Source organism: Thermobia domestica, unplaced genomic scaffold, assembly GCF_964235325.1.
Source record: "Thermobia domestica unplaced genomic scaffold, izTheDome1.hap1.1 HAP1_SCAFFOLD_609, whole genome shotgun sequence".
NCBI classification, from domain to species: domain Eukaryota; kingdom Metazoa; phylum Arthropoda; class Insecta; order Zygentoma; family Lepismatidae; genus Thermobia; species Thermobia domestica.
In genome coordinates, this window is record NW_027656319.1 from 33259 (window position 1) to 105347 (window position 72089).

At 40.6% G+C, this 72089-nt stretch overlaps 8 non-coding genes across 8 annotated transcripts; all 8 read left to right on the forward strand.

Annotated features, from left to right (window-relative positions):
* The first annotated feature begins 18331 nt into the window (after positions 1-18331).
* LOC145677100 (5S ribosomal RNA) lies at positions 18332-18450 on the forward strand. Its single transcript, XR_014129628.1, has one exon. It is a non-coding gene; the product is annotated as a 5S ribosomal RNA (ribosomal RNA).
* A 177-nt stretch (positions 18451-18627) lies between these two features.
* On the forward strand, positions 18628-18743 carry LOC145677104 (5S ribosomal RNA). Its single transcript, XR_014129632.1, has one exon. It is a non-coding gene; the product is annotated as a 5S ribosomal RNA (ribosomal RNA).
* Positions 18744-34492: 15749 nt separating this feature from the next.
* LOC145677101 (5S ribosomal RNA) lies at positions 34493-34611 on the forward strand. The gene has a single exon (XR_014129629.1). It is a non-coding gene; the product is annotated as a 5S ribosomal RNA (ribosomal RNA).
* Positions 34612-34788: 177 nt separating this feature from the next.
* On the forward strand, positions 34789-34907 carry LOC145677106 (5S ribosomal RNA). Its single transcript, XR_014129634.1, has one exon. It is a non-coding gene; the product is annotated as a 5S ribosomal RNA (ribosomal RNA).
* A 17022-nt stretch (positions 34908-51929) lies between these two features.
* Positions 51930-52048, forward strand: LOC145677102 (5S ribosomal RNA). The gene has a single exon (XR_014129630.1). It is a non-coding gene; the product is annotated as a 5S ribosomal RNA (ribosomal RNA).
* Positions 52049-52225: 177 nt separating this feature from the next.
* LOC145677107 (5S ribosomal RNA) lies at positions 52226-52344 on the forward strand. Its single transcript, XR_014129635.1, has one exon. It is a non-coding gene; the product is annotated as a 5S ribosomal RNA (ribosomal RNA).
* An 18112-nt stretch (positions 52345-70456) lies between these two features.
* Positions 70457-70575, forward strand: LOC145677103 (5S ribosomal RNA). The gene has a single exon (XR_014129631.1). It is a non-coding gene; the product is annotated as a 5S ribosomal RNA (ribosomal RNA).
* Positions 70576-70752: 177 nt separating this feature from the next.
* LOC145677108 (5S ribosomal RNA) lies at positions 70753-70871 on the forward strand. The gene has a single exon (XR_014129636.1). It is a non-coding gene; the product is annotated as a 5S ribosomal RNA (ribosomal RNA).
* The last annotated feature ends 1218 nt before the right edge of the window (positions 70872-72089 follow it).

A 72089-nucleotide genomic window follows, 5' to 3' on the forward strand; every position in this document is an offset into this window, starting at 1 on the left:
AGCTATCCTCTACAAAATGCTCATCCGCCCAATGCTTACATATGCTGTTCCCGCCTGGGGCCATGCCCTAAAAATAAATATGAAAAATCTGCAAAAATTTCAAAACAAAATAATCAAACTAATAACAAACTGTCCTAGGTACACTAGATTGCTACCCTTGCAAAAAGAACTAAAAATACTGCCATTAATAGAAGAAAGCATCAAAATAACAGAACAATTCTACAAGAACACAAACAAAGCAGAAAATAGGCTAGTAAACAGACTGGGAAATTACGACTTAGGACCATACGACAAACACAAAAGACCAAAGCACTTACTCAAATAAAGCAAGACTAGGAAGAACTGTTAGACCCAATATAATACAAGTGTATATATAAAGGTGCCTGAGTGTAAGTGTAATTGTGTGAATGACTGGGAGTATGAATGTAATAGGTTAGAATGAATGTAGGGTGTACTTGGACGCGGGGCGAGCGACTTTAAGTCGCTCGCCTCAAAAAAAAAAAAAAAAAAAAAAAAAAAATATATATATATATATATATATAAATAAATAAATAAATAAATAGCTAAAAATAAAATAATATATATATAGATACTGATGTAAATATATAAATAAAGATAATAAATAAACGTATGTGTAAATAGCAACTAACCTTATAACAATACATAGATATGTATATAAACGCCCAAACCTAAATGTAAATAGACCAAGGACCAGACGAAAAACTACGATACAAACGACCAATAACCTCGGACGAACCAAATGCATAATTAATAACAGAAATCTCAGTCTCGTTACAGCTTCTCCATTCCAGATCCAGCAGTGGCAAATATGATGGCAAAGCGAGGAAAAGGACAGACGCAGCGGAATGCATGTTCAAAAAATAACAGATCTCCCACTAACAAAACGCTCCCCACTACAGACAACACAGTTTGTGCTGACACTTAGAAGATATTAAGATAGGATTGTAATGTAACAGATAAACTAATAGATTATTACTACAGACATGTTTACATGGATTTTTGCCACCCCTTCTTAGTGTGGTTTTGCCATGTAAATAACCTAATGCATGCAGCATGACCGATACTGGGGGTTTTTTCCTGGTTTCCAGGTTTTTTATCCCTCTATCAAATCACAAGATGTGAAAAAACTTCTCGCGCTTTCCTATCTTCTTTCTCTTACCCTTCTTTCTTTCTATCTACACAGTTAACAGATTCGCGTGTAAATGTCTTCGTATAGATAGAAACCGCGCAACACACCCACCGACACATGCTTTAGGTTTACTAACGCATGCAGGAGGAGCACGTAGATATAGGTTGGTGCTTCACTCACGGGGCGAGCTTTCTTGCTAAGGGGCCCTCTGTATTCTAGCTTTTCTGTTTCTGTTTCTGTTTTTCGGAGGCCGCAATTTTTCCTCTCATCTTATTACGAAAGAATATTGAACAATGTCTGGTCGCGGCAAAGGTGGAAAAGTCAAGGGAAAGAGCAAGTCCCGCTCCAGCAGGGCTGGCCTTCAATTCCCAGTAGGCAGAATCCATCGTCTTTTGCGAAAGGGTAACTATGCCGAACGAGTTGGTGCTGGCGCTCCCGTGTATTTGGCTGCAGTCATGGAATACCTGGCAGCTGAAGTTCTTGAGTTGGCAGGCAACGCTGCTCGTGACAACAAGAAGACTAGGATTATTCCACGTCATCTGCAGTTAGCTATCCGTAACGACGAGGAATTAAACAAGTTGTTGTCTGGAGTTACAATCGCTCAGGGTGGTGTTTTGCCCAACATTCAAGCTGTACTTCTGCCCAAGAAAACTGAGAAGAAGGCATAAATGTAAGACCTATATCTCATACAAATCGGCCCTTATGAGGGCCACAAACCCCTTTATAGAGGAGATTTACGATTGAAATGAATTGTTTTCGATATACAGACTCATCAAAATTGTCTGAGATAGTTGCTTAGTTTCATTCGAAATTCTCGCTGCTATTCGATTAATTAGTATATGTGTAGTCGTCGATCGTAATTGAAGCCCATAGGAAGTCACACTAACTTTAGAATACTCCAAACAGCGATGTGCTTAGTTCCCACTACATTATTAATTATAAGATCATTACCTTTTGTATTGTCGCTAGCTACATTTTTTTGATATTTGCGTACATCGGGCTCATATTACCCAGAGGACAGGACAGTCGAGCCCAGATTCTCAGCAATGGAAGAAAACCTCATACCACATATTCTCATGTACTTCATGCTAGACAAAGGAATTTCCAACATTCTTAAAGCACTCATGTTTCTCTCTTGCGTTGGCTTGGCTGAAATTACTCTGTTCAATATGTTCTCGACATTTATTATTGTTCATTACTATGCCCCAATGACATCATGAACAGAGCGGATCAGAAAACTTTCCTAAATTTCTTTTGCAACATAGTAATGACATTAAATGCACACTTAAGTACGATTTATTCTTTGCAAGGTCGATATTCATATTTGTGTGATATGTGTTATATGTATATGGTTTGTAATACGCAACTACTCTTATTCTCTGATCTCAGAACTCATTTGCTACTGTGCCCAACGAGCGAGCCTAGGTTTCTTGTAACTACTGCCTTTCTTTAGTAAATAATGTGAAGTATACAATGCATTAACCTACATCTCATATTTGTATTACTCTTTATTTTAGTAACCCGCTACGAAGTGTCATTAATTTACATGTAAATCACAATAGACACTACCGCAAAAGAAAGAAATCGAACCCAAGACCACGTAAACAAGATAAAGGACAAGATTCAGGTTTCTAACGCATTATTCGCCCCTCACAGCACAGTATAGAAGTTGTATAAGCCTCTATACGTACATCCTACTGTCAGAACAGAAATTCCGACTTGCGTTTCGCATCTCTCATGCTCGCTACTTCCAACAAATCGCCAATTTCCAACCAGAACCCCTTCTCCAGCATTAATACTGCTACATGATATGAATACGTATACATGAACGTACATAATGTAAAAAAAAACGTATGATTTTCTCAAATTAATCTCTCTACGTCTGTAATTTAGTGTGCATCAAAAGGCTTTAATGTAGTTACACGAATTCTTATAATCTAACAGAAAATCGCACAAAGTAAATCTTTCCCTTTATATAAATTTGTTGGCTCTGAAAAGAGCCGTTTATGCCAATTTTATATCCAAAATAGGAGGAACCCCAACTTAACCTCCGAAACCGTACAGGGTTCTTCCTTGCCTCTTCAAGGCATACACAACATCCATAGCTGTCACTGTCTTCCTCTTGGCGTGTTCTGTGTATGTAACAGCATCTCTGATTACGTTCTCCAGGAATACTTTCAATACTCCTCGGGTCTCTTCATAAATGAGACCAGAGATACGCTTCACACCACCACGGCGAGCAAGACGCCTAATAGCGGGTTTGGTGATACCCTGGATGTTGTCACGAAGAACTTTACGGTGGCGCTTGGCACCTCCTTTGCCAAGACCCTTGCCTCCTTTTCCACGTCCTGTCATTTCGATATGTTACTGCTTCGCTCACCACACACGAGAAATACAAGCCCAAGCAGCCCAAGACTCGTGGTTTTGTTCCTTCGATCATGCAGGGAAAGCACGGAGGAAAAACACAAAACGTGTCTAAGCCAATGAGAACTGTCCTTTTCGACTGACTTTATCCAATGAGAAATAGCTTGATTTAACGGTTTTGCTCTTTATATAACTTGACTTCATTCAGCGCGCAATTATTTGAAACAAGTCGTGACAGTTGCAATGGCACGTACCAAGCAGACAGCTAGGAAATCTACTGGAGGCAAAGCTCCTCGAAAGCAGCTTGCCACCAAAGCTGCAAGAAAGAGTGCTCCAGCTACCGGTGGAGTGAAAAAGCCCCATCGTTACAGGCCTGGTACTGTGGCTCTCCGAGAAATTCGTCGTTACCAGAAGAGCACTGAATTGCTCATCCGCAAGCTGCCCTTCCAACGACTCGTCCGAGAAATTGCACAAGATTTCAAGACAGATCTTCGCTTCCAAAGCTCAGCTGTCATGGCTTTACAGGAGGCAAGTGAAGCTTACCTTGTAGGGCTTTTCGAAGACACCAACTTGTGTGCTATTCACGCAAAGAGAGTCACAATCATGCCTAAGGACATTCAGCTTGCTCGCCGCATCCGTGGGGAACGTGCTTAAGTTTGAAGTTCTGGCACTGAGTTCAAAAACGGTCCTTTTTAGGACCAATACACTACTTAGAGATGCTGTTATCCTAACAAGGATCTTGTCCATACTTGTTATCTTTTTTTTTTAAATTCTCACGCCGTATGTTGCATAGTTAATACATCTACCTTCGTTTTCCTGTCGTTTCGTATATCATCCTATCTTTCAAGTATATTCTTTAGTTTTCCCCTATGTTTACCGATTGATTATCTTCGTTTTATGTGGTCAAGGGTTCGATTTTGCCATATGTTGCATAACTTAACTTCGATTCAACCACTGTTTGCCCTTCTCAACGTTATTAATCTGATAGAACTCGCAGGCGAAATATGTACTTCTTCCAAGGTAGCAAAAGTAATATTATTTTGTCAGAGGTCGCTGCTGTTGAATGCAAACGTTAAACTAAACTTTCTTTAAGTGTCTGTTTGTACTTAACATCAGTTCAATTGTACACCTACATTTCTGCTGGTGTTACTATTTTTCTTTATAGCAATATTACGAATTATAAGACGGTATCCGTGGTTATTAGCGTGTTCCCTTTTCCTAACACTTTCTCATTACACCAGTATTTCCATCATTCATTAGGCGTAATCACCCGTCTCCTTTATCATAAAAATCATAATAGTACGACGTTAAATTGAAACATAGTCTACTTCACTTTCACGAGTTGTAATAAGTTCGAACATTTCTTTCACCCCAGCCTTGAAAAGAGTTGATTTTAGTTTAGTGTCCCTTTCAGCAGCAAGGCTGTTTCAAACGTGGACCTACTTATTAACGTGCAATGCGAAACATTTGAGCTCCCACCGAGAATCGAACCCAGTCAGCCTGCAAAAGTTTTTCTAACAAATGCATTAAGTGCGTTTTCTGTACTGTTTCGCTACTTGAAGATAGGAACAAGGAAAAAGTAAGTGATCACAAATTGACATTACGTAATGTGTTCCCCATTTTTTTTCGAGTACACCATTCTTGACACCCGTGAAAGCTTTCTTTCCCCACCCTCAATTCCCCTCTGTTATAAAGCACTTACATCAAGAAGTGCTTCGGTTAAAAAGAAAACTCAAAGTCCCTTGCGTGTATACTATACATTGCTATGAATGAACATGTGATAATGATAGGAAAAGCACAATTTTACTCTTCTCAAAGTATTTGATGGCTCTAAAAAGAGCCGTTTTAAAATGTCAGATGATTTACTGACACATTTACTTCTTCTTTGGTGCAGCCTTCTTAGCACTTTTCGGTTTTGCTGTAGCCTTCTTTGGCTTCGGGGCCTTTGGCTTCTTGGGAGTTTTTGCCTTCTTCACTTTAGATGGTGATTTCTTAGGTTTGGGAGCAGCAGCCTTTTTCTTTTCACCAGTCTTCTTGGGACGTTTAGCTGCTGGCTTTTTCGCAGGCTTCTTCTCCTTTGATGCTGATCGTTTCGCCTTGGTTGAAGATCCACCTTCAGGCTTCTCCTTCAGCGATGAAGCACTAAGCTTAAACGATCCAGATGCACCTTTTCCCTTGGTCTGAACCAAAGACCCAGAAGCAACTGCACTTCTCAAGTATTTCTTGATAAATGGAGCAAGCTTCTCGGCATCCACTTTGTAGTTCTGAGAGATGTATTTCTTAATAGCTTGCAGTGAACTTCCTCCCCTTTCCTTCAAATTCTTGATGGCGTTGTTCACCATTTCTGATGTTCTTGGATGAGAAGGTGTTGTTTTTGGTTTCTTAGGCTTTGCAGACTTCTTAGGAGAAGCCTGTGCCGGGGCTGCAGGTGCTGATGCCGTATCTGCCATTGCTTTCTGCAATAAACTCAACGATACTGAAGAATGAAATTTTCGCTACTTCTTCTTCTTCTTCTTTTGGCTGGATTTCTCCATGTGAGAAGTTTCGGGCCTAGGCCCTTGCCTTCATGCCTGTTTTGTGATTGATGGTGTTATTTTCCGTTTTTCAATTTATGCTGGAGGGACCGCAACTGTCGCGCATCCCTGGCTGTAGTGTGTTGTTTTTCAGTCAGGCGGTCTGGGCATCTTGTAGATGTCCCTTCGGGGTTGTGCTGTTCCTATTGCATTCACGTGACGATGTGGGGAGTTTCTGATGGTCCTCCAGAAGTTGATGCTTCTTCTTCGTCTCACTTCCTCGAGGAAGGGAAGGTCGAGATCTTCATGTATTTGCTGGAGATACGTGTCCATGGAATGACCTGTGATGGCCCTGGCTGCTCTGTTTTGTAGTACCTGAAGTGGTCTAAGTCGACTTCTTGCTGCGTGCTGCCACGCTGGGTGTGAGTAGAGGAGGATGGGACGGATGCTCATTTCGTAGACATGCTTGCGTGTCTTATGAGCTAAGGATGGGGAGAGGAGTAAGGGTAGCAGTGCCTTGAACCTTTGCATCGCTTTCTTGGTGACTGTGGTGAGGTGGGACGCAAACGTCAACTTCCGGTCCAGCTGTATTCCCAGGTATTTAGCTTGGTGTTCTTCCGGGAGTGGTGTTCCGGCCAGTTGGAAGTTGGTTGGGTCCAGTGTCCTGTTCTTGGTGAAGTTGACGACTGCAGTTTTACGGGGATTCACCTTGATTTTCCACCGTTGAGTCCAGGCGTCCAGCAGCTGGAGGTGTCTTCTCAGGTAGACCGTGGCGTACCGTTGGTTACCATGTGAAGCAAAGATCGCCGTGTCATCGGCAAAGGTTGCAAGGGTGGTGTTGGGAGTGGTAGGGACGTCGCTTGTGTACAGCGCGTAGAGGAGAGGTGAGATGCAGGAGCCTTGTGGGACTCCTGCCCGGATTGGTCGTGGGTTGGACTTGTGCCCAGCGTGGGAGATGAAGAATGTTCTTTCGTACAGGTACGAAGCTATCACTCGGATCTGATAGTGTGGGAAGCTCTGAATCTGAAGTTTGTGTATGATCCCCTCGTGCCACACCTTGTCAAAGGCTTTCTCGATGTCAAGGAAAACACCTAAGGTGTGGCCGCCGTCGTTAAACCTGGCTGTGATGAGTTCTACTACCCGGACGAGTTGCATCTCAGCACTGTGTCCACTGCGGAATCCGTACTGATGGTCGGGTAGTAGGTCATGTGCGGTGGCGAACTGCAGCAGTCTTCGTTGGAATATCCTTTCGAACACTTTGCTTACGTGTGAAAGGAGGCTGATGGGTCTGTAGCTTGAAGGATTTGTCCGGGTAGCGCCAGGTTTTGGGATCATACATATTCTTGCTGTCTTCCAGGCTTTTGGAAAGTAGCCATGTCGTAAGATTGCGTTGAATATCCTACAGAGCAGTACCAGGGCCTTCCTCGGGATATTCCGGAGTGCTTCGGGCGTGATCTGATCTGGTCCAGGAGCTCGGTGAAGGGACTGTCGCCGGATCACGTGGTGAATTTCTCGGGGTGTTGTCAGGGCTTCTGCTGGCATTGGGTCGTCAAACTGTTCTTCCTCGATTGTCTGGCGGACCGCTTCCTGAAGTTCTACTGGTGTGGGCATGTGGTTTGGTTGGAAGGTGTTCTCCAGGGTGTCTGCAAATTGGTCTGCCTGTTCTTGGGGCTCATAGAGTAGTCCGTGGGGTCCTTGGAGGGGGTAGTGCCTCGTACCGGAGGATGGTCGGGTGAGCGCTCTGACCAGTTTCCAGAAGTCTCTGTTGGGTGTGGCTAGCTCTTGTAGTCTCTGGTTCCATGATGTTAGCTTGGTGCGCAGGAGCCTTTTACGCACTCTGGAGGTGAGCTTGTTCCAGAGTGTTTTGTACGCAGGATGTCTTGTTCGCTGCCACTGCTTTCTAGCCCATCGTTTCATCTGCACTAGTACTGTTGTGCGTTGTTCTTCTGCACTTTTAGGTCTTGTCTCAACTGTCGTTGTTGTGGTAGCCAGGCGGAGTGCTGACTGCAGCTGTGTGGTGAATGTCTCGACCGTATTGTCCAGTTCCTCCGGTGTGTCCACTGGGAGGCGGGGGTTCACCATTTGTGCTAGCATTTGAGTGTAGTATCCCCAATCCGTTGTCCTGATCTTGGGGATGTTGGAGCTTGTGATCTGGTGTTTGATAGCTACCGTTTGGATGACAGGTAGATGGTCTGAGTTTAGGGTGTGGATAACGGATGGGCCGTCCAGCAGGGCGAGGTTCGCTGCTAGCACCATGTCCAAGACGTCGGGTCTTCCACCATTCCGAGGGTAATGCGTCGGTTCGGTGGGTGCAGACGGTATGAAGTCTATGGTCCGGAGCGCTCTGTGTAGTACTCTTCCGTTTTCGTTGGACACCCTGGAGTTCCATTCGTGGTGTTTGCTGTTGAGGTCGCCTCCAATCAGGACTCGGTGGCCTAGTCTTCGCAGTGTCCTGAGGTCTTCTGTGTCCCAGTTTCTGTTCGGAGGTCGGTAGGCTGCCAGGATGTGGATTGGTCCGTCCGGTGAGTAGAGCTGAATGCCTGTGACCTCTAGGGACTGGAGTTGGATGGGGGGAAGTGGGTCGTGGGGTAAGGAGTTTTTGATCAGGATGGCTGTTCCGCCCAGTGAGGTGGCGCCTGGGCGGTCCGTTCTGTGGATAGTATAGTTGGGGATGCGGAAGGAAATGGGTGGCTTTAATTTGGTTTCTGTGACGAGAGCGATGTCGACTCGCTCTCGCCGGAGGAAGTCTTCGAAAATTTCTTTTTGGGTGCGGATTCCATCCGCATTCCAGTGGACTACCATGAGGTCACGGGAGATAGACTGTCTATTCTGTGCCATCATCGACCAGTGAGGCGATCACTTCGAACATGGTGGTAATTCTGGTTACTGGGTCCTCTGCTGCTGCTATTTTTCGTAGGCCGGTTTTTATTTTTTCCAAGAACGACTTCAGGTTTAGTCCTTGGAACAGGTCCTTGATATCCTTAACAAGTGTTAGGATGGAGGTGGTGTCACTGGCATCTTGGCGGGAGGGTGAGGTGCCCTTCTTGGTTGGTGGTTGTGTGTCCTTCTTGTTTGGAGGTTGTGGTGGCGGTTGTGCGTCTTCTTCCTGTGGTTTGGTTTTGTCAGTCTTTTCTTGGGTGGAGTTGTTCCTGTTGGAGGCGACCGCTGCGTAGTCTTCGTTTGGGGGGGGGGATTTCTGGGTTTCTTGGTCTTGCGTGTTGTCTGTGTCTCTTCTGCGTGGCGGGTCCGTTTTCTTCGGCGGTTGTCGTCTGGCTTGGGCTGCTTTGAGGGTGGGGCACCCCTGGTAGTTTGCGGGGTGAGGCCCCCCACAATTCACACATTTCGCCGGTGTGTCCCGCGTTGTTTTAGGACATAGTGTGGTGAGATGTGAGTCCTCGCGTTTCACACAACGGGGGGTAGCGCGGCACATTCGCTGAGAGTGGCCCACACGCTGGCATCTGTGGCACTGTAGCACGCTTTGGCCACGGTATGCCTCCACTTCCACTCGGTAATTGAATAGCTTTCTCAAATTGTAAATTTCACTAATGCCCGGCACTTTCTCCAGGGACACTAGAAAGAGGGGAAATAGGGGGCGCACTCCGTTGGGGTCGCAGCGTCCCTTCAGTTGTCTAACTTCCTTAACTGGGTAGTCTAGTTCTTGGAGCTCACTGTATATTTCTTCCGTTGGGGTGTCCATAGGAAGTCTGCGAATGACCACTTTGAAGTAGCGCGCTGGCTTGGGTATCTCAGACGCAAAAGATTGGTTTGTTTGTATACAATAGGTCTCTATCTTTTCATAATCTGCCATCGATTGGCAGGAGAACTTGATGTGGTCTTTGCAGTGGTCCACTTTGGGGGGCGCTTTGCAGATGGCAGACACTGTGCGGGCAAAAGTGAATGTTTTGTCTATTCCGTACACATAGATCGGGGGGACCTTCTTGCCGGTGAGGATCTGGGAAGCACTAGTGTTATTCGTGTCGGATTGTTCCGCGTTGTCGTCGTTATCGGCTGTTGCTAATGGTGCAAATTTATTTTTAAATTCGATCAGGGATTCCACATTGGCAGTTTCTCTGCGGCGCACTCGTTTCTTCGCACGATGAAACTCTGGCTCATCTTGTTCAGTGTCAGTTTCCGAGGGGTCACTCATTTCGACTAGATTCTCGGTTGACGTGGGATTTGGAACGTCACTTGGGCTGGGATCTCGTGCACTTGATTGGTGTTGAGAGCTAGTGGTTGCCACTTCTTCCAGTTCCTGGGGGGTCAGGGGGGGGAAGTGCTTCGGTTTCCCTGATTGCCTTCTTCGTTGGACTGACCCCAGTGAACTGAATCTCATTGTTTTTAACTGATTTGTGAGCGTTGTCATTGCGGCAGTCTGGGGGGGTCGTCTTACGGGGGGGTCTCCTCCTGGGGGAACTCCTTCTGGCGCCTGGGGGGCTTGCTTCATGTTTGTGATTTGGGTTCCGATTGACTGTGAGATCGGTCGTTGTGTATCACTATTTAACTGGAGAGGGGTTTCAATCTTCTGTTGTGGCTCTGAAAAGGGCCAGAATTGCCCTTGGTTGTCGATGTTGGGGTGTTGGTGCGGGGGGTTCGCTATCTTGGCAGGGGTGTTGCACGGTGGAAGAGAATCCAGCTTTAAGCACTTATGTCAGTTTTTAGTTGGGGCTTTTTGGGCTTGCACCCAACGGGCCTATTTTTCGTTTTGCCTTGCTTCACTACACTGTTTTCAGTATAACATATGGGGAACAATGTTTATTTCATCACTTGGGGACCTAAATTTGGTTTTTCAACACTCTTCTCGTCTTAGTGTCTGCAGCGAACTGCGAGGAAAGAAGGCCTGCCCTGCTCTTTTAAGCGCTGGGCTGAGTCGCTCTGTCCTGTGATTGGCCGGCAGCGTTGAGTTTGGTTACGGAGCGCGGACCGGATAGAAAGCACTTGCTGAGGCGGGCTGAGGTAAACAGAAGTTCGTAGTTGCCACAACGATAAGTGTGTTTCCTTCTATTTTGATAAACGATTTTTTTCAGGTATTCAATGAATGCACCAGATCCTATTCTTCCTTACTGGCTAGAAGAAACTTTATTCCACATAACTCAAAAGGCATTTGTTTTTATTCGCTTTTCTATTTTATGTTTCAGTCATTGCTAAGTCGGTCACACTACTTTTTCACCCTCCTTGTGCTTATAATTTTCATAATTTAACATGGAAATACTTATCAATAAATAATTATATTACCATGGTAATTAACTTCAATCCTTCCTGTGATTATACGCAAAGTACCATCTTCGTACTGCTTACTATAGTTCAATGAAGGGAATCTATAAAGTAACGCGTGTCGCACACATCTGCCTTGCAAACTCCCTGGCCTACTTCCAATGTATAGACTTTTATTTCAAATCCTGATTTAATTTCATAATTTTCTGTAGATTTTAACATTTTATTACCCAGCTTCTTAATACGAATGACAATCAAGCCTAAATATTTATTCCCTTTAACTTTATTTTTCTTTTTTATTTTGTGCCTTGTTTCATATTTGTTCTTACGTTAGCAATTAACGCACTTACCGTAGTTATGTATGAACAGGTTGTTTCTATATTTATTTTATTCCAAATAAATTAAATATATATACGGATTATTTTATGGTAGTTGATATTTTCTGTTGTTTCCTACGTGAATTGAGGAAACGCACGGACTTTCGCCTAATTCTTGTGCTACTTTCATATGTCTGTATCTGTCGAATGCTGTCGATCTGTCGAAATGTGTATTACTATCTGTCGATTCATCGAGTGAACTGAATTCGTTAACCATTTCACCAGGCGCGCATGCATTTTTTTTTCTTCTAAGGGATCCAAGCTTCGGGGGGCAAGGTTCCAATACTACAAGCCACTATGTCTATATACTATTATTCTGCATTCGAAAACACGATAAATATTCCACTTACTTTTTCACAAAAACATGATACAGACAGAGTACAGATGAAGTGTAAGATCAGATTTATATTGATGATACATCAATATTTTCCCTGTTAATAACTACATTTAATGAGAAAGTCTGCAAATGTATGTTCACTTAGGAACTTTTGCGAGGAGTCCGCACCCGGTGGACACCCCGTGAGTACGCCTCTGCACTTGACTATACTTCGAATTATACTGCAAACAGTTGTATTTTAGTTTCCCCGTTTAGTTCATCGATATCATTAACACAAAGAAAATAGATGTTATAGATGCGTATTCTCAGTTCTCGCTTTATATCCGGACGTCTGCAAAAATCTACTCCTTTTCTTTCTTTCACGCATCCACCAAACTAACAATGATTTGTATTATAATATTTGCGCATAAAATGTATATCTCATACCTTCCATGTTCTCAAGTATTCATAGACAAAAACGGTTACTTTCTGCGAACAAATTGTCCAAACACAGTGCAAATGTCATCTATAGATTGTCCTGGTTCCGTCTGCGTGTACATAACAATGCGTCATAATCATACATTGCACATTAAGGATATCAATTAATCTTCCCAAATTCCTAGATATGCCTGGCAAAAGTTCCGCGTGTTGTAAGGATATTACATTTGTACTACCGACAAGGTGGTATCTTCCAACATTGAAGTTCAATAAACCCCAAATGTGTCGGATATAGTATTTGATTTCTTGTCTCATTGTTTGCGTCAGAGATGTCTTCTCAAGTTAGGATTTACGATACATACAGGATGAGTTGTATATATTGTTGCTGCCAGCTCTATATTAATCCCATATTTGTAAACGAATAAAAACAGTATTCTAATTATAACAATGTGCTCACAATTAATTTTATTCTTAATTGTTATACGTATTGTTGATTAAAAATGAAAATGTTGCTAAGTGAATTTTATTAATATTTTCTGTTGCGTGATATAGGAAGTGAGTGAAATATTGGAGGAATATAGTGTGCGTAGCAGATGATGTGCAGTGGCTTTGGATCGCCTGTGATAAGGTAAGGCATTTGCTATTTTAATTAACGCATTTTATATACTGTAATCCTAATTATTTTTATGTGAATGTGCTTACTACTTGTGTATTCAGTGGGACCGATGTTTTAATATGTATGGTCAAGCAGTGTCGAGCCTGGTCAGTGTGTGGATAGGTGACCATTTTTTGTAAATCGATAACATTTAACTTTGTAAACACGGATGAAGTAGAAGTATATTTATTTTATTTTTTACCTCAAATATGTAGGACACTTCTCCTTTGTACATCAATTATTATTATTAGTTCAACTTGTTTACAAGTTAAATGAAAAGAATAGTCGTTATCGTGTGATGATTGTGCTCATTAGGCTAAAGAAGACTCGTGATAAGAAAGAAAAGAAGAACGGTGCTCAAGTTTCGTCACAGCATATTCTCAAAAATTTACAGGCAAAATTCAGTGTTCTGCATGAAAAGGCATATTTGTACGAAAAAAAAAAAAATTCTGCAGACGACAGAATTAAATAAAGTAATACACATGTATTTTAGAGTTACTGGTGTAAAATCATTACAAGTGCTTTGCCAGGTGGCCAATAAAAAGCACGAATACTATTTAAGGGAGCCAAAACAGGAGAAAGCTGGGGGCCTGAGCGATAGCAAGAATGTGCGTCCAAAGTGAACAGGAGCGAAGGCGACGCGGGTATACGTATAAGCAAGGGTAGTGGAAACCAGTTAGTTTTCGAGTTTCAATAGCACTTGTCATGCATCCATACTAGTAGCGCCCCGCTTGTAAACATTAAGTACACTATGCAAGAATACACCGCCGGTGGAAAATAGTACCTAATACAGTTATCTTTCATATATACTGACTTATTTTACAGTAGTAACCCAACACTAGTAAACGTAAAATAAAAGTGTATAACTTTATATTTAATTCTATCGCCTGGCTTAGTTTTTCACCTGTAAGATGTACTTATTTAGAGCAAGTTTCTTAACTAGCAAATTAAACCGAGAACCACAGCAACCATATATATATTCTTATGATGTACTTTTCTTTGAGTGGTGTTCTCTGTCTATTGAATAACATTTTCTCAGTTTAATGCTAGCAAAAAACAAAACAAAATCAAAGTGTTTCTATATAAATTTAGTTCACCGTGTTGTAATATCACATGGAATTGAAAAACGAATAGTCGAACCTCTGCTATCTCGATCAAACTTCTCAGGATGATATACTGACTTACCGCAGAAGTTCGACTGAATACGTTTCTCAGTTCCATGGGAGAACCTGGAGAAGCAAAAGCCTGCGCAACGGAAAATACTAAATAAACTTGTAGAGCAGGTCAAGATGTATCATCATGCCAAGTTTCATTCAGATCAGAGAAGTTTGGCTGCAGCCATTTTCATTACAAAGCACAAAATGGATGGTCCCTAACCTCGAGAATCTTCACAATTGTCGACGAGTTGAACTGCACTCATCTGATCAAAATCAAACTTAAAATGACAGTTCACTTTCAACTGTTAAATAATATGATATGCAGGCTTCTGCTTTCCTAGTTACAGTCTATCCACTGTGGTATGCATATTAGTACAAATGTGAGAGTGCATATTTATTAAAGATTTGCTTCAAAAAGCGATGAAAGACATAGGCATTGCCGCGGGCGGTGATAACAAGATGCCGGAAAACGAACAAGCAGAAAGAATATGGGCTGAAGAAGTGTAAACGACGACGCGGCGGCCCGTAAAGGTGTTGCCGTCCTATTAAATGAATAATATCAAAAGAAAGAAAAAAAAAGTAAAAAATTTCGCGCTCGTAATCAAGACAGAAAGCAACTAAAGGAAATCTTTGTTTTACGTCCCACGTTATGCCGCTTAGGCTAAAAGAGGCGCTGATTATGAGAAATGATTGAAATGGTGGTGGAATGAAGAAAGTGGGAGGAAACGGGAGAACCCCGCGGTAACCCACCGCACATAGTTTTTGTCCACCATAAAGTTAACTTGGCGGGGGCTCAAGACAGAAAGACGGTTGGAAAAACAAATAAACGATGTTGCATCCCGTAAAAATGTTCGCGACCTATGAAATCAATATTTTTTCTTAAAGAAAAAAAAGAATTAAAAAGAGAAAAAAAGGTCAAAATTTCGCGCTCGCTTCGCTCGCGATCAGCAGAGAAAAGAGGACGTGACGCACCCCTAAAAGTGTTGGCGACCGATTGAATAAATATTGTGGGTAAAAAAAAAAAAAAAAAAAAAAAAAGTCAAAAATTTCGCGCTCGCTTCGCTCGCGATCAGCACAGAAAGAAGGACGTGACGCGCCCCTAAAGGTGTTGGCAACCGATTCAATACATATTGTCGGTAAAAAAAAAAAAAAAAAAAAAAAAAAAAAAAAAAACGCTCGCTTCGCTCGCGATCGACATGAAAAAGGCAACGACGTGACGCCCCGTAAAATTGTCGGCGACCTATTCAATCAATATATTCGGTTGAAAAACAAAGTCAAAAGTTTCCCAATCGCTTCCCTCCCGATCGACATAAAAAAAAAGGCAACCCCTTCACCTCTCCTTATGCATTCATCAGTAAACATACAACCATAGATCACAATACCACTCACATCACCTATCAGTTCTCCACGTCCATCAAGATCCAATCATCGCCCTGGCCCTTTATGATGATACACAACATTACATGTTATTGTGTGCATTGCCCCGCGTTACAATACATGACCAAAAAAAAGAGAAAAAGAGCTGCACTGCCTTCAGTGTAGACATGTTCGTATTCGTAGAAAATGATTTTAGGTACACGATAGTACAGTAATCTATCTTCACATGCTTCAGATGTGAACGATACCTACACATGAAGAGGGCTCCCGAGGTTTCCTTTTCCAATAGGATGGAGCTCCACCACACTTGCAGAATGACGAGAAGTTATGTTAATAAATATATCCCAGAGTGTTTCGTAACTCGCCCTTGGTCCTAATGATGAAGCGTTCTTCAGATGGCCCCGATGTCTCCACACATGATACTATGCGACTTCTTTTCACGAGGCTCTCAAAGATCACGTTTGTGTCCTAACATTCTCTGCAGATATGACACAGCTGCGATAGCGGATCACAGAAGCCTTTCCTCTCCTTACAAGAGACGTGTTCATTCGAGTATGTGAGTAATTCGACTATCGATTAAATATCTCCCGTGTCACGATAGTAGTCACTTTCAATTCTTCTAACGAAGGTAAGAAAAAATGCTATACAAACTTCCTTTCGGTATATAAAGGATTAGGGGCCCAGAGAATATTTTCTTTCAAGAGGATACATTCTTTTTCGAACACCCTGTATATAGATCCTCTAATTATAACTGCAAACAAAATGTTGATTTTGCAATTGCTTCCATGAGAGAATATTCTGTGCACTTTCTTTCTGAAGGGCCGGGCCTAAACGTTTTCCTTAATCATTAAATTTAGTAGTTATCTACAATTACATAGTTTTCCATTGTTCTCAAAATAAAGATTTTTCTCTATGAATTGTTGAATGTTGCTAGGGATATTGAAGTAATTCTTTTTAGTGTTTTTTTCTTTACAATAATGTACTGAACGCCTGCATTAAGGAAGTTCGTGTGTCCATCTTGCAAAATGTTTCGTCTTTTTTCATGCCCACTAAGGTAAATATTCATTTTGCTCTTTTCTCTGTATGCAAACCACATTTCTTAAAGGCAACATTTTCATACAAATGTAGTACTAAAAACTTCTAATTGGCAACATCTGGGCTGCGAAGAGGAAAAAGAAAGAAATCTCGTACGTATTCGCGCGCAATTCGGAATTAGCCAATGAAAAGCACAAAAGCGGCCACCATCTCTCTCTCTTTCTTATTAACGGTTTTGTACTTTCTGCAGTTCTATCAGTGCTGCTAACCTCTTACTATATCATTGAATATGTATGTTTAGATATATATATATATATATATATATATATATATATATATATATATATATATTTTTTTACAAAAAATCATACTACTACGGAATAATATTAAATGCCTTTAAACCCTCATTTCTGTTTGCACTTTCTGTTACACTACCTTCCCCGAACTTCTTTCAAGTTATTAAGTGCAGAACGGGGAGTTATACATATTTACTTGCGCTTTGACAATATCTGCACATTGTGTAATAATAGGAGACGTATAAAATAAAACTATATACTAATACGTATATATATATATATATATATATATATATATATATATATATATATACAGTACACATTCCACTATCCGAGGCTTTCCTTTTCTTTTCTTGCTGACGATAAATTACGCTTTTAGAAATGTTGTCTGAAAACAATAAGAATATGTGCAAAAAATACAATCAGAGGTAGAGGTCTTTAACAGGAAATAAGCAAGGGAGTTGAAAAATTTTTTATGCATGTAAAAAATATAGACATGAACCAACTTGTGAAATAAAAAGACCAGAAAACTACTCTTTCTAAATTATGTGTAAACTTTTTACCGAAAACGAAAGTTGCACGAAAGACTTTTTGTCCGTTTTTTGGCCTCCGGTGCTTGGGGTCCCTGATTCAATCCCAGCTCGTGCCGTGTGAACTTTGTCGTGCATAAAGACCGTGCTCATGGGTTTTCTCGGGTTTCTCCCGTTTCCTCCCACTTTCTTCATTCAGTACTCATCATCACCGTCTCCTTTAGCGTAACCGGTATAAGTATGCGACGTAAATCTAAATATTTCATTTCATTTCCCTTTTCTGCTCATACTGCTGATTATGCGCGATTATGCCAACATCCAACTCCGCGGATAATCGTGCGATTACTGTATATACAACTAATACAGATACAACTAATTATATTATCAGTTACAGTATCGGTTTTTATTTACTAATTTGCCTCACTTTATTTGCATCCCTGCAGTAAATAATTCTTATCGATAATAGTTAAAATGTATATTACATTTTAGTGCTTCACGACTGAATGATCATCTGCCTTACGTTATCTCGCAGCTGAAGAGAATGCTACACTGAAAACTACCTTGCGTTATAAAGGGTAAGTGAAACATATCTTAAAAATATCTTTCATACATTTCATTGTGTACATTAAAGAATGTAAGTTTGCCTTTTTCCTGTAATCAATACTTAATAAAGGATTTATTTTTATTTATTTATATACAATTTCATACGTGGTTCGTGATAGTAAACTCGATAGGACACAGTGGCACTATGAACATCCGAATCACTCATCATTCGAACATTCAAATATTTATTCGAATATTAGTATATTCCAAGTAATGTTAACGACGTTAATATGCTTGCCTTTATAGTTAATAATGTCAATTCTTACTTAAAACATACTTCCTTAACAGGACATTGAAGAAAAGGTAGTTGCCAACGGCCATACCATGCTGAATATACCGGTTCTCGTCCGATCACCGAAGTCAAGCAGCATCGGGCCTGGTCAGTACTTGGATGGGTGACCGCCTGGGAACACCAGGTGCTGTTGGTATACTTTTTCTAATTTTGTTTTTCACAAAGACGAATATTCTCACATCGTTCACCACGATAATTTCGTAATCATGCATTACTTAAAACAATTAGCAACGCTTTCCACGCGCTGGTCTTTTTGAGTATTCACCGACAAACCTACGTAGCTACAATAACTCACTCGAAGCCATATGCATTCGCCAACGGCCATACCATGCTGAATATACCGGTTCTCCGATCACCGAAGTCAAGCAGCATCGGGCCTGGTCAGTACTTGGATGGGTGACCGCCTGGGAACACCAGGTGCTGTTGGCATCTCTTTTTCAAATTTCATTATCCTTCAAGTACGAAAATACTAGAAACATTAATTTTATAGTACTTTCAAGAGATAATTTATCAACATTATTTCATAGCGATTAATCGATATTCTAAGCGTTATACCCACTATTTCTTACACTAACAGCCTGTTTATTTGCACGGCACATTAAAATAACCTGATTTCCGATCCGTGTGCACCTACTACTATACTTAACACGGAATGTATTACCACTTTTTAAAAGTAAATTATTATGACTAAGTGTAGATCTCCGGCGAGTAAATGCCTTTCGTATACAAGCACGACACATCTCCGCTATGTGCTTTACTTTTTTACTAACAGCATATAGAAATTGGATTTCAAGGTGTTTCTACATAACAGAATGAAGCAAATTTCGTGATTTAACTCTTTCGAATAATGTGTTGGTCCTGACAAGGACCGTTTGAAATGAAAAATCTTGAAGAAGATTTTTACTTAGAGCTTGTGTACTTGGTAACAGCCTTCGTACCCTCACTTACAGCGTGCTTGGCAAGTTCACCAGGCAAAAGAAGGCGCACAGCTGTTTGGATTTCCCGGCTGGTGATAGTTGACCGCTTATTGTAATGGGCCAAACGAGAAGCTTCAGCAGCAATACGCTCGAAGATGTCATTAACAAAGCTGTTCATGATACTCATAGCTTTGCTAGATATGCCAGTGTCAGGATGCACTTGCTTCAAAACTTTGTAGATGTAAATGGCATAGCTCTCCTTCCTCCTCCTCTTCTTCTTCTTATCTCCCTTGGAGATATTCTTTTGGGCTTTACCAGCCTTCTTTGCAGCCTTTCCGCTAGTTTTTGGTGGCATGATGACTCACTCGTTCAGCAAAATTAGATGTGTCCGCCGATTTATCGACTTCATTTAAATTACAGTACGTGTTTCAATTCGCGCCAACTGCCTTGCTTTTCATTTGATGCACTCGGGTGCACGCTTGAAGTAGTAACAAAACTGACTTGATTCATGGGAGGCCGCAATTCATCTCATCTGAGATCTGATCTGGCAATTTTTCCGGCATTGAGAGAAGAGCTATGTGCGTCATTATGAAGATTGAAGCCGAGAGAAGAAGAGAAAACACCGTGACACACCAGTAAACCTTGCGGTGTTAACTGAGGTGTGCCCATCAACAGGAGAGAGATCTCAAGCGCTGAGATACACAACGACTCTGCAAAGAGTTTTTTAGAGAAGAGTGTGCTTACTTTATTTTTAATAAAGAAAAATCTCACACCACACTTACACACACCGCTTCCTGTGGAAATAGGCATTGCTTTCCGTCGGCTAGACCCCCTATTGTGAGTCAAGCTTCGCGCTGGCCATATAGGTTGTACAGCCCTTGGCGACAGTCGGCTGACGAGAACTCAATACTATCTCCTCGGGATAGCATTAGAGAAGCAAAAAACACTAAAAAAAATTAGTAACTAAAAGGCCCTTTCAAGGACCATTCTACCCAACCTGTGACATAGTGACGTTTAGTGTACCCAACAAGTGTGGCCCTTATCAGGACCAAGTGTTTAGTGACAATAATTAGAAGTGATAAGTGATACTAACAATGCCGCGCCCAAGAAAGAAGACTCCAACAAGGAAGGAACCCACTGTGCGTGACCACACGGAGCAAATAGAAGTTGATCCCTACGAGAAACCCGACCTAGACCTCGCTCAGCTACTCGGCATAAACTTAACGCTTGCCAGCATAAGCAGCAGATACAACTCATCCAGGGACATCAAGGACCTAGTAGCAAAGAAGATGGACCTTGCAGGCATACACTTCAAGAAGACTGGACACAGAGAAGTTACTATTGCATTCCCCAACCTTGTTACTAGGGACTTGTTCAGGCGACTCTTCAAACCAAGTGAATTCGGCACCCAGGCTCACTTCAAGACCTTGTTTGAAGAAGTCTACAACATAGAAGAAGACTCCCACCAAGAGCAGACTACAGACCAACAGAAGAAACAGTCTCCAGAAATAAATGAAACACCCGAAGGCGAGAAATCCACACTTAGAGATTCCAATGTACATGAAGCTCCAGAAGAAGCAGACGGCTTCACGGTTGTGAAGCCGAGAAGACAAAAGAAAGAAACCACCCAAGAAGATAAACAACTGCACAGCGGCCCTTTCCAGGACCACACACACAGAGAACGACCAACCAACGCAAGATCAGACCGGGACCACTCTTCACCCCTGCAAACCATTGAAGCAAACAAAGAGACATCTTTAGCTGTTCAAGAATCCAAAAAGAAGAAGCAAACCAGAAGAAATGACTCCACCTTCACCTGTGTTGTAAAAGGCGTACCCACCAACCTAGAAATACAGGATATTAAAGCAGAACTCAAGAGACAAAAACTAAACATCCGTAATGTGACCAGAATCAAAACAGACAAAGGACCAACCCCACTACTTAGGATTTTTTCTGACAACCCACAGCAAGTAAATCGTCTGCTACAAACCGGTGTAAATTTATACCAGAAAAACTACCTTGTAGAAACTTCCAGGACGCTCCCTAGGCCGATGCCATGCCATAACTGCTACCAGTACGGACATTTCAAGTACTGGTGCAAAGTAGAGAGAGTTTGCAACCGATGCGGAAAACAACACAAAGAAGAATGTAAGGTACAACGAAAGAATATCTTTTGTGCCACATGCATCAGCGACTCACACCGTACTGGTGGCAGTGGCTGCCCAAAGAGACCAAAGCTGAACCAACCAAGAAGACCACCTCCACTTATTACAATAGAAGACGAACCAAACCTAACAGGCTCTTTTCAGGACCAGCACTCAGCAGATACATCCGAACCCATCATAGCAGATACATCCGACCCCACCATAGCAGAAACTCTGGACAATAGATTGAAGAAATGGATAAAAGAAGAAATTGAAATAGCCACAAATAAAATAGTAACGTGGATGTCATACATTCTCACTTCAACTGCAAGCCAACAACAGCACAAAAACCTCACCATAGCTATGCAAGCAGCATCAAGAAAAATATTCGGAAACTCAATAAACGCTATCACAACTACATCAGGAAAAATTTACATCAGCAGGACATTCGCAGATACTGTGAAGAGACCCCCAACAACAGACAGCCAACCAACAAAGCAAAAGGAGCAGTGCGGGGATACAGTGAGCAGGGGTAATCAACGCAACTGTGACTGATGCAAACCGATGACAACCTGGCGAGTCCATGGACAATGAGTACAGATATGCATGCTTAAAAAATAACAGATGTCCCACTAACAATACATCTCCCCATTACAGACAACACAGATTGATAGTATAATTAACAGATTAAGTTAGGAACTAATACACAATAACAAATAATTTATTTATTACTACAGACGTGTTTACATGGATTTTTGCCACCCCTTTACAGTGTGGTTTTGCCATGTAAATTGACTATTGCATGCAGCATGACCGATTGGGGGTTTTTTCCTGGTTTCCAGGTTTTTTATCCCTCTATCAAATCTCAAAATGTGAAAAAACTTCTCGTGCTTTCCTATCTTCTTTTTCTTACCCTTCTTTCTTCCTATTTACACAACTCAGATTCGCGTGTAAATGTCTCGAAAAAGATAGAAACCGCGGTACACACCTACCGACACTTGCTTTAGGTTTACTAACGCATGCAGGAGAAGCACGTAGATTTAGGTTGGTGCTTCACTCACGGGGCGAGCTTTCTTGCTAAGGGGCCCTCTGTATTCTAGCTTTTCTGTTTCTGTTTCTGGAGGCCGCAATTTTTCCTCTCATCTTATTACGAAAGAATATTGAACAATGTCTGGTCGCGGCAAAGGTGGAAAAGTCAAGGGAAAGAGCAAGTCCCGCTCCAGCAGGGCTGGCCTTCAATTCCCAGTAGGCAGAATCCATCGTCTTTTGCGAAAGGGTAACTATGCCGAACGAGTTGGTGCTGGCGCTCCCGTGTATTTGGCTGCAGTCATGGAATACCTGGCAGCTGAAGTTCTTGAGTTGGCAGGCAACGCTGCTCGTGACAACAAGAAGACTAGGATTATTCCACGTCATCTGCAGTTAGCTATCCGTAACGACGAGGAATTAAACAAGTTGTTGTCTGGAGTTACAATCGCTCAGGGTGGTGTTTTGCCCAACATTCAAGCTGTACTTCTGCCCAAGAAAACTGAGAAGAAGGCATAAATGTAAGACCTATATCTCATACAAATCGGCCCTTATGAGGGCCACAAACCCCTTTATAGAGGAGATTTACGATTGAAATGAATTGTTTTCGATATACAGACTCATCAAAAGTGTCTGAGATAGTTGCTTAGTTTCATTCGAAATTCTCGCTGCTATTCGATTAATTAGTATATGTGTAGTCGTCGATCGTAATTGAAGCCCATAGGAAGTCACACTAACTTTAGAATACTCCAAACAGCGATGTGCTTAGTTCCCACTACATTATTAATTATAAGATCATTACCTTTTGTATTGTCGCTAGCTACATTTTTTTGATATTTGCGTACATCGGGCTCATATTACCCAGAGGACAGGACAGTCGAGCCCAGATTCTCAGCAATGGAAGAAAACCTCATACCACATATTCTCATGTACTTCATGCTAGACAAAGGAATTTCCAACATTCTTAAAGCACTCATGTTTCTCTCTTGCGTTGGCTTGGCTGAAATTACTCTGTTCAATATGTTCTCGACATTTATTATTGTTCATTACTATGCCCCAATGACATCATGAACAGAGCGGATCAGAAAACTTTCCTAAATTTCTTTTGCAACATAGTAATGACATTAAATGCACACTTAAGTACGATTTATTCTTTGCAAGGTCGATATTCATATTTGTGTGATATGTGTTATATGTATATGGTTTGTAATACGCAACTACTCTTATTCTCTGATCTCAGAACTCATTTGCTACTGTGCCCAACGAGCGAGCCTAGGTTTCTTGTAACTACTGCCTTTCTTTAGTAAATAATGTGAAGTATACAATGCATTAACCTACATCTCATATTTGTATTACTCTTTATTTTAGTAACCCGCTACGAAGTGTCATTAATTTACATGTAAATCACAATAGACACTACCGCAAAAGAAAGAAATCGAACCCAAGACCACGTAAACAAGATAAAGGACAAGATTCAGGTTTCTAACGCATTATTCGCCCCTCACAGCACAGTATAGAAGTTGTATAAGCCTCTATACGTACATCCTACTGTCAGAACAGAAATTCCGACTTGCGTTTCGCATCTCTCATGCTCGCTACTTCCAACAAATCGCCAATTTCCAACCAGAACCCCTTCTCCAGCATTAATACTGCTACATGATATGAATACGTATACATGAACGTACATAATGTAAAAAAAAACGTATGATTTTCTCAAATTAATCTCTCTACGTCTGTAATTTAGTGTGCATCAAAAGGCTTTAATGTAGTTACACGAATTCTTATAATCTAACAGAAAATCGCACAAAGTAAATCTTTCCCTTTATATAAATTTGTTGGCTCTGAAAAGAGCCGTTTATGCCAATTTTATATCCAAAATAGGAGGAACCCCAACTTAACCTCCGAAACCGTACAGGGTTCTTCCTTGCCTCTTCAAGGCATACACAACATCCATAGCTGTCACTGTCTTCCTCTTGGCGTGTTCTGTGTATGTAACAGCATCTCTGATTACGTTCTCCAGGAATACTTTCAATACTCCTCGGGTCTCTTCATAAATGAGACCAGAGATACGCTTCACACCACCACGGCGAGCAAGACGCCTAATAGCGGGTTTGGTGATACCCTGGATGTTGTCACGAAGAACTTTACGGTGGCGCTTGGCACCTCCTTTGCCAAGACCCTTGCCTCCTTTTCCACGTCCTGTCATTTCGATATGTTACTGCTTCGCTCACCACACACGAGAAATACAAGCCCAAGCAGCCCAAGACTCGTGGTTTTGTTCCTTCGATCATGCAGGGAAAGCACGGAGGAAAAACACAAAACGTGTCTAAGCCAATGAGAACTGTCCTTTTCGACTGACTTTATCCAATGAGAAATAGCTTGATTTAACGGTTTTGCTCTTTATATAACTTGACTTCATTCAGCGCGCAATTATTTGAAACAAGTCGTGACAGTTGCAATGGCACGTACCAAGCAGACAGCTAGGAAATCTACTGGAGGCAAAGCTCCTCGAAAGCAGCTTGCCACCAAAGCTGCAAGAAAGAGTGCTCCAGCTACCGGTGGAGTGAAAAAGCCCCATCGTTACAGGCCTGGTACTGTGGCTCTCCGAGAAATTCGTCGTTACCAGAAGAGCACTGAATTGCTCATCCGCAAGCTGCCCTTCCAACGACTCGTCCGAGAAATTGCACAAGATTTCAAGACAGATCTTCGCTTCCAAAGCTCAGCTGTCATGGCTTTACAGGAGGCAAGTGAAGCTTACCTTGTAGGGCTTTTCGAAGACACCAACTTGTGTGCTATTCACGCAAAGAGAGTCACAATCATGCCTAAGGACATTCAGCTTGCTCGCCGCATCCGTGGGGAACGTGCTTAAGTTTGAAGTTCTGGCACTGAGTTCAAAAACGGTCCTTTTTAGGACCAATACACTACTTAGAGATGCTGTTATCCTAACAAGGATCTTGTCCATACTTGTTATCTTTTTTTTTTAAATTCTCACGCCGTATGTTGCATAGTTAATACATCTACCTTCGTTTTCCTGTCGTTTCGTATATCATCCTATCTTTCAAGTATATTCTTTAGTTTTCCCCTATGTTTACCGATTGATTATCTTCGTTTTATGTGGTCAAGGGTTCGATTTTGCCATATGTTGCATAAGTTAACTTCGATTCAACCACTGTTTGCCCTTCTCAACGTTATTAATCTGATAGAACTCGCAGGCGAAATATGTACTTCTTCCAAGGTAGCAAAAGTAATATTATTTTGTCAGAGGTCGCTGCTGTTGAATGCAAACGTTAAACTAAACTTTCTTTAAGTGTCTGTTTGTACTTAACATCAGTTCAATTGTACACCTACATTTCTGCTGGTGTTACTATTTTTCTTTATAGCAATATTACGAATTATAAGACGGTATCCGTGGTTATTAGCGTGTTCCCTTTTCCTAACACTTTCTCATTACACCAGTATTTCCATCATTCATTAGGCGTAATCACCCGTCTCCTTTATCATAAAAATCATAATAGTACGACGTTAAATTGAAACATAGTCTACTTCACTTTCACGAGTTGTAATAAGTTCGAACATTTCTTTCACCCCAGCCTTGAAAAGAGTTGATTTTAGTTTAGTGTCCCTTTCAGCAGCAAGGCTGTTTCAAACGTGGACCTACTTATTAACGTGCAATGCGAAACATTTGAGCTCCCACCGAGAATCGAACCCAGTCAGCCTGCAAAAGTTTTTCTAACAAATGCATTAAGTGCGTTTTCTGTACTGTTTCGCTACTTGAAGATAGGAACAAGGAAAAAGTAAGTGATCACAAATTGACATTACGTAATGTGTTCCCCATTTTTTTTCGAGTACACCATTCTTGACACCCGTGAAAGCTTTCTTTCCCCACCCTCAATTCCCCTCTGTTATAAAGCACTTACATCAAGAAGTGCTTCGGTTAAAAAGAAAACTCAAAGTCCCTTGCGTGTATACTATACATTGCTATGAATGAACATGTGATAATGATAGGAAAAGCACAATTTTACTCTTCTCAAAGTATTTGATGGCTCTAAAAAGAGCCGTTTTAAAATGTCAGATGATTTACTGACACATTTACTTCTTCTTTGGTGCAGCCTTCTTAGCACTTTTCGGTTTTGCTGTAGCCTTCTTTGGCTTCGGGGCCTTTGGCTTCTTGGGAGTTTTTGCCTTCTTCACTTTAGATGGTGATTTCTTAGGTTTGGGAGCAGCAGCCTTTTTCTTTTCACCAGTCTTCTTGGGACGTTTAGCTGCTGGCTTTTTCGCAGGCTTCTTCTCCTTTGATGCTGATCGTTTCGCCTTGGTTGAAGATCCACCTTCAGGCTTCTCCTTCAGCGATGAAGCACTAAGCTTAAACGATCCAGATGCACCTTTTCCCTTGGTCTGAACCAAAGACCCAGAAGCAACTGCACTTCTCAAGTATTTCTTGATAAATGGAGCAAGCTTCTCGGCATCCACTTTGTAGTTCTGAGAGATGTATTTCTTAATAGCTTGCAGTGAACTTCCTCCCCTTTCCTTCAAATTCTTGATGGCGTTGTTCACCATTTCTGATGTTCTTGGATGAGAAGGTGTTGTTTTTGGTTTCTTAGGCTTTGCAGACTTCTTAGGAGAAGCCTGTGCCGGGGCTGCAGGTGCTGATGCCGTATCTGCCATTGCTTTCTGCAATAAACTCAACGATACTGAAGAATGAAATTTTCGCTAGCAGGCAGCGTTGAGTTTGGTTACGGAGCGCGGACCGGATAGAAAGCACTTGCTGAGGCGGGCTGAGGTAAACAGAAGTTCGTAGTTGCCACAACGATAAGTGTGTTTCCTTCTATTTTGATAAACGATTTTTTTCAGGTATTCAATGAATGCACCAGATCCTATTCTTCCTTACTGGCTAGAAGAAACTTTATTCCACATAACTCAAAAGGCATTTGTTTTTATTCGCTTTTCTATTTTATGTTTCAGTCATTGCTAAGTCGGTCACACTACTTTTTCACCCTCCTTGTGCTTATAATTTTCATAATTTAACATGGAAATACTTATCAATAAATAATTATATTACCATGGTAATTAACTTCAATCCTTCCTGTGATTATACGCAAAGTACCATCTTCGTACTGCTTACTATAGTTCAATGAAGGGAATCTATAAAGTAACGCGTGTCGCACACATCTGCCTTGCAAACTCCCTGGCCTACTTCCAATGTATAGACTTTTATTTCAAATCCTGATTTAATTTCATAATTTTCTGTAGATTTTAACATTTTATTACCCAGCTTCTTAATACGAATGACAATCAAGCCTAAATATTTATTCCCTTTAACTTTATTTTTCTTTTTTATTTTGTGCCTTGTTTCATATTTGTTCTTACGTTAGCAATTAACGCACTTACCGTAGTTATGTATGAACAGGTTGTTTCTATATTTATTTTATTCCAAATAAATTAAATATATATACGGATTATTTTATGGTAGTTGATATTTTCTGTTGTTTCCTACGTGAATTGAGGAAACGCACGGACTTTCGCCTAATTCTTGTGCTACTTTCATATGTCTGTATCTGTCGAATGCTGTCGATCTGTCGAAATGTGTATTACTATCTGTCGATTCATCGAGTGAACTGAATTCGTTAACCATTTCACCAGGCGCGCATGCATTTTTTTTTCTTCTAAGGGATCCAAGCTTCGGGGGGCAAGGTTCCAATACTACAAGCCACTATGTCTATATACTATTATTCTGCATTCGAAAACACGATAAATATTCCACTTACTTTTTCACAAAAACATGATACAGACAGAGTACAGATGAAGTGTAAGATCAGATTTATATTGATGATACATCAATATTTTCCCTGTTAATAACTACATTTAATGAGAAAGTCTGCAAATGTATGTTCACTTAGGAACTTTTGCGAGGAGTCCGCACCCGGTGGACACCCCGTGAGTACGCCTCTGCACTTGACTATACTTCGAATTATACTGCAAACAGTTGTATTTTAGTTTCCCCGTTTAGTTCATCGATATCATTAACACAAAGAAAATAGATGTTATAGATGCGTATTCTCAGTTCTCGCTTTATATCCGGACGTCTGCAAAAATCTACTCCTTTTCTTTCTTTCACGCATCCACCAAACTAACAATGATTTGTATTATAATATTTGCGCATAAAATGTATATCTCATACCTTCCATGTTCTCAAGTATTCATAGACAAAAACGGTTACTTTCTGCGAACAAATTGTCCAAACACAGTGCAAATGTCATCTATAGATTGTCCTGGTTCCGTCTGCGTGTACATAACAATGCGTCATAATCATACATTGCACATTAAGGATATCAATTAATCTTCCCAAATTCCTAGATATGCCTGGCAAAAGTTCCGCGTGTTGTAAGGATATTACATTTGTACTACCGACAAGGTGGTATCTTCCAACATTGAAGTTCAATAAACCCCAAATGTGTCGGATATAGTATTTGATTTCTTGTCTCATTGTTTGCGTCAGAGATGTCTTCTCAAGTTAGGATTTACGATACATACAGGATGAGTTGTATATATTGTTGCTGCCAGCTCTATATTAATCCCATATTTGTAAACGAATAAAAACAGTATTCTAATTATAACAATGTGCTCACAATTAATTTTATTCTTAATTGTTATACGTATTGTTGATTAAAAATGAAAATGTTGCTAAGTGAATTTTATTAATATTTTCTGTTGCGTGATATAGGAAGTGAGTGAAATATTGGAGGAATATAGTGTGCGTAGCAGATGATGTGCAGTGGCTTTGGATCGCCTGTGATAAGGTAAGGCATTTGCTATTTTAATTAACGCATTTTATATACTGTAATCCTAATTATTTTTATGTGAATGTGCTTACTACTTGTGTATTCAGTGGGACCGATGTTTTAATATGTATGGTCAAGCAGTGTCGAGCCTGGTCAGTGTGTGGATAGGTGACCATTTTTTGTAAATCGATAACATTTAACTTTGTAAACACGGATGAAGTAGAAGTATATTTATTTTATTTTTTACCTCAAATATGTAGGACACTTCTCCTTTGTACATCAATTATTATTATTAGTTCAACTTGTTTACAAGTTAAATGAAAAGAATAGTCGTTATCGTGTGATGATTGTGCTCATTAGGCTAAAGAAGACTCGTGATAAGAAAGAAAAGAAGAACGGTGCTCAAGTTTCGTCACAGCATATTCTCAAAAATTTACAGGCAAAATTCAGTGTTCTGCATGAAAAGGCATATTTGTACGAAAAAAAAAAAATTCTGCAGACGACAGAATTAAATAAAGTAATACACATGTATTTTAGAGTTACTGGTGTAAAATCATTACAAGTGCTTTGCCAGGTGGCCAATAAAAAGCACGAATACTATTTAAGGGAGCCAAAACAGGAGAAAGCTGGGGGCCTGAGCGATAGCAAGAATGTGCGTCCAAAGTGAACAGGAGCGAAGGCGACGCGGGTATACGTATAAGCAAGGGTAGTGGAAACCAGTTAGTTTTCGAGTTTCAATAGCACTTGTCATGCATCCATACTAGTAGCGCCCCGCTTGTAAACATTAAGTACACTATGCAAGAATACACCGCCGGTGGAAAATAGTACCTAATACAGTTATCTTTCATATATACTGACTTATTTTACAGTAGTAACCCAACACTAGTAAACGTAAAATAAAAGTGTATAACTTTATATTTAATTCTATCGCCTGGCTTAGTTTTTCACCTGTAAGATGTACTTATTTAGAGCAAGTTTCTTAACTAGCAAATTAAACCGAGAACCACAGCAACCATATATATATTCTTATGATGTACTTTTCTTTGAGTGGTGTTCTCTGTCTATTGAATAACATTTTCTCAGTTTAATGCTAGCAAAAAACAAAACAAAATCAAAGTGTTTCTATATAAATTTAGTTCACCGTGTTGTAATATCACATGGAATTGAAAAACGAATAGTCGAACCTCTGCTATCTCGATCAAACTTCTCAGGATGATATACTGACTTACCGCAGAAGTTCGACTGAATACGTTTCTCAGTTCCATGGGAGAACCTGGAGAAGCAAAAGCCTGCGCAACGGAAAATACTAAATAAACTTGTAGAGCAGGTCAAGATGTATCATCATGCCAAGTTTCATTCAGATCAGAGAAGTTTGGCTGCAGCCATTTTCATTACAAAGCACAAAATGGATGGTCCCTAACCTCGAGAATCTTCACAATTGTCGACGAGTTGAACTGCACTCATCTGATCAAAATCAAACTTAAAATGACAGTTCACTTTCAACTGTTAAATAATATGATATGCAGGCTTCTGCTTTCCTAGTTACAGTCTATCCACTGTGGTATGCATATTAGTACAAATGTGAGAGTGCATATTTATTAAAGATTTGCTTCAAAAAGCGATGAAAGACATAGGCATTGCCGCGGGCGGTGATAACAAGATGCCGGAAAACGAACAAGCAGAAAGAATATGGGCTGAAGAAGTGTAAACGACGACGCGGCGGCCCGTAAAGGTGTTGCCGTCCTATTAAATGAATAATATCAAAAGAAAGAAAAAAAAAGTAAAAAATTTCGCGCTCGTAATCAAGACAGAAAGCAACTAAAGGAAATCTTTGTTTTACGTCCCACGTTATGCCGCTTAGGCTAAAAGAGGCGCTGATTATGAGAAATGATTGAAATGGTGGTGGAATGAAGAAAGTGGGAGGAAACGGGAGAACCCCGCGGTAACCCACCGCACATAGTTTTTGTCCACCATAAAGTTAACTTGGCGGGGGCTCAAGACAGAAAGACGGTTGGAAAAACAAATAAACGATGTTGCATCCCGTAAAAATGTTCGCGACCTATGAAATCAATATTTTTTCTTAAAGAAAAAAAAGAATTAAAAAGAGAAAAAAAGGTCAAAATTTCGCGCTCGCTTCGCTCGCGATCAGCAGAGAAAAGAGGACGTGACGCACCCCTAAAAGTGTTGGCGACCGATTGAATAAATATTGTGGGTAAAAAAAAAAAAAAAAAAAAAAAAGTCAAAAATTTCGCGCTCGCTTCGCTCGCGATCAGCACAGAAAGAAGGACGTGACGCGCCCCTAAAGGTGTTGGCAACCGATTCAATACATATTGTCGGTAAAAAAAAAAAAAAAAAAAAAAAAAAACGCTCGCTTCGCTCGCGATCGACATGAAAAAGGCAACGACGTGACGCCCCGTAAAATTGTCGGCGACCTATTCAATCAATATATTCGGTTGAAAAACAAAGTCAAAAGTTTCCCAATCGCTTCCCTCCCGATCGACATAAAAAAAAAGGCAACCCCTTCACCTCTCCTTATGCATTCATCAGTAAACATACAACCATAGATCACAATACCACTCACATCACCTATCAGTTCTCCACGTCCATCAAGATCCAATCATCGCCCTGGCCCTTTATGATGATACACAACATTACATGTTATTGTGTGCATTGCCCCGCGTTACAATACATGACCAAAAAAAAGAGAAAAAGAGCTGCACTGCCTTCAGTGTAGACATGTTCGTATTCGTAGAAAATGATTTTAGGTACACGATAGTACAGTAATCTATCTTCACATGCTTCAGATGTGAACGATACCTACACATGAAGAGGGCTCCCGAGGTTTCCTTTTCCAATAGGATGGAGCTCCACCACACTTGCAGAATGACGAGAAGTTATGTTAATAAATATATCCCAGAGTGTTTCGTAACTCGCCCTTGGTCCTAATGATGAAGCGTTCTTCAGATGGCCCCGATGTCTCCACACATGATACTATGCGACTTCTTTTCACGAGGCTCTCAAAGATCACGTTTGTGTCCTAACATTCTCTGCAGATATGACACAGCTGCGATAGCGGATCACAGAAGCCTTTCCTCTCCTTACAAGAGACGTGTTCATTCGAGTATGTGAGTAATTCGACTATCGATTAAATATCTCCCGTGTCACGATAGTAGTCACTTTCAATTCTTCTAACGAAGGTAAGAAAAAATGCTATACAAACTTCCTTTCGGTATATAAAGGATTAGGGGCCCAGAGAATATTTTCTTTCAAGAGGATACATTCTTTTTCGAACACCCTGTATATAGATCCTCTAATTATAACTGCAAACAAAATGTTGATTTTGCAATTGCTTCCATGAGAGAATATTCTGTGCACTTTCTTTCTGAAGGGCCGGGCCTAAACGTTTTCCTTAATCATTAAATTTAGTAGTTATCTACAATTACATAGTTTTCCATTGTTCTCAAAATAAAGATTTTTCTCTATGAATTGTTGAATGTTGCTAGGGATATTGAAGTAATTCTTTTTAGTGTTTTTTTCTTTACAATAATGTACTGAACGCCTGCATTAAGGAAGTTCGTGTGTCCATCTTGCAAAATGTTTCGTCTTTTTTCATGCCCACTAAGGTAAATATTCATTTTGCTCTTTTCTCTGTATGCAAACCACATTTCTTAAAGGCAACATTTTCATACAAATGTAGTACTAAAAACTTCTAATTGGCAACATCTGGGCTGCGAAGAGGAAAAAGAAAGAAATCTCGTACGTATTCGCGCGCAATTCGGAATTAGCCAATGAAAAGCACAAAAGCGGCCACCATCTCTCTCTCTTTCTTATTAACGGTTTTGTACTTTCTGCAGTTCTATCAGTGCTGCTAACCTCTTACTATATCATTGAATATGTATGTTTAGATATATATATATATATATATATATATATATATTTTTTTTTTACAAAAAATCATACTACTACGGAATAATATTAAATGCCTTTAAACCCTCATTTCTGTTTGCACTTTCTGTTACACTACCTTCCCCGAACTTCTTTCAAGTTATTAAGTGCAGAACGGGGAGTTATACATATTTACTTGCGCTTTGACAATATCTGCACATTGTGTAATAATAGGAGACGTATAAAATAAAACTATATACTAATACGTATATATATATATATATATATATATATATATATACAGTACACATTCCACTATCCGAGGCTTTCCTTTTCTTTTCTTGCTGACGATAAATTACGCTTTTAGAAATGTTGTCTGAAAACAATAAGAATATGTGCAAAAAATACAATCAGAGGTAGAGGTCTTTAACAGGAAATAAGCAAGGGAGTTGAAAAATTTTTTATGCATGTAAAAAATATAGACATGAACCAACTTGTGAAATAAAAAGACCAGAAAACTACTCTTTCTAAATTATGTGTAAACTTTTTACCGAAAACGAAAGTTGCACGAAAGACTTTTTGTCCGTTTTTTGGCCTCCGGTGCTTGGGGTCCCTGATTCAATCCCAGCTCGTGCCGTGTGAACTTTGTCGTGCATAAAGACCGTGCTCATGGGTTTTCTCGGGTTTCTCCCGTTTCCTCCCACTTTCTTCATTCAGTACTCATCATCACCGTCTCCTTTAGCGTAACCGGTATAAGTATGCGACGTAAATCTAAATATTTCATTTCATTTCCCTTTTCTGCTCATACTGCTGATTATGCGCGATTATGCCAACATCCAACTCCGCGGATAATCGTGCGATTACTGTATATACAACTAATACAGATACAACTAATTATATTATCAGTTACAGTATCGGTTTTTATTTACTAATTTGCCTCACTTTATTTGCATCCCTGCAGTAAATAATTCTTATCGATAATAGTTAAAATGTATATTACATTTTAGTGCTTCACGACTGAATGATCATCTGCCTTACGTTATCTCGCAGCTGAAGAGAATGCTACACTGAAAACTACCTTGCGTTATAAAGGGTAAGTGAAACATATCTTAAAAATATCTTTCATACATTTCATTGTGTACATTAAAGAATGTAAGTTTGCCTTTTTCCTGTAATCAATACTTAATAAAGGATTTATTTTTATTTATTTATATACAATTTCATACGTGGTTCGTGATAGTAAACTCGATAGGACACAGTGGCACTATGAACATCCGAATCACTCATCATTCGAACATTCAAATATTTATTCGAATATTAGTATATTCCAAGTAATGTTAACGACGTTAATATGCTTGCCTTTATAGTTAATAATGTCAATTCTTACTTAAAACATACTTCCTTAACAGGACATTGAAGAAAAGGTAGTTGCCAACGGCCATACCATGCTGAATATACCGGTTCTCGTCCGATCACCGAAGTCAAGCAGCATCGGGCCTGGTCAGTACTTGGATGGGTGACCGCCTGGGAACACCAGGTGCTGTTGGTATACTTTTTCTAATTTTGTTTTTCACAAAGACGAATATTCTCACATCGTTCACCACGATAATTTCGTAATCATGCATTACTTAAAACAATTAGCAACGCTTTCCACGCGCTGGTCTTTTTGAGTATTCACCGACAAACCTACGTAGCTACAATAACTCACTCGAAGCCATATGCATTCGCCAACGGCCATACCATGCTGAATATACCGGTTCTCGTCCGATCACCGAAGTCAAGCAGCATCGGGCCTGGTCAGTACTTGGATGGGTGACCGCCTGGGAACACCAGGTGCTGTTGGCATCTCTTTTTCAAATTTCATTATCCTTCAAGTACGAAAATACTAGAAACATTAATTTTATAGTACTTTCAAGAGATAATTTATCAACATTATTTCATAGCGATTAATCGATATTCTAAGCGTTATACCCACTATTTCTTACACTAACAGCCTGTTTATTTGCACGGCACATTAAAATAACCTGATTTCCGATCCGTGTGCACCTACTACTATACTTAACACGGAATGTATTACCACTTTTTAAAAGTAAATTATTATGACTAAGTGTAGATCTCCGGCGAGTAAATGCCTTTCGTATACAAGCACGACACATCTCCGCTATGTGCTTTACTTTTTTACTAACAGCATATAGAAATTGGATTTCAAGGTGTTTCTACATAACAGAATGAAGCAAATTTCGTGATTTAACTCTTTCGAATAATGTGTTGGTCCTGACAAGGACCGTTTGAAATGAAAAATCTTGAAGAAGATTTTTACTTAGAGCTTGTGTACTTGGTAACAGCCTTCGTACCCTCACTTACAGCGTGCTTGGCAAGTTCACCAGGCAAAAGAAGGCGCACAGCTGTTTGGATTTCCCGGCTGGTGATAGTTGACCGCTTATTGTAATGGGCCAAACGAGAAGCTTCAGCAGCAATACGCTCGAAGATGTCATTAACAAAGCTGTTCATGATACTCATAGCTTTGCTAGATATGCCAGTGTCAGGATGCACTTGCTTCAAAACTTTGTAGATGTAAATGGCATAGCTCTCCTTCCTCCTCCTCTTCTTCTTCTTATCTCCCTTGGAGATATTCTTTTGGGCTTTACCAGCCTTCTTTGCAGCCTTTCCGCTAGTTTTTGGTGGCATGATGACTCACTCGTTCAGCAAAATTAGATGTGTCCGCAGAAACAGAAACAGAAACAGAAAAATTATAAATAAGGACGCCCCTCAGGAAAGCCCGCGTCCTGACAGAGAGTAAGGCATCAACCATCTGTCTACATGCCTCTCCTCACATGCAGTTAATAAACTAAAGCATCTGTCGGGTGGGAGTGTATGTCGCGGCTTCTATCTTTGACGGAGACATTTTCCGCGGATCTACAGTTGTGTAAATAGAAAGAAAGAAGGGTAAGGAAGAAGATAGGAAAGCGCGAGAGAAGATTTATTATGTTTTGTGAGAGGGACAAAAAACCTGGAAACCAGGAAAAAACCCCCTTTGTCGGTCATGCTGCATGCATAAGTATTTACATGGCAAAACCACTGGTTAAGGGTGGGTAAAATCCATGTAAACTTGTCTGTAGTAATAAATTAATAAATTATGTTATTTTGTAATATCCTAACTTATAATGTTTAGATTAATATGCAAATCTGTGTTGTCTGTAGTTGGGGGGAATATATTGTTAGTGGGACATCTGTTATTTTTTTAAAGCATGCAAGTCGGTTCATTGTCCATGGCCAGGCCTGGTCGTCATCTGTTTGCCTCCGTCACAGCTACTTTATCCCCTGTCTTCTTTCTCAGCTCGCTGTTCCTTCGGCTTTGGTTTCTTATGGTCTGTATTGGCTTTCCTTTTTACTGTGTCAGCAAAAGTTCTTGTGATGTAAAGGTGCCCTGTTGTGGTCTGGAGTGTATTTACTGTATTGTCAAAAATCTTCTTAGAGGCGGTCTGCAAGGCTATTGTAAGATTTTTCTGTTGCTGGTGTGATGTTGTGGTGGTTAGTACGTATGTCATCCATGTTATGATCCTATTGGTTGCTTCTTCTATTTCTTGCTTGATCCATTTTTGTAATTCTTGGTTGGGTGTTTCCAAGTTGCTATTGTCTTCATGATGGGTCGCCTGTTGGTCCTGATAAGAGCCGTTGGTTGTGATTTCTGTTACATCTTTGTGCGTTAGAAGCGGTGGTGGTCTGGTTGATTTTGTAGCTCTTGGTCTCTTGGGGCAGTTTCCACTTCCAGTGCGGTGTGTGTCGCTAATACATGTAGCACAGAAGTTCCTTTTTCTGGGTGCTTTACAGTCCTCCCTATGTGGCTTTCCACATCGGTTACACACTCTTTCGGCTTGGCACCGGTTCTTGAAGTGCCCGTATTGGTAGCAATTATGGCAGGGTGATGGTCTTGAAACTGTTCTTGATGTCTCTACTTTGTAGTGGGTATTTTGAATTTTTACTCCTGTTGACAGTAATCTGCTTATGTGGTCCGCGTTCTCTGAGAATATTCTAAGTAGTGGTGAGGGTCCTTTGTCAGACATTATGCGGGTTATACCTCTGATGTCAAACTTCTGTCTTCTTAGTTCTTCTTTTACTTCCTGGGCTTCAATGCTGGTAGGGACACCTTTGACAACACATGTGAATGTTGTTCCTTTTCTCTCTTTAGGTTTCTGCCTGGATCTGATTGAATCTGGGTCTTCAGGTGGTTTATTTAACCTACTTCTAGTGGTTTGCAGGGGAGTACGGGTTGCTGACTCTTGCTGCTTCTTGTTTGCGTCTGTTGTTGGTATGGATTTCTGGTCCTGAGAAGGGCCGGGTATTTGTGTGGCTTCTTTTCTCTTCTGTTTTCTGGATTTCACTACGGTGAACTCGTCTTCTTTGTTGTGTTTGTCTGGCGTGTTGTGGTCCTGGTAAGGGCCGGTCTTCTCTCCAGTGTGTGGTTTCTGCATCTGGGTTTTCTGGTTTTTCACCTGCATGTGGCTGTGGCCCTTTGCAGAGCCGGAACACTGTTCTTCCTCTTGGGTTTGGTCAGTTTTCTCTGCCTGCGATGGGGCGTCTTGTTTTGGGCTTGGCGACTTCACCTCCTCCCTGGGTTGCGTTTCATTCCACTTCTCTAAGATCTTAGCCTTCGAGCCAAAGTCAGCATCTTGGAAAACTTTCAGGAATCTGTCCCGCGTAGTTTCTGATTTGAATAGCACTCTGTATGTGGTGTCTTCCAGTTGAACCACATGGAATTCTTCTCTTAGTATCCTCAGGCTGATCACTCTGTTTAGATATGCTATTGTGGCTCCTCGGAAGGTGTTCTTTATTGTGACTGGGTCAACTATCAAGAACGAATCCTCAGATTTGGTTTCTTCATTGACTGTGACCACATCGATGAATTCCTCATCCTTCTCCTCCTCTGGCGGTCTTCTCGTCGGCGTCTTTTTTCTGGGTCTGGGCATGGCTCTGATGTTTAGTCTCTTGGTCCTGAAAAGGGTCGCACTGTTCTTCTTGGCACTCGGTGAGAGCACTTAACACTGAACACTGTTGAGATTTTGGTCCTAGAAAGGGCCACACTGTTTTTGAGCACTGTCTGCACAACAATAAGTTTGGGGGATTTGCCCCTTGGAGGGGACTTTCTGTCACTAAGTTAAGTGTTTATGCTGCTCTAATGCTATCCCAGAGAGATAATATTGAGTTCCCGTCAGCCGACTGTCGCCAAAGGCTGTACAACCTATATGGCCAGCGCGAAGCTTGACGCACAATAGGGGGTCCAGCCGACGGAAAACAATGTTTATTTCTCCAGGAAGCAGTGTGTGTGTTTGTGTTGTATCAGTTTTCTTTATTAAAAATACAACTCTTCTCTAACTTGTTCTCTTTTTACAAAGAGAGAGATCTCCTTGGCTGGAGAACACACCTTCGTTAACACCGCAAGGTTTCCCGGTGTGTCACGGCGTCTTCAAGTGCTATAAGCGGCATTCTCTTCAGCTAACTTCCTCTCAGGTGTCGGGCCAGATGGATTCTCAGGAATTGAGATGTGTCCGCCGATTTATCGACTTCATTTAAATTACAGTACGTGTTTCAATTCGCGCCAACTGCCTTGCTTTTCATTTGATGCACTCGGGTGCACGCTTGAAGTAGTAACAAAACTGACTTGATTCATGGGAATCCAAGTTTTCCGACACTCTGTCCATTGAAGCTGGTGTCCCACAAGGATCCTGCCTCTCACCGCTACTCTACAACCTATATACAGCTGACTTTCCCACGACCTCCAATACCTACGCAGCCACCTTTGCTGATGACGCCGCCATCTTCGCCTCCAGCAGGAACATCAAATATGCTCAACTCTGGATTCAACGCCATATCCATCGAATTGAAGACTGGACTACTCGATGGCGCATTGGCATTAACCCAGAAAAAACAGCTGTGATCGTCTTTTCTAAGAAGAGAACAGAAACACCAGTTCGACTCACCTTTCACAATCAACGCCTCCAACAAGTCACCTCCACCAAGTACCTAGGTCTCCATCTGGATAGGAAATTAACATTTCGCCATCATCTCCTATACCTCGCCAAACGTGCTCGCCAGCGACTAGGTCAACTCTCCTGTCTACTCCGGTCCGCACAGCTCACCTTGGAAACGAAAAAACACGTTTATTGTGCAATGATTCGCTCTATGATGCTTTATGCATGCCCTGTATGGCATCATGCAGCCCGCTCCTACCGAGCTAAGCTACAAATCGTCCAGAACTTTGCAGCAAGACAAATCACCGGTCACTCTCGGGACACCCGAATTGCACAGCTCCACGAGGACTTAGATCTACCATACCTAGATGAAATCATCCTCCGTAGACGTCAAGCATTTTGGAACTCCATACAACATTCACCATATGACGAACTTCGCAACATCGGCACTGTACCAGCTCATCGTCATATCTATGCCAGACCTCAGCCACCATAACATCTTTTCTTGGGACTCCCAGAAACACCACCCAGAACTTAGCACATAGCATCACCTATTAGAGAACCAACGACCATCCGATTGGCTTCCTCACCGCAATAGCTTTGCCCTCACCTCACCGGCATCAATCTCGCAAATCAGCCAACGACCATCCGACCGGACACGCAGCTTTGCAGGTACCTCAAAAAAAAAAAAAAAAAAAAAAAAAAAAAAAAAAACTATACCCGAAAAAATCAGCGACAGTTGCTGATTCGGATAGAAATTCATGGGAGAACACTTCACATACAATCTCACGTCACATAAGAGGCAAGGGCTTTGGGTAGCCCGGAACTCCCACTCGATAAATTGTCAAGACAAACCTGCGAACCTGCGGAGGCCGCAATTTTTCCTCTCATCTTATTACGAAAGAATATTGAACAATGTCTGGTCGCGGCAAAGGTGGAAAAGTCAAGGGAAAGAGCAAGTCCCGCTCCAGCAGGGCTGGCCTTCAATTCCCAGTAGGCAGAATCCATCGTCTTTTGCGAAAGGGTAACTATGCCGAACGAGTTGGTGCTGGCGCTCCCGTGTATTTGGCTGCAGTCATGGAATACCTGGCAGCTGAAGTTCTTGAGTTGGCAGGCAACGCTGCTCGTGACAACAAGAAGACTAGGATTATTCCACGTCATCTGCAGTTAGCTATCCGTAACGACGAGGAATTAAACAAGTTGTTGTCTGGAGTTACAATCGCTCAGGGTGGTGTTTTGCCCAACATTCAAGCTGTACTTCTGCCCAAGAAAACTGAGAAGAAGGCATAAATGTAAGACCTATATCTCATACAAATCGGCCCTTATGAGGGCCACAAACCCCTTTATAGAGGAGATTTACGATTGAAATGAATTGTTTTCGATATACAGACTCATCAAAAGTGTCTGAGATAGTTGCTTAGTTTCATTCGAAATTCTCGCTGCTATTCGATTAATTAGTATATGTGTAGTCGTCGATCGTAATTGAAGCCCATAGGAAGTCACACTAACTTTAGAATACTCCAAACAGCGATGTGCTTAGTTCCCACTACATTATTAATTATAAGATCATTACCTTTTGTATTGTCGCTAGCTACATTTTTTTGATATTTGCGTACATCGGGCTCATATTACCCAGAGGACAGGACAGTCGAGCCCAGATTCTCAGCAATGGAAGAAAACCTCATACCACATATTCTCATGTACTTCATGCTAGACAAAGGAATTTCCAACATTCTTAAAGCACTCATGTTTCTCTCTTGCGTTGGCTTGGCTGAAATTACTCTGTTCAATATGTTCTCGACATTTATTATTGTTCATTACTATGCCCCAATGACATCATGAACAGAGCGGATCAGAAAACTTTCCTAAATTTCTTTTGCAACATAGTAATGACATTAAATGCACACTTAAGTACGATTTATTCTTTGCAAGGTCGATATTCATATTTGTGTGATATGTGTTATATGTATATGGTTTGTAATACGCAACTACTCTTATTCTCTGATCTCAGAACTCATTTGCTACTGTGCCCAACGAGCGAGCCTAGGTTTCTTGTAACTACTGCCTTTCTTTAGTAAATAATGTGAAGTATACAATGCATTAACCTACATCTCATATTTGTATTACTCTTTATTTTAGTAACCCGCTACGAAGTGTCATTAATTTACATGTAAATCACAATAGACACTACCGCAAAAGAAAGAAATCGAACCCAAGACCACGTAAACAAGATAAAGGACAAGATTCAGGTTTCTAACGCATTATTCGCCCCTCACAGCACAGTATAGAAGTTGTATAAGCCTCTATACGTACATCCTACTGTCAGAACAGAAATTCCGACTTGCGTTTCGCATCTCTCATGCTCGCTACTTCCAACAAATCGCCAATTTCCAACCAGAACCCCTTCTCCAGCATTAATACTGCTACATGATATGAATACGTATACATGAACGTACATAATGTAAAAAAAAACGTATGATTTTCTCAAATTAATCTCTCTACGTCTGTAATTTAGTGTGCATCAAAAGGCTTTAATGTAGTTACACGAATTCTTATAATCTAACAGAAAATCGCACAAAGTAAATCTTTCCCTTTATATAAATTTGTTGGCTCTGAAAAGAGCCGTTTATGCCAATTTTATATCCAAAATAGGAGGAACCCCAACTTAACCTCCGAAACCGTACAGGGTTCTTCCTTGCCTCTTCAAGGCATACACAACATCCATAGCTGTCACTGTCTTCCTCTTGGCGTGTTCTGTGTATGTAACAGCATCTCTGATTACGTTCTCCAGGAATACTTTCAATACTCCTCGGGTCTCTTCATAAATGAGACCAGAGATACGCTTCACACCACCACGGCGAGCAAGACGCCTAATAGCGGGTTTGGTGATACCCTGGATGTTGTCACGAAGAACTTTACGGTGGCGCTTGGCACCTCCTTTGCCAAGACCCTTGCCTCCTTTTCCACGTCCTGTCATTTCGATATGTTACTGCTTCGCTCACCACACACGAGAAATACAAGCCCAAGCAGCCCAAGACTCGTGGTTTTGTTCCTTCGATCATGCAGGGAAAGCACGGAGGAAAAACACAAAACGTGTCTAAGCCAATGAGAACTGTCCTTTTCGACTGACTTTATCCAATGAGAAATAGCTTGATTTAACGGTTTTGCTCTTTATATAACTTGACTTCATTCAGCGCGCAATTATTTGAAACAAGTCGTGACAGTTGCAATGGCACGTACCAAGCAGACAGCTAGGAAATCTACTGGAGGCAAAGCTCCTCGAAAGCAGCTTGCCACCAAAGCTGCAAGAAAGAGTGCTCCAGCTACCGGTGGAGTGAAAAAGCCCCATCGTTACAGGCCTGGTACTGTGGCTCTCCGAGAAATTCGTCGTTACCAGAAGAGCACTGAATTGCTCATCCGCAAGCTGCCCTTCCAACGACTCGTCCGAGAAATTGCACAAGATTTCAAGACAGATCTTCGCTTCCAAAGCTCAGCTGTCATGGCTTTACAGGAGGCAAGTGAAGCTTACCTTGTAGGGCTTTTCGAAGACACCAACTTGTGTGCTATTCACGCAAAGAGAGTCACAATCATGCCTAAGGACATTCAGCTTGCTCGCCGCATCCGTGGGGAACGTGCTTAAGTTTGAAGTTCTGGCACTGAGTTCAAAAACGGTCCTTTTTAGGACCAATACACTACTTAGAGATGCTGTTATCCTAACAAGGATCTTGTCCATACTTGTTATCTTTTTTTTTTAAATTCTCACGCCGTATGTTGCATAGTTAATACATCTACCTTCGTTTTCCTGTCGTTTCGTATATCATCCTATCTTTCAAGTATATTCTTTAGTTTTCCCCTATGTTTACCGATTGATTATCTTCGTTTTATGTGGTCAAGGGTTCGATTTTGCCATATGTTGCATAACTTAACTTCGATTCAACCACTGTTTGCCCTTCTCAACGTTATTAATCTGATAGAACTCGCAGGCGAAATATGTACTTCTTCCAAGGTAGCAAAAGTAATATTATTTTGTCAGAGGTCGCTGCTGTTGAATGCAAACGTTAAACTAAACTTTCTTTAAGTGTCTGTTTGTACTTAACATCAGTTCAATTGTACACCTACATTTCTGCTGGTGTTACTATTTTTCTTTATAGCAATATTACGAATTATAAGACGGTATCCGTGGTTATTAGCGTGTTCCCTTTTCCTAACACTTTCTCATTACACCAGTATTTCCATCATTCATTAGGCGTAATCACCCGTCTCCTTTATCATAAAAATCATAATAGTACGACGTTAAATTGAAACATAGTCTACTTCACTTTCACGAGTTGTAATAAGTTCGAACATTTCTTTCACCCCAGCCTTGAAAAGAGTTGATTTTAGTTTAGTGTCCCTTTCAGCAGCAAGGCTGTTTCAAACGTGGACCTACTTATTAACGTGCAATGCGAAACATTTGAGCTCCCACCGAGAATCGAACCCAGTCAGCCTGCAAAAGTTTTTCTAACAAATGCATTAAGTGCGTTTTCTGTACTGTTTCGCTACTTGAAGATAGGAACAAGGAAAAAGTAAGTGATCACAAATTGACATTACGTAATGTGTTCCCCATTTTTTTCGAGTACACCATTCTTGACACCCGTGAAAGCTTTCTTTCCCCACCCTCAATTCCCCTCTGTTATAAAGCACTTACATCAAGAAGTGCTTCGGTTAAAAAGAAAACTCAAAGTCCCTTGCGTGTATACTATACATTGCTATGAATGAACATGTGATAATGATAGGAAAAGCACAATTTTACTCTTCTCAAAGTATTTGATGGCTCTAAAAAGAGCCGTTTTAAAATGTCAGATGATTTACTGACACATTTACTTCTTCTTTGGTGCAGCCTTCTTAGCACTTTTCGGTTTTGCTGTAGCCTTCTTTGGCTTCGGGGCCTTTGGCTTCTTGGGAGTTTTTGCCTTCTTCACTTTAGATGGTGATTTCTTAGGTTTGGGAGCAGCAGCCTTTTTCTTTTCACCAGTCTTCTTGGGACGTTTAGCTGCTGGCTTTTTCGCAGGCTTCTTCTCCTTTGATGCTGATCGTTTCGCCTTGGTTGAAGATCCACCTTCAGGCTTCTCCTTCAGCGATGAAGCACTAAGCTTAAACGATCCAGATGCACCTTTTCCCTTGGTCTGAACCAAAGACCCAGAAGCAACTGCACTTCTCAAGTATTTCTTGATAAATGGAGCAAGCTTCTCGGCATCCACTTTGTAGTTCTGAGAGATGTATTTCTTAATAGCTTGCAGTGAACTTCCTCCCCTTTCCTTCAAATTCTTGATGGCGTTGTTCACCATTTCTGATGTTCTTGGATGAGAAGGTGTTGTTTTTGGTTTCTTAGGCTTTGCAGACTTCTTAGGAGAAGCCTGTGCCGGGGCTGCAGGTGCTGATGCCGTATCTGCCATTGCTTTCTGCAATAAACTCAACGATACTGAAGAATGAAATTTTCGCTAGCAGGCAGCGTTGAATTTGGTTACGGAGCGCGGACCGGATAGAAAGCACTTGCTGAGGCGGGCTGAGGTAAACAGAAGTTCGTAGTTGCCACAACGATAAGTGTGTTTCCTTCTATTTTGATAAACGATTTTTTTCAGGTATTCAATGAATGCACCAGATCCTATTCTTCCTTACTGGCTAGAAGAAACTTTATTCCACATAACTCAAAAGGCATTTGTTTTTATTCGCTTTTCTATTTTATGTTTCAGTCATTGCTAAGTCGGTCACACTACTTTTTCACCCTCCTTGTGCTTATAATTTTCATAATTTAACATGGAAATACTTATCAATAAATAATTATATTACCATGGTAATTAACTTCAATCCTTCCTGTGATTATACGCAAAGTACCATCTTCGTACTGCTTACTATAGTTCAATGAAGGGAATCTATAAAGTAACGCGTGTCGCACACATCTGCCTTGCAAACTCCCTGGCCTACTTCCAATGTATAGACTTTTATTTCAAATCCTGATTTAATTTCATAATTTTCTGTAGATTTTAACATTTTATTACCCAGCTTCTTAATACGAATGACAATCAAGCCTAAATATTTATTCCCTTTAACTTTATTTTTCTTTTTTATTTTGTGCCTTGTTTCATATTTGTTCTTACGTTAGCAATTAACGCACTTACCGTAGTTATGTATGAACAGGTTGTTTCTATATTTATTTTATTCCAAATAAATTAAATATATATACGGATTATTTTATGGTAGTTGATATTTTCTGTTGTTTCCTACGTGAATTGAGGAAACGCACGGACTTTCGCCTAATTCTTGTGCTACTTTCATATGTCTGTATCTGTCGAATGCTGTCGATCTGTCGAAATGTGTATTACTATCTGTCGATTCATCGAGTGAACTGAATTCGTTAACCATTTCACCAGGCGCGCATGCATTTTTTTTTCTTCTAAGGGATCCAAGCTTCGGGGGGCAAGGTTCCAATACTACAAGCCACTATGTCTATATACTATTATTCTGCATTCGAAAACACGATAAATATTCCACTTACTTTTTCACAAAAACATGATACAGACAGAGTACAGATGAAGTGTAAGATCAGATTTATATTGATGATACATCAATATTTTCCCTGTTAATAACTACATTTAATGAGAAAGTCTGCAAATGTATGTTCACTTAGGAACTTTTGCGAGGAGTCCGCACCCGGTGGACACCCCGTGAGTACGCCTCTGCACTTGACTATACTTCGAATTATACTGCAAACAGTTGTATTTTAGTTTCCCCGTTTAGTTCATCGATATCATTAACACAAAGAAAATAGATGTTATAGATGCGTATTCTCAGTTCTCGCTTTATATCCGGACGTCTGCAAAAATCTACTCCTTTTCTTTCTTTCACGCATCCACCAAACTAACAATGATTTGTATTATAATATTTGCGCATAAAATGTATATCTCATACCTTCCATGTTCTCAAGTATTCATAGACAAAAACGGTTACTTTCTGCGAACAAATTGTCCAAACACAGTGCAAATGTCATCTATAGATTGTCCTGGTTCCGTCTGCGTGTACATAACAATGCGTCATAATCATACATTGCACATTAAGGATATCAATTAATCTTCCCAAATTCCTAGATATGCCTGGCAAAAGTTCCGCGTGTTGTAAGGATATTACATTTGTACTACCGACAAGGTGGTATCTTCCAACATTGAAGTTCAATAAACCCCAAATGTGTCGGATATAGTATTTGATTTCTTGTCTCATTGTTTGCGTCAGAGATGTCTTCTCAAGTTAGGATTTACGATACATACAGGATGAGTTGTATATATTGTTGCTGCCAGCTCTATATTAATCCCATATTTGTAAACGAATAAAAACAGTATTCTAATTATAACAATGTGCTCACAATTAATTTTATTCTTAATTGTTATACGTATTGTTGATTAAAAATGAAAATGTTGCTAAGTGAATTTTATTAATATTTTCTGTTGCGTGATATAGGAAGTGAGTGAAATATTGGAGGAATATAGTGTGCGTAGCAGATGATGTGCAGTGGCTTTGGATCGCCTGTGATAAGGTAAGGCATTTGCTATTTTAATTAACGCATTTTATATACTGTAATCCTAATTATTTTTATGTGAATGTGCTTACTACTTGTGTATTCAGTGGGACCGATGTTTTAATATGTATGGTCAAGCAGTGTCGAGCCTGGTCAGTGTGTGGATAGGTGACCATTTTTTGTAAATCGATAACATTTAACTTTGTAAACACGGATGAAGTAGAAGTATATTTATTTTATTTTTTACCTCAAATATGTAGGACACTTCTCCTTTGTACATCAATTATTATTATTAGTTCAACTTGTTTACAAGTTAAATGAAAAGAATAGTCGTTATCGTGTGATGATTGTGCTCATTAGGCTAAAGAAGACTCGTGATAAGAAAGAAAAGAAGAACGGTGCTCAAGTTTCGTCACAGCATATTCTCAAAAATTTACAGGCAAAATTCAGTGTTCTGCATGAAAAGGCATATTTGTACGAAAAAAAAAAATTCTGCAGACGACAGAATTAAATAAAGTAATACACATGTATTTTAGAGTTACTGGTGTAAAATCATTACAAGTGCTTTGCCAGGTGGCCAATAAAAAGCACGAATACTATTTAAGGGAGCCAAAACAGGAGAAAGCTGGGGGCCTGAGCGATAGCAAGAATGTGCGTCCAAAGTGAACAGGAGCGAAGGCGACGCGGGTATACGTATAAGCAAGGGTAGTGGAAACCAGTTAGTTTTCGAGTTTCAATAGCACTTGTCATGCATCCATACTAGTAGCGCCCCGCTTGTAAACATTAAGTACACTATGCAAGAATACACCGCCGGTGGAAAATAGTACCTAATACAGTTATCTTTCATATATACTGACTTATTTTACAGTAGTAACCCAACACTAGTAAACGTAAAATAAAAGTGTATAACTTTATATTTAATTCTATCGCCTGGCTTAGTTTTTCACCTGTAAGATGTACTTATTTAGAGCAAGTTTCTTAACTAGCAAATTAAACCGAGAACCACAGCAACCATATATATATTCTTATGATGTACTTTTCTTTGAGTGGTGTTCTCTGTCTATTGAATAACATTTTCTCAGTTTAATGCTAGCAAAAAACAAAACAAAATCAAAGTGTTTCTATATAAATTTAGTTCACCGTGTTGTAATATCACATGGAATTGAAAAACGAATAGTCGAACCTCTGCTATCTCGATCAAACTTCTCAGGATGATATACTGACTTACCGCAGAAGTTCGACTGAATACGTTTCTCAGTTCCATGGGAGAACCTGGAGAAGCAAAAGCCTGCGCAACGGAAAATACTAAATAAACTTGTAGAGCAGGTCAAGATGTATCATCATGCCAAGTTTCATTCAGATCAGAGAAGTTTGGCTGCAGCCATTTTCATTACAAAGCACAAAATGGATGGTCCCTAACCTCGAGAATCTTCACAATTGTCGACGAGTTGAACTGCACTCATCTGATCAAAATCAAACTTAAAATGACAGTTCACTTTCAACTGTTAAATAATATGATATGCAGGCTTCTGCTTTCCTAGTTACAGTCTATCCACTGTGGTATGCATATTAGTACAAATGTGAGAGTGCATATTTATTAAAGATTTGCTTCAAAAAGCGATGAAAGACATAGGCATTGCCGCGGGCGGTGATAACAAGATGCCGGAAAACGAACAAGCAGAAAGAATATGGGCTGAAGAAGTGTAAACGACGACGCGGCGGCCCGTAAAGGTGTTGCCGTCCTATTAAATGAATAATATCAAAAGAAAGAAAAAAAAAGTAAAAAATTTCGCGCTCGTAATCAAGACAGAAAGCAACTAAAGGAAATCTTTGTTTTACGTCCCACGTTATGCCGCTTAGGCTAAAAGAGGCGCTGATTATGAGAAATGATTGAAATGGTGGTGGAATGAAGAAAGTGGGAGGAAACGGGAGAACCCCGCGGTAACCCACCGCACATAGTTTTTGTCCACCATAAAGTTAACTTGGCGGGGGCTCAAGACAGAAAGACGGTTGGAAAAACAAATAAACGATGTTGCATCCCGTAAAAATGTTCGCGACCTATGAAATCAATATTTTTTCTTAAAGAAAAAAAAGAATTAAAAAGAGAAAAAAAAGGTCAAAATTTCGCGCTCGCTTCGCTCGCGATCAGCAGAGAAAAGAGGACGTGACGCACCCCTAAAAGTGTTGGCGACCGATTGAATAAATATTGTGGGTAAAAAAAAAAAAAAAAAAAAAAAGTCAAAAATTTCGCGCTCGCTTCGCTCGCGATCAGCACAGAAAGAAGGACGTGACGCGCCCCTAAAGGTGTTGGCAACCGATTCAATACATATTGTCGGTAAAAAAAAAAAAAAAAAAAAAAAAAAAAAAAAAAAAAACGCTCGCTTCGCTCGCGATCGACATGAAAAAGGCAACGACGTGACGCCCCGTAAAATTGTCGGCGACCTATTCAATCAATATATTCGGTTGAAAAACAAAGTCAAAAGTTTCCCAATCGCTTCCCTCCCGATCGACATAAAAAAAAAGGCAACCCCTTCACCTCTCCTTATGCATTCATCAGTAAACATACAACCATAGATCACAATACCACTCACATCACCTATCAGTTCTCCACGTCCATCAAGATCCAATCATCGCCCTGGCCCTTTATGATGATACACAACATTACATGTTATTGTGTGCATTGCCCCGCGTTACAATACATGACCAAAAAAAAGAGAAAAAGAGCTGCACTGCCTTCAGTGTAGACATGTTCGTATTCGTAGAAAATGATTTTAGGTACACGATAGTACAGTAATCTATCTTCACATGCTTCAGATGTGAACGATACCTACACATGAAGAGGGCTCCCGAGGTTTCCTTTTCCAATAGGATGGAGCTCCACCACACTTGCAGAATGACGAGAAGTTATGTTAATAAATATATCCCAGAGTGTTTCGTAACTCGCCCTTGGTCCTAATGATGAAGCGTTCTTCAGATGGCCCCGATGTCTCCACACATGATACTATGCGACTTCTTTTCACGAGGCTCTCAAAGATCACGTTTGTGTCCTAACATTCTCTGCAGATATGACACAGCTGCGATAGCGGATCACAGAAGCCTTTCCTCTCCTTACAAGAGACGTGTTCATTCGAGTATGTGAGTAATTCGACTATCGATTAAATATCTCCCGTGTCACGATAGTAGTCACTTTCAATTCTTCTAACGAAGGTAAGAAAAAATGCTATACAAACTTCCTTTCGGTATATAAAGGATTAGGGGCCCAGAGAATATTTTCTTTCAAGAGGATACATTCTTTTTCGAACACCCTGTATATAGATCCTCTAATTATAACTGCAAACAAAATGTTGATTTTGCAATTGCTTCCATGAGAGAATATTCTGTGCACTTTCTTTCTGAAGGGCCGGGCCTAAACGTTTTCCTTAATCATTAAATTTAGTAGTTATCTACAATTACATAGTTTTCCATTGTTCTCAAAATAAAGATTTTTCTCTATGAATTGTTGAATGTTGCTAGGGATATTGAAGTAATTCTTTTTAGTGTTTTTTTCTTTACAATAATGTACTGAACGCCTGCATTAAGGAAGTTCGTGTGTCCATCTTGCAAAATGTTTCGTCTTTTTTCATGCCCACTAAGGTAAATATTCATTTTGCTCTTTTCTCTGTATGCAAACCACATTTCTTAAAGGCAACATTTTCATACAAATGTAGTACTAAAAACTTCTAATTGGCAACATCTGGGCTGCGAAGAGGAAAAAGAAAGAAATCTCGTACGTATTCGCGCGCAATTCGGAATTAGCCAATGAAAAGCACAAAAGCGGCCACCATCTCTCTCTCTTTCTTATTAACGGTTTTGTACTTTCTGCAGTTCTATCAGTGCTGCTAACCTCTTACTATATCATTGAATATGTATGTTTAGATATATATATATATATATATATATATATATATATATATATATATATATATTTTTTTTACAAAAAATCATACTACTACGGAATAATATTAAATGCCTTTAAACCCTCATTTCTGTTTGCACTTTCTGTTACACTACCTTCCCCGAACTTCTTTCAAGTTATTAAGTGCAGAACGGGGAGTTATACATATTTACTTGCGCTTTGACAATATCTGCACATTGTGTAATAATAGGAGACGTATAAAATAAAACTATATACTAATACGTATATATATATATATATATATATATATATATATATATATATACAGTACACATTCCACTATCCGAGGCTTTCCTTTTCTTTTCTTGCTGACGATAAATTACGCTTTTAGAAATGTTGTCTGAAAACAATAAGAATATGTGCAAAAAATACAATCAGAGGTAGAGGTCTTTAACAGGAAATAAGCAAGGGAGTTGAAAAATTTTTTATGCATGTAAAAAATATAGACATGAACCAACTTGTGAAATAAAAAGACCAGAAAACTACTCTTTCTAAATTATGTGTAAACTTTTTACCGAAAACGAAAGTTGCACGAAAGACTTTTTGTCCGTTTTTTGGCCTCCGGTGCTTGGGGTCCCTGATTCAATCCCAGCTCGTGCCGTGTGAACTTTGTCGTGCATAAAGACCGTGCTCATGGGTTTTCTCGGGTTTCTCCCGTTTCCTCCCACTTTCTTCATTCAGTACTCATCATCACCGTCTCCTTTAGCGTAACCGGTATAAGTATGCGACGTAAATCTAAATATTTCATTTCATTTCCCTTTTCTGCTCATACTGCTGATTATGCGCGATTATGCCAACATCCAACTCCGCGGATAATCGTGCGATTACTGTATATACAACTAATACAGATACAACTAATTATATTATCAGTTACAGTATCGGTTTTTATTTACTAATTTGCCTCACTTTATTTGCATCCCTGCAGTAAATAATTCTTATCGATAATAGTTAAAATGTATATTACATTTTAGTGCTTCACGACTGAATGATCATCTGCCTTACGTTATCTCGCAGCTGAAGAGAATGCTACACTGAAAACTACCTTGCGTTATAAAGGGTAAGTGAAACATATCTTAAAAATATCTTTCATACATTTCATTGTGTACATTAAAGAATGTAAGTTTGCCTTTTTCCTGTAATCAATACTTAATAAAGGATTTATTTTTATTTATTTATATACAATTTCATACGTGGTTCGTGATAGTAAACTCGATAGGACACAGTGGCACTATGAACATCCGAATCACTCATCATTCGAACATTCAAATATTTATTCGAATATTAGTATATTCCAAGTAATGTTAACGACGTTAATATGCTTGCCTTTATAGTTAATAATGTCAATTCTTACTTAAAACATACTTCCTTAACAGGACATTGAAGAAAAGGTAGTTGCCAACGGCCATACCATGCTGAATATACCGGTTCTCGTCCGATCACCGAAGTCAAGCAGCATCGGGCCTGGTCAGTACTTGGATGGGTGACCGCCTGGGAACACCAGGTGCTGTTGGTATACTTTTTCTAATTTTGTTTTTCACAAAGACGAATATTCTCACATCGTTCACCACGATAATTTCGTAATCATGCATTACTTAAAACAATTAGCAACGCTTTCCACGCGCTGGTCTTTTTGAGTATTCACCGACAAACCTACGTAGCTACAATAACTCACTCGAAGCCATATGCATTCGCCAACGGCCATACCATGCTGAATATACCGGTTCTCGTCCGATCACCGAAGTCAAGCAGCATCGGGCCTGGTCAGTACTTGGATGGGTGACCGCCTGGGAACACCAGGTGCTGTTGGCATCTCTTTTTCAAATTTCATTATCCTTCAAGTACGAAAATACTAGAAACATTAATTTTATAGTACTTTCAAGAGATAATTTATCAACATTATTTCATAGCGATTAATCGATATTCTAAGCGTTATACCCACTATTTCTTACACTAACAGCCTGTTTATTTGCACGGCACATTAAAATAACCTGATTTCCGATCCGTGTGCACCTACTACTATACTTAACACGGAATGTATTACCACTTTTTAAAAGTAAATTATTATGACTAAGTGTAGATCTCCGGCGAGTAAATGCCTTTCGTATACAAGCACGACACATCTCCGCTATGTGCTTTACTTTTTTACTAACAGCATATAGAAATTGGATTTCAAGGTGTTTCTACATAACAGAATGAAGCAAATTTCGTGATTTAACTCTTTCGAATAATGTGTTGGTCCTGACAAGGACCGTTTGAAATGAAAAATCTTGAAGAAGATTTTTACTTAGAGCTTGTGTACTTGGTAACAGCCTTCGTACCCTCACTTACAGCGTGCTTGGCAAGTTCACCAGGCAAAAGAAGGCGCACAGCTGTTTGGATTTCCCGGCTGGTGATAGTTGACCGCTTATTGTAATGGGCCAAACGAGAAGCTTCAGCAGCAATACGCTCGAAGATGTCATTAACAAAGCTGTTCATGATACTCATAGCTTTGCTAGATATGCCAGTGTCAGGATGCACTTGCTTCAAAACTTTGTAGATGTAAATGGCATAGCTCTCCTTCCTCCTCCTCTTCTTCTTCTTATCTCCCTTGGAGATATTCTTTTGGGCTTTACCAGCCTTCTTTGCAGCCTTTCCGCTAGTTTTTGGTGGCATGATGACTCACTCGTTCAGCAAAATTAGATGTGTCCGCCGATTTATCGACTTCATTTAAATTACAGTACGTGTTTCAATTCGCGCCAACTGCCTTGCTTTTCATTTGATGCACTCGGGTGCACGCTTGAAGTAGTAACAAAACTGACTTGATTCATGGGAGGCCGCATCAGCGTCGGGAAATCAGTGAGAAATGCAGGCACTTACTCGCGCTCCAAACACGACACGCAAAAAACGTGCTGTTCGTCTTCGAGACGGCACTGGCAGCTATCATACTTACGAACGGGTAATTCCTGAAGATCCCCGAGAACTTGACACACGAGACATTATAGGCAGAGAAACGGCATGCGGCTGGTGCTCAGGCCCGCACTTACAATCCCACCATAGGGACCTCTATGGGGAACCTACTCCCTCATCGCAGCCCGTCTCCTCTTCTCCCTCGGTACAGCAGACTTCGCCAGACTACAACAAAATGGCCCTCCAAATGATCCAATCAGTGACTCAGAGACAGTCCACCGCTTTTACTTCAGCACGTCATTCATCTTCAGAAGCACATAACAACGAGTTTCAGCTACCCAAGAGAACTTGTAAACCATCTACCGAACCTGTTACACCAATTCCTACCTCCAACACATTTGCGGCCCTTGCTGGAGCTGAGAACACTCCCGAACCGATGGATGCCACTGGCGAATCTTCCAAGACCTGGCTATACATCTACAACTGTCCGTACTCTCGGGGCTACGACCTCATAGCTAAGATGCAAAAACAATGTAAAGAAACGCCCACCTTTCGTTTCATGAAAGGTTTTCTCAAGATCAAATGCACTCTTCAAGAAGACTTCCAAGCTATCCAAGATTTCTGCTCTGCTGAAAACCTTGAGTACGCCACAGAAATACAAAAGAAGAAAGATGTCATTAAAGCAGTGATTCGCCACTTACCTCTAGACACGGCTGTGGATGCCATAATTTCCGAGCTGAAGGAAAAAGGCTATCCAGTCCTTTCCATCATTCAACTGTCCAAGCGGAACGCTCACGAACCGTCGGGGAAAACTTTGTTCCCCCTTTTTCTAGTGATAATGAGGAAAACACTCAGGGCCAACTCCTTTTTTAAAGAAGATCTCCTCCTCCATATGAAGATTAAAGTAGAGCCATATCACTCCAAAGCCTATCTACAGTGCTACAAATGCCAGCGTTTTGGCCATGGCCAAAGCACATGCCAAGCGCAACCAAGATGTGTCAAGTGCGCCGGTAACCACTGGACTTTTGCTTGTGAAAAAAGGGACACATTAACGTCTGCTAAATGCGTCAATTGCACGGGAGATCACCCCGCCAACTACTCAGGATGCCCTAAAATTCAACGCCTTCTCCAGGGGAAAAACAGTAAGACCCCTGCATCTGAAACGACGGACACTTCCACGACCCCATCAACCATGAAGCCAACCAAGACTTTTTCCAGTACAGACGACCGGACCTCCTGGCCTCCTCTTCCGAAGAAAGATACACCTCCTTCAGCACCAGAAGACACTGCCGCAACCTCCTTCAAAGATTTTCTTCAAATATTGAAGGACTTTGAACTATTCAGACTACTCCCTCTCCTCAAGAAGTATACGCCGAAATTGAAAGAAGAAAAAGACATGTTCAACAAGCTGTCAATCTTCATTGACATGCTTAGTGAATTCTTTAATTAACCACGACCTTTCCATACATACAGGACCACACCCTTATGAGGGCCACTCCAGGCTGCCTCATTGGTCATCGCCGCTGCCAATCAGGACTCTTCCAAGCTTCCAGTGCTAATACTCTCTCATCAGCAACGACCAGACTCACAGCTCCCCAGGCACTATACAGGACTTCTACCAGACTCCACATTCCCTGGCGATCAGCGACAGTGGCTGATTTGGTCATCACTTCACATGCCGTTACTTCAAATGGATTATCATCTCATATAAGAGGCAGGGGCTTCTAGCCCGGTACTCACACTCGACCAACTTGTCATGTTAACCTGTGGACCTGTGGACCTGTGGAGGCCGCAATTTTTCCTCTCATCTTATTACGAAAGAATATTGAACAATGTCTGGTCGCGGCAAAGGTGGAAAAGTCAAGGGAAAGAGCAAGTCCCGCTCCAGCAGGGCTGGCCTTCAATTCCCAGTAGGCAGAATCCATCGTCTTTTGCGAAAGGGTAACTATGCCGAACGAGTTGGTGCTGGCGCTCCCGTGTATTTGGCTGCAGTCATGGAATACCTGGCAGCTGAAGTTCTTGAGTTGGCAGGCAACGCTGCTCGTGACAACAAGAAGACTAGGATTATTCCACGTCATCTGCAGTTAGCTATCCGTAACGACGAGGAATTAAACAAGTTGTTGTCTGGAGTTACAATCGCTCAGGGTGGTGTTTTGCCCAACATTCAAGCTGTACTTCTGCCCAAGAAAACTGAGAAGAAGGCATAAATGTAAGACCTATATCTCATACAAATCGGCCCTTATGAGGGCCACAAACCCCTTTATAGAGGAGATTTACGATTGAAATGAATTGTTTTCGATATACAGACTCATCAAAAGTGTCTGAGATAGTTGCTTAGTTTCATTCGAAATTCTCGCTGCTATTCGATTAATTAGTATATGTGTAGTCGTCGATCGTAATTGAAGCCCATAGGAAGTCACACTAACTTTAGAATACTCCAAACAGCGATGTGCTTAGTTCCCACTACATTATTAATTATAAGATCATTACCTTTTGTATTGTCGCTAGCTACATTTTTTTGATATTTGCGTACATCGGGCTCATATTACCCAGAGGACAGGACAGTCGAGCCCAGATTCTCAGCAATGGAAGAAAACCTCATACCACATATTCTCATGTACTTCATGCTAGACAAAGGAATTTCCAACATTCTTAAAGCACTCATGTTTCTCTCTTGCGTTGGCTTGGCTGAAATTACTCTGTTCAATATGTTCTCGACATTTATTATTGTTCATTACTATGCCCCAATGACATCATGAACAGAGCGGATCAGAAAACTTTCCTAAATTTCTTTTGCAACATAGTAATGACATTAAATGCACACTTAAGTACGATTTATTCTTTGCAAGGTCGATATTCATATTTGTGTGATATGTGTTATATGTATATGGTTTGTAATACGCAACTACTCTTATTCTCTGATCTCAGAACTCATTTGCTACTGTGCCCAACGAGCGAGCCTAGGTTTCTTGTAACTACTGCCTTTCTTTAGTAAATAATGTGAAGTATACAATGCATTAACCTACATCTCATATTTGTATTACTCTTTATTTTAGTAACCCGCTACGAAGTGTCATTAATTTACATGTAAATCACAATAGACACTACCGCAAAAGAAAGAAATCGAACCCAAGACCACGTAAACAAGATAAAGGACAAGATTCAGGTTTCTAACGCATTATTCGCCCCTCACAGCACAGTATAGAAGTTGTATAAGCCTCTATACGTACATCCTACTGTCAGAACAGAAATTCCGACTTGCGTTTCGCATCTCTCATGCTCGCTACTTCCAACAAATCGCCAATTTCCAACCAGAACCCCTTCTCCAGCATTAATACTGCTACATGATATGAATACGTATACATGAACGTACATAATGTAAAAAAAAACGTATGATTTTCTCAAATTAATCTCTCTACGTCTGTAATTTAGTGTGCATCAAAAGGCTTTAATGTAGTTACACGAATTCTTATAATCTAACAGAAAATCGCACAAAGTAAATCTTTCCCTTTATATAAATTTGTTGGCTCTGAAAAGAGCCGTTTATGCCAATTTTATATCCAAAATAGGAGGAACCCCAACTTAACCTCCGAAACCGTACAGGGTTCTTCCTTGCCTCTTCAAGGCATACACAACATCCATAGCTGTCACTGTCTTCCTCTTGGCGTGTTCTGTGTATGTAACAGCATCTCTGATTACGTTCTCCAGGAATACTTTCAATACTCCTCGGGTCTCTTCATAAATGAGACCAGAGATACGCTTCACACCACCACGGCGAGCAAGACGCCTAATAGCGGGTTTGGTGATACCCTGGATGTTGTCACGAAGAACTTTACGGTGGCGCTTGGCACCTCCTTTGCCAAGACCCTTGCCTCCTTTTCCACGTCCTGTCATTTCGATATGTTACTGCTTCGCTCACCACACACGAGAAATACAAGCCCAAGCAGCCCAAGACTCGTGGTTTTGTTCCTTCGATCATGCAGGGAAAGCACGGAGGAAAAACACAAAACGTGTCTAAGCCAATGAGAACTGTCCTTTTCGACTGACTTTATCCAATGAGAAATAGCTTGATTTAACGGTTTTGCTCTTTATATAACTTGACTTCATTCAGCGCGCAATTATTTGAAACAAGTCGTGACAGTTGCAATGGCACGTACCAAGCAGACAGCTAGGAAATCTACTGGAGGCAAAGCTCCTCGAAAGCAGCTTGCCACCAAAGCTGCAAGAAAGAGTGCTCCAGCTACCGGTGGAGTGAAAAAGCCCCATCGTTACAGGCCTGGTACTGTGGCTCTCCGAGAAATTCGTCGTTACCAGAAGAGCACTGAATTGCTCATCCGCAAGCTGCCCTTCCAACGACTCGTCCGAGAAATTGCACAAGATTTCAAGACAGATCTTCGCTTCCAAAGCTCAGCTGTCATGGCTTTACAGGAGGCAAGTGAAGCTTACCTTGTAGGGCTTTTCGAAGACACCAACTTGTGTGCTATTCACGCAAAGAGAGTCACAATCATGCCTAAGGACATTCAGCTTGCTCGCCGCATCCGTGGGGAACGTGCTTAAGTTTGAAGTTCTGGCACTGAGTTCAAAAACGGTCCTTTTTAGGACCAATACACTACTTAGAGATGCTGTTATCCTAACAAGGATCTTGTCCATACTTGTTATCTTTTTTTTTTAAATTCTCACGCCGTATGTTGCATAGTTAATACATCTACCTTCGTTTTCCTGTCGTTTCGTATATCATCCTATCTTTCAAGTATATTCTTTAGTTTTCCCCTATGTTTACCGATTGATTATCTTCGTTTTATGTGGTCAAGGGTTCGATTTTGCCATATGTTGCATAACTTAACTTCGATTCAACCACTGTTTGCCCTTCTCAACGTTATTAATCTGATAGAACTCGCAGGCGAAATATGTACTTCTTCCAAGGTAGCAAAAGTAATATTATTTTGTCAGAGGTCGCTGCTGTTGAATGCAAACGTTAAACTAAACTTTCTTTAAGTGTCTGTTTGTACTTAACATCAGTTCAATTGTACACCTACATTTCTGCTGGTGTTACTATTTTTCTTTATAGCAATATTACGAATTATAAGACGGTATCCGTGGTTATTAGCGTGTTCCCTTTTCCTAACACTTTCTCATTACACCAGTATTTCCATCATTCATTAGGCGTAATCACCCGTCTCCTTTATCATAAAAATCATAATAGTACGACGTTAAATTGAAACATAGTCTACTTCACTTTCACGAGTTGTAATAAGTTCGAACATTTCTTTCACCCCAGCCTTGAAAAGAGTTGATTTTAGTTTAGTGTCCCTTTCAGCAGCAAGGCTGTTTCAAACGTGGACCTACTTATTAACGTGCAATGCGAAACATTTGAGCTCCCACCGAGAATCGAACCCAGTCAGCCTGCAAAAGTTTTTCTAACAAATGCATTAAGTGCGTTTTCTGTACTGTTTCGCTACTTGAAGATAGGAACAAGGAAAAAGTAAGTGATCACAAATTGACATTACGTAATGTGTTCCCCATTTTTTTTCGAGTACACCATTCTTGACACCCGTGAAAGCTTTCTTTCCCCACCCTCAATTCCCCTCTGTTATAAAGCACTTACATCAAGAAGTGCTTCGGTTAAAAAGAAAACTCAAAGTCCCTTGCGTGTATACTATACATTGCTATGAATGAACATGTGATAATGATAGGAAAAGCACAATTTTACTCTTCTCAAAGTATTTGATGGCTCTAAAAAGAGCCGTTTTAAAATGTCAGATGATTTACTGACACATTTACTTCTTCTTTGGTGCAGCCTTCTTAGCACTTTTCGGTTTTGCTGTAGCCTTCTTTGGCTTCGGGGCCTTTGGCTTCTTGGGAGTTTTTGCCTTCTTCACTTTAGATGGTGATTTCTTAGGTTTGGGAGCAGCAGCCTTTTTCTTTTCACCAGTCTTCTTGGGACGTTTAGCTGCTGGCTTTTTCGCAGGCTTCTTCTCCTTTGATGCTGATCGTTTCGCCTTGGTTGAAGATCCACCTTCAGGCTTCTCCTTCAGCGATGAAGCACTAAGCTTAAACGATCCAGATGCACCTTTTCCCTTGGTCTGAACCAAAGACCCAGAAGCAACTGCACTTCTCAAGTATTTCTTGATAAATGGAGCAAGCTTCTCGGCATCCACTTTGTAGTTCTGAGAGATGTATTTCTTAATAGCTTGCAGTGAACTTCCTCCCCTTTCCTTCAAATTCTTGATGGCGTTGTTCACCATTTCTGATGTTCTTGGATGAGAAGGTGTTGTTTTTGGTTTCTTAGGCTTTGCAGACTTCTTAGGAGAAGCCTGTGCCGGGGCTGCAGGTGCTGATGCCGTATCTGCCATTGCTTTCTGCAATAAACTCAACGATACTGAAGAATGAAATTTTCGCTATTGAGCTATTGAGCTATTGAGATTTCTTGACGGTTTTCTGCGTGAAGTTTCGAGCCGAAGCTCCTGCCTTCCATGTGTGTTATTGACTTGGCAGCTGGATGCAGACGTAATTGTTCTGAAGGACTGCAACTGTCGCGAGTCCTTTGGGTTCTCTTCTTTCTAGCCTAACGCGGGCCTGGCATTGGATAAGTTCGTCTTGGCGGTGGTGGTCTGTTTCCAATCTGGGCGACTGCTGGGTTTGTTTGTGTGCGGACATTGTCCCAGAATCTTGTCGAAAGCGTTTGCCTTACCTCGCTGAGGAGAGGCAGTTCCAAGTCTTCATGTATTTGCACTATTGATGTGTCCAGGGAATGGCCAGTTATCGCTCTTGCTGCTCGGTTTTGTAGTGTCTGGAGGTGCCGAAGGTGGGATTGCGCTGCATGCTGCCAGGCTGGGTGTGCGTACAGCAGAAGGGGACGAATGCACATCACGTACACATTTCTTCGTGCTTCATGGGATAGTTGGGGACTGAGGAGAATCGGAAGGAGTGCTTTGAATCTTCTGAGTTTTGATGCCATCTGCATTCCAACAGATCAATCTGATGTCCCGGTTGATTTTGGTGTTACTGGGATCCATCATCGATCAGTGCGGCGACAACTTCCACGATGGCGGTCATTTTGGTGACTTGGTCTTTGGCTTCGTTGATTTTGTGTAGGCCGGTCTTGAGGGTGTCAAGGAACTTCCTCACGTTCAATCCCGTCAGGAGATTCATTATCTCTTTCAGGGTGCTGACCAGGGAGTTGTCCACTGTTGCGGTGTTGAGGTCGGGCGGTGCTGCTGGCTCTGCTGTGATGGCTGCTGCTGTCCCAGCGGTGGCAGGTGGTGGTGCGGTTGGTGCGTTGCTTGTAGTGGTGGTCTGACTGTCTTGTGTGATTGGCTGTGTGATGGTCTTCTCCGGTTGGGGTTGTGTGGTGGGCGCGGCTTCTTGAGTGTTGGACCTGGTCCTGGTGCCCTCCTTCTTCTTGTCCGCTGGTGGCGTTTGCTTCTTTGTTGGCTCTTGCTTGCTCTTATCATTGGTGGACGGTGGAATGTCCTGCTTCTGTCCCTTCCTCTTCTTCTTCTCCGCCTGGATGTAGGGGCACCCTTGGTAATTCGCCGGATGTGGCCCCTGGCAGTTGACGCAGACGGGTGGTGTGTCCCTCGTCTTCCTCTGGCAGTCTTGAGTTAAGTGAGGTCCCCCGCACTTAACACATCGTGCACCTGCTCTACAGGTTTGCTGCGAATGTCCGAGTCTCTGGCAGCGGTGACACTGTAAGATTTCCCTTCCCTTATATGGCTCGACTTCTATCTTGTAACTCAACAGATGCCGTACGTCATATATATTGGGACCGGAGCTCTTCTCAAGGGTGGCCAGGAAAAGCGGAAACAGGGGGCGGTTGCCATCTGCGTCGGGACGACCTCTGAGCTGGCTGACGGACTCAACTGGATATCCTAGCTGCTCCAGTTCCTGTTTGATATCTGCTGGCTCAGCGTCCATGGGAAGCTTTCTTATGACGACTTTCAGAGGACGATTAGCCTTGGGCATCTCTGTGGCAAACTCGTAGTTTGACTGGGTGAGGAAAGCTTCCACTTTGGAGAAGTCCGCCCAAGTGGAGCAATGGATTTTCAGTGTATTGCGCATATGATACGAGGTGATAGGGCTCTGCAATGTCCGTCGCAGTGTGTTGGTTAGTGCGCATTTGTTGCTGACACCATAAATATATAGCGGTGGTATTTTTCTTGCTGAGAGGGTGGGGATGGCGGATGCCACACCGTCTTCCATTTCTTCTTCTCCCTCGTGGTCTTGGTTTCCCACGTCATTTTCTGATGCCCTTGAGCGAAGAGGAGCGTATTTGTTTTTGAATAGGATTAGCGACGTGATGGATGGCGCTTGGTTCTGGGGTTGCTTGGCGGTGCGGCGAGGATGTACAAAGCCGTCGTCTGCTGGCGGGTCTTCGCTTGCAATATCCATGGTGTCGCTGCTTTCAGTGTCCCCTGGGCCCTCGGGGAGAGGGGGAAATTCCTCTTGGGCTGGGTTGCTCACGCCTGGCTCTTCGGGGGGGGGCAACGATGATTGATCTGTCTCCTGCGTTGGTGTATTTTCTATCTGTTCTTGGCTGATGTGGTGGGCTGAGGCAGCCATAAGCAGCGCTTTCTGGCGGCGTCGGGGGGCGGTGCCCAGTGTGGTGAACTTCCTCTTCAATGGCTTATTCCCCTCCTTGAGTTGTCCGGCGGGGGGCTTTCGGAACTTTGAACCTGGTACAGACATGTTGAGCACTTGTCACTTGTACCCTGTGTTAATATTTTCACTACGCGTGTGGCTCTTATAAGGGCCGGAGCCGCTTTTTTAACCGTGCTGTTTCCTATGTGGCTCTTGTAAGGGCCGTAGTCACAACACTTAGTCACTGAATTTACTGTTTGGCTCTAGTAAGGGCCGATATTTATGTCTGAGTATTTGCGAACTCGCGGTAGTTATGTGGCTCTAGAAAGGGCCGGAGCCAGTTTATAACACACACGACACTCTCACTATGACACTCGAAAGTCTTTAGTTACGGTATGTCGAACAGTTTTTGGTGAACGATGTGGCTCTAGGAAGGGCCGTAGTCGCTGGGATTGCGTGTAAAACACACTCTAGGAGCGTTTTGGGCGTGCTCCTAGCGGCCTGTTTTTCTTTTAGCCGTTGTATGTTATCAGGGCAACAGTTTATTCATATGGGTCCTAATATTTTATTTTACTTTATTTTCTCAGCCTCGTGCTGAGCCCCGCTGCAGCGGGCAACTGAGCTCAGATCGACAGGATCTCGTCTTTTAAGGAGCTGCCAAAGGAAAGACGAACTCTGATTGGCTCCCCTGCCTGTGTCTCTCCGACCAATCAGAATCGCTCTCTCGGAGCTTGCTTCTCGGGAACGCGCAACTTGCCGAACAAAACTGAATACGTCCAGCAATATGGCGCCTTTGGTGTGTGCAGTGCTTTGTTGCTAACTACTGCTATCTAAGACATGCAGCATGCACACAACACTTCACAACACTTGCACAGCACTTCTAGCACTTCTAAGCACTTCTAAATGCACAAAGTCACTGCAATTAATGATTAAATGAATGTTTTTCCACAAGGTTGTGGGAATTAGTCTTTATTTCCACTAGAAACACAGAAATTGACCGGAGCGCAAACTCGCGTGTCGCGTAGCTTCACTACTATATCTCTGTATCAGCAGGCAGCGTTGAGTTTGGTTACGGAGCGCGGACCGGATAGAAAGCACTTGCTGAGGCGGGCTGAGGTAAACAGAAGTTCGTAGTTGCCACAACGATAAGTGTGTTTCCTTCTATTTTGATAAACGATTTTTTTCAGGTATTCAATGAATGCACCAGATCCTATTCTTCCTTACTGGCTAGAAGAAACTTTATTCCACATAACTCAAAAGGCATTTGTTTTTATTCGCTTTTCTATTTTATGTTTCAGTCATTGCTAAGTCGGTCACACTACTTTTTCACCCTCCTTGTGCTTATAATTTTCATAATTTAACATGGAAATACTTATCAATAAATAATTATATTACCATGGTAATTAACTTCAATCCTTCCTGTGATTATACGCAAAGTACCATCTTCGTACTGCTTACTATAGTTCAATGAAGGGAATCTATAAAGTAACGCGTGTCGCACACATCTGCCTTGCAAACTCCCTGGCCTACTTCCAATGTATAGACTTTTATTTCAAATCCTGATTTAATTTCATAATTTTCTGTAGATTTTAACATTTTATTACCCAGCTTCTTAATACGAATGACAATCAAGCCTAAATATTTATTCCCTTTAACTTTATTTTTCTTTTTTATTTTGTGCCTTGTTTCATATTTGTTCTTACGTTAGCAATTAACGCACTTACCGTAGTTATGTATGAACAGGTTGTTTCTATATTTATTTTATTCCAAATAAATTAAATATATATACGGATTATTTTATGGTAGTTGATATTTTCTGTTGTTTCCTACGTGAATTGAGGAAACGCACGGACTTTCGCCTAATTCTTGTGCTACTTTCATATGTCTGTATCTGTCGAATGCTGTCGATCTGTCGAAATGTGTATTACTATCTGTCGATTCATCGAGTGAACTGAATTCGTTAACCATTTCACCAGGCGCGCATGCATTTTTTTTTCTTCTAAGGGATCCAAGCTTCGGGGGGCAAGGTTCCAATACTACAAGCCACTATGTCTATATACTATTATTCTGCATTCGAAAACACGATAAATATTCCACTTACTTTTTCACAAAAACATGATACAGACAGAGTACAGATGAAGTGTAAGATCAGATTTATATTGATGATACATCAATATTTTCCCTGTTAATAACTACATTTAATGAGAAAGTCTGCAAATGTATGTTCACTTAGGAACTTTTGCGAGGAGTCCGCACCCGGTGGACACCCCGTGAGTACGCCTCTGCACTTGACTATACTTCGAATTATACTGCAAACAGTTGTATTTTAGTTTCCCCGTTTAGTTCATCGATATCATTAACACAAAGAAAATAGATGTTATAGATGCGTATTCTCAGTTCTCGCTTTATATCCGGACGTCTGCAAAAATCTACTCCTTTTCTTTCTTTCACGCATCCACCAAACTAACAATGATTTGTATTATAATATTTGCGCATAAAATGTATATCTCATACCTTCCATGTTCTCAAGTATTCATAGACAAAAACGGTTACTTTCTGCGAACAAATTGTCCAAACACAGTGCAAATGTCATCTATAGATTGTCCTGGTTCCGTCTGCGTGTACATAACAATGCGTCATAATCATACATTGCACATTAAGGATATCAATTAATCTTCCCAAATTCCTAGATATGCCTGGCAAAAGTTCCGCGTGTTGTAAGGATATTACATTTGTACTACCGACAAGGTGGTATCTTCCAACATTGAAGTTCAATAAACCCCAAATGTGTCGGATATAGTATTTGATTTCTTGTCTCATTGTTTGCGTCAGAGATGTCTTCTCAAGTTAGGATTTACGATACATACAGGATGAGTTGTATATATTGTTGCTGCCAGCTCTATATTAATCCCATATTTGTAAACGAATAAAAACAGTATTCTAATTATAACAATGTGCTCACAATTAATTTTATTCTTAATTGTTATACGTATTGTTGATTAAAAATGAAAATGTTGCTAAGTGAATTTTATTAATATTTTCTGTTGCGTGATATAGGAAGTGAGTGAAATATTGGAGGAATATAGTGTGCGTAGCAGATGATGTGCAGTGGCTTTGGATCGCCTGTGATAAGGTAAGGCATTTGCTATTTTAATTAACGCATTTTATATACTGTAATCCTAATTATTTTTATGTGAATGTGCTTACTACTTGTGTATTCAGTGGGACCGATGTTTTAATATGTATGGTCAAGCAGTGTCGAGCCTGGTCAGTGTGTGGATAGGTGACCATTTTTTGTAAATCGATAACATTTAACTTTGTAAACACGGATGAAGTAGAAGTATATTTATTTTATTTTTTACCTCAAATATGTAGGACACTTCTCCTTTGTACATCAATTATTATTATTAGTTCAACTTGTTTACAAGTTAAATGAAAAGAATAGTCGTTATCGTGTGATGATTGTGCTCATTAGGCTAAAGAAGACTCGTGATAAGAAAGAAAAGAAGAACGGTGCTCAAGTTTCGTCACAGCATATTCTCAAAAATTTACAGGCAAAATTCAGTGTTCTGCATGAAAAGGCATATTTGTACGAAAAAAAAAAATTCTGCAGACGACAGAATTAAATAAAGTAATACACATGTATTTTAGAGTTACTGGTGTAAAATCATTACAAGTGCTTTGCCAGGTGGCCAATAAAAAGCACGAATACTATTTAAGGGAGCCAAAACAGGAGAAAGCTGGGGGCCTGAGCGATAGCAAGAATGTGCGTCCAAAGTGAACAGGAGCGAAGGCGACGCGGGTATACGTATAAGCAAGGGTAGTGGAAACCAGTTAGTTTTCGAGTTTCAATAGCACTTGTCATGCATCCATACTAGTAGCGCCCCGCTTGTAAACATTAAGTACACTATGCAAGAATACACCGCCGGTGGAAAATAGTACCTAATACAGTTATCTTTCATATATACTGACTTATTTTACAGTAGTAACCCAACACTAGTAAACGTAAAATAAAAGTGTATAACTTTATATTTAATTCTATCGCCTGGCTTAGTTTTTCACCTGTAAGATGTACTTATTTAGAGCAAGTTTCTTAACTAGCAAATTAAACCGAGAACCACAGCAACCATATATATATTCTTATGATGTACTTTTCTTTGAGTGGTGTTCTCTGTCTATTGAATAACATTTTCTCAGTTTAATGCTAGCAAAAAACAAAACAAAATCAAAGTGTTTCTATATAAATTTAGTTCACCGTGTTGTAATATCACATGGAATTGAAAAACGAATAGTCGAACCTCTGCTATCTCGATCAAACTTCTCAGGATGATATACTGACTTACCGCAGAAGTTCGACTGAATACGTTTCTCAGTTCCATGGGAGAACCTGGAGAAGCAAAAGCCTGCGCAACGGAAAATACTAAATAAACTTGTAGAGCAGGTCAAGATGTATCATCATGCCAAGTTTCATTCAGATCAGAGAAGTTTGGCTGCAGCCATTTTCATTACAAAGCACAAAATGGATGGTCCCTAACCTCGAGAATCTTCACAATTGTCGACGAGTTGAACTGCACTCATCTGATCAAAATCAAACTTAAAATGACAGTTCACTTTCAACTGTTAAATAATATGATATGCAGGCTTCTGCTTTCCTAGTTACAGTCTATCCACTGTGGTATGCATATTAGTACAAATGTGAGAGTGCATATTTATTAAAGATTTGCTTCAAAAAGCGATGAAAGACATAGGCATTGCCGCGGGCGGTGATAACAAGATGCCGGAAAACGAACAAGCAGAAAGAATATGGGCTGAAGAAGTGTAAACGACGACGCGGCGGCCCGTAAAGGTGTTGCCGTCCTATTAAATGAATAATATCAAAAGAAAGAAAAAAAAAGTAAAAAATTTCGCGCTCGTAATCAAGACAGAAAGCAACTAAAGGAAATCTTTGTTTTACGTCCCACGTTATGCCGCTTAGGCTAAAAGAGGCGCTGATTATGAGAAATGATTGAAATGGTGGTGGAATGAAGAAAGTGGGAGGAAACGGGAGAACCCCGCGGTAACCCACCGCACATAGTTTTTGTCCACCATAAAGTTAACTTGGCGGGGGCTCAAGACAGAAAGACGGTTGGAAAAACAAATAAACGATGTTGCATCCCGTAAAAATGTTCGCGACCTATGAAATCAATATTTTTTCTTAAAGAAAAAAAAGAATTAAAAAGAGAAAAAAAGGTCAAAATTTCGCGCTCGCTTCGCTCGCGATCAGCAGAGAAAAGAGGACGTGACGCACCCCTAAAAGTGTTGGCGACCGATTGAATAAATATTGTGGGTAAAAAAAAAAAAAAAAAAAAAAAGTCAAAAATTTCGCGCTCGCTTCGCTCGCGATCAGCACAGAAAGAAGGACGTGACGCGCCCCTAAAGGTGTTGGCAACCGATTCAATACATATTGTCGGTAAAAAAAAAAAAAAAAAAAAAAAAAAAAAAACGCTCGCTTCGCTCGCGATCGACATGAAAAAGGCAACGACGTGACGCCCCGTAAAATTGTCGGCGACCTATTCAATCAATATATTCGGTTGAAAAACAAAGTCAAAAGTTTCCCAATCGCTTCCCTCCCGATCGACATAAAAAAAAAGGCAACCCCTTCACCTCTCCTTATGCATTCATCAGTAAACATACAACCATAGATCACAATACCACTCACATCACCTATCAGTTCTCCACGTCCATCAAGATCCAATCATCGCCCTGGCCCTTTATGATGATACACAACATTACATGTTATTGTGTGCATTGCCCCGCGTTACAATACATGACCAAAAAAAAGAGAAAAAGAGCTGCACTGCCTTCAGTGTAGACATGTTCGTATTCGTAGAAAATGATTTTAGGTACACGATAGTACAGTAATCTATCTTCACATGCTTCACATGTGAACGATACCTACACATGAAGAGGGCTCCCGAGGTTTCCTTTTCCAATAGGATGGAGCTCCACCACACTTGCAGAATGACGAGAAGTTATGTTAATAAATATATCCCAGAGTGTTTCGTAACTCGCCCTTGGTCCTAATGATGAAGCGTTCTTCAGATGGCCCCGATGTCTCCACACATGATACTATGCGACTTCTTTTCACGAGGCTCTCAAAGATCACGTTTGTGTCCTAACATTCTCTGCAGATATGACACAGCTGCGATAGCGGATCACAGAAGCCTTTCCTCTCCTTACAAGAGACGTGTTCATTCGAGTATGTGAGTAATTCGACTATCGATTAAATATCTCCCGTGTCACGATAGTAGTCACTTTCAATTCTTCTAACGAAGGTAAGAAAAAATGCTATACAAACTTCCTTTCGGTATATAAAGGATTAGGGGCCCAGAGAATATTTTCTTTCAAGAGGATACATTCTTTTTCGAACACCCTGTATATAGATCCTCTAATTATAACTGCAAACAAAATGTTGATTTTGCAATTGCTTCCATGAGAGAATATTCTGTGCACTTTCTTTCTGAAGGGCCGGGCCTAAACGTTTTCCTTAATCATTAAATTTAGTAGTTATCTACAATTACATAGTTTTCCATTGTTCTCAAAATAAAGATTTTTCTCTATGAATTGTTGAATGTTGCTAGGGATATTGAAGTAATTCTTTTTAGTGTTTTTTTCTTTACAATAATGTACTGAACGCCTGCATTAAGGAAGTTCGTGTGTCCATCTTGCAAAATGTTTCGTCTTTTTTCATGCCCACTAAGGTAAATATTCATTTTGCTCTTTTCTCTGTATGCAAACCACATTTCTTAAAGGCAACATTTTCATACAAATGTAGTACTAAAAACTTCTAATTGGCAACATCTGGGCTGCGAAGAGGAAAAAGAAAGAAATCTCGTACGTATTCGCGCGCAATTCGGAATTAGCCAATGAAAAGCACAAAAGCGGCCACCATCTCTCTCTCTTTCTTATTAACGGTTTTGTACTTTCTGCAGTTCTATCAGTGCTGCTAACCTCTTACTATATCATTGAATATGTATGTTTAGATATATATATATATATATATATATATATATATATATATATATATATATATATATTTTTTTACAAAAAATCATACTACTACGGAATAATATTAAATGCCTTTAAACCCTCATTTCTGTTTGCACTTTCTGTTACACTACCTTCCCCGAACTTCTTTCAAGTTATTAAGTGCAGAACGGGGAGTTATACATATTTACTTGCGCTTTGACAATATCTGCACATTGTGTAATAATAGGAGACGTATAAAATAAAACTATATACTAATACGTATATATATATATATATATATATATATATATATATATACAGTACACATTCCACTATCCGAGGCTTTCCTTTTCTTTTCTTGCTGACGATAAATTACGCTTTTAGAAATGTTGTCTGAAAACAATAAGAATATGTGCAAAAAATACAATCAGAGGTAGAGGTCTTTAACAGGAAATAAGCAAGGGAGTTGAAAAATTTTTTATGCATGTAAAAAATATAGACATGAACCAACTTGTGAAATAAAAAGACCAGAAAACTACTCTTTCTAAATTATGTGTAAACTTTTTACCGAAAACGAAAGTTGCACGAAAGACTTTTTGTCCGTTTTTTGGCCTCCGGTGCTTGGGGTCCCTGATTCAATCCCAGCTCGTGCCGTGTGAACTTTGTCGTGCATAAAGACCGTGCTCATGGGTTTTCTCGGGTTTCTCCCGTTTCCTCCCACTTTCTTCATTCAGTACTCATCATCACCGTCTCCTTTAGCGTAACCGGTATAAGTATGCGACGTAAATCTAAATATTTCATTTCATTTCCCTTTTCTGCTCATACTGCTGATTATGCGCGATTATGCCAACATCCAACTCCGCGGATAATCGTGCGATTACTGTATATACAACTAATACAGATACAACTAATTATATTATCAGTTACAGTATCGGTTTTTATTTACTAATTTGCCTCACTTTATTTGCATCCCTGCAGTAAATAATTCTTATCGATAATAGTTAAAATGTATATTACATTTTAGTGCTTCACGACTGAATGATCATCTGCCTTACGTTATCTCGCAGCTGAAGAGAATGCTACACTGAAAACTACCTTGCGTTATAAAGGGTAAGTGAAACATATCTTAAAAATATCTTTCATACATTTCATTGTGTACATTAAAGAATGTAAGTTTGCCTTTTTCCTGTAATCAATACTTAATAAAGGATTTATTTTTATTTATTTATATACAATTTCATACGTGGTTCGTGATAGTAAACTCGATAGGACACAGTGGCACTATGAACATCCGAATCACTCATCATTCGAACATTCAAATATTTATTCGAATATTAGTATATTCCAAGTAATGTTAACGACGTTAATATGCTTGCCTTTATAGTTAATAATGTCAATTCTTACTTAAAACATACTTCCTTAACAGGACATTGAAGAAAAGGTAGTTGCCAACGGCCATACCATGCTGAATATACCGGTTCTCGTCCGATCACCGAAGTCAAGCAGCATCGGGCCTGGTCAGTACTTGGATGGGTGACCGCCTGGGAACACCAGGTGCTGTTGGTATACTTTTTCTAATTTTGTTTTTCACAAAGACGAATATTCTCACATCGTTCACCACGATAATTTCGTAATCATGCATTACTTAAAACAATTAGCAACGCTTTCCACGCGCTGGTCTTTTTGAGTATTCACCGACAAACCTACGTAGCTACAATAACTCACTCGAAGCCATATGCATTCGCCAACGGCCATACCATGCTGAATATACCGGTTCTCGTCCGATCACCGAAGTCAAGCAGCATCGGGCCTGGTCAGTACTTGGATGGGTGACCGCCTGGGAACACCAGGTGCTGTTGGCATCTCTTTTTCAAATTTCATTATCCTTCAAGTACGAAAATACTAGAAACATTAATTTTATAGTACTTTCAAGAGATAATTTATCAACATTATTTCATAGCGATTAATCGATATTCTAAGCGTTATACCCACTATTTCTTACACTAACAGCCTGTTTATTTGCACGGCACATTAAAATAACCTGATTTCCGATCCGTGTGCACCTACTACTATACTTAACACGGAATGTATTACCACTTTTTAAAAGTAAATTATTATGACTAAGTGTAGATCTCCGGCGAGTAAATGCCTTTCGTATACAAGCACGACACATCTCCGCTATGTGCTTTACTTTTTTACTAACAGCATATAGAAATTGGATTTCAAGGTGTTTCTACATAACAGAATGAAGCAAATTTCGTGATTTAACTCTTTCGAATAATGTGTTGGTCCTGACAAGGACCGTTTGAAATGAAAAATCTTGAAGAAGATTTTTACTTAGAGCTTGTGTACTTGGTAACAGCCTTCGTACCCTCACTTACAGCGTGCTTGGCAAGTTCACCAGGCAAAAGAAGGCGCACAGCTGTTTGGATTTCCCGGCTGGTGATAGTTGACCGCTTATTGTAATGGGCCAAACGAGAAGCTTCAGCAGCAATACGCTCGAAGATGTCATTAACAAAGCTGTTCATGATACTCATAGCTTTGCTAGATATGCCAGTGTCAGGATGCACTTGCTTCAAAACTTTGTAGATGTAAATGGCATAGCTCTCCTTCCTCCTCCTCTTCTTCTTCTTATCTCCCTTGGAGATATTCTTTTGGGCTTTACCAGCCTTCTTTGCAGCCTTTCCGCTAGTTTTTGGTGGCATGATGACTCACTCGTTCAGCAAAATTAGATGTGTCCGCCGATTTATCGACTTCATTTAAATTACAGTACGTGTTTCAATTCGCGCCAACTGCCTTGCTTTTCATTTGATGCACTCGGGTGCACGCTTGAAGTAGTAACAAAACTGACTTGATTCATGGGAGGCCGCATCAGCGTCGGGAAATCAGTGAGGAATGAAGGCACTTACTCGCGCTTCAAATATGACAACCGAAAAACGTGTAGTGCGTCTTCGCCTACGTACAGGTCTTTCTTACAATTATGAACGGGAGATACCAGCGGATCCCAGACAGTTCAATACGTTAGATATTTGGGACTGTGAAGACACGTGCGCCTGGTGTTCAGGACCGCACCCCCGCAT